Source organism: Psammomys obesus, unplaced genomic scaffold (genome assembly GCF_907164565.1).
Source record: "Psammomys obesus unplaced genomic scaffold, mPsaObe1.curated_primary_1811, whole genome shotgun sequence".
Lineage (NCBI taxonomy): Eukaryota > Metazoa > Chordata > Mammalia > Rodentia > Muridae > Psammomys > Psammomys obesus.
In genome coordinates, this window is record NW_026596134.1 from 28033383 (window position 1) to 28105471 (window position 72089).

At 38.5% G+C, this 72089-nt stretch overlaps 2 protein-coding genes across 3 annotated transcripts; both read left to right on the top strand.

The window, feature by feature from the left end:
- The first annotated feature begins 585 nt into the window (after nucleotides 1-585).
- Nucleotides 586-30692, top strand: Synj2bp (synaptojanin 2 binding protein). Its single transcript, XM_055593286.1, has 4 exons — nucleotides 586-765; nucleotides 18585-18721; nucleotides 25889-25984; nucleotides 27909-30692. The coding sequence occupies exons 1-4, from the start codon at nucleotides 702-704 to the stop codon at nucleotides 28047-28049; spliced, it is 438 nt and encodes a 145-aa protein (XP_055449261.1). The 5' UTR covers nucleotides 586-701; the 3' UTR covers nucleotides 28050-30692.
- A 9977-nt stretch (nucleotides 30693-40669) lies between these two features.
- On the top strand, nucleotides 40670-63579 carry LOC129666216 (cytochrome c oxidase assembly protein COX16 homolog, mitochondrial). 2 transcript variants are annotated; one of them, XM_055593287.1, is made up of 4 exons: nucleotides 40670-40909; nucleotides 45148-45219; nucleotides 49479-49541; nucleotides 60778-63579. In XM_055593287.1, the coding sequence occupies exons 1-4, from the start codon at nucleotides 40841-40843 to the stop codon at nucleotides 60955-60957; spliced, it is 384 nt and encodes a 127-aa protein (XP_055449262.1). In that variant the 5' UTR covers nucleotides 40670-40840; the 3' UTR covers nucleotides 60958-63579. The 2 variants fall into 2 exon arrangements, with proteins under 2 accessions (XP_055449262.1, XP_055449263.1); XM_055593288.1 differs by lacking the exon at nucleotides 60778-63579 and adding an exon at nucleotides 52290-52539.
- The last annotated feature ends 8510 nt before the right edge of the window (nucleotides 63580-72089 follow it).

Genomic DNA, 72089 nt, shown 5'->3' on the forward strand with positions numbered 1-72089 from the left:
CTGGGAACCAAAGCGTAAATATTCATACCCACTTGCTGTCATGTAAGTCAGCCTAGGTGCCTTGCTTTAAGCAGTGAGTACTTGCTTGACACAGAGAGAAGTCCCCCCCACCTTTGGATAAATTCTATTAACTAACACAAAGTTCACTGCCAACAAAGGAACATGACACAGTGTTATTAAGTTTGCCTACATGGGCATGAATGGGCTGTGCCTGTATTATATAAAAGGTACAGTTTCCAGCCCAATATGCCACCAGTAGTTTGTCTGTGATGCCTTTCCCAGTGTGGTTTGAGGCTTGTAAGTCCTCTCCCCCTCCACCTCCTCTTTACATTTGTGGATATTTTAAGATTTTATTTAAAATATCAACAATATCAAACTACTTATATCCCATATAATTATTGACCTTTCTCTGTGACCTCCTTTCTACATGTTTTCCCACCGCAACCAGTCATTGTAGCTTTATTCATGGCACCTCAGGATCTGCTAAGAATGGGGCGAGATAACAGGAAAACGCTTGGCGGGCACAGAGAACCACCACTCCCAGCATCCTCGGCGCTCCAGTGCCCGCGGTTTCCTCTTCCGGTCCGGCGGCTGAGAAAACTGTATAAGCTATGCTTGGGGACGCGGCGCGGAGCTTGATTCACCTTCACCTACGCTGAGCGCCAGCTGACCCCGGGCTTCCGCCCGGAGAGCAGTCTGACATGAACGGACGGGTGGATTACTTAATCACGGAGGAAGAGATCAACCTGACGAGAGGACCCTCGGGTAGGCGCGGGACTTAGAGGGAGTAATTACCGAGCTCGTTGGTTTTGCGGAGCCGGGTTTACCTGGCTGGAGAGCAGGCAGGCCCCGACCGAGCCGCCTCCAAGAACGCTAAGAGCCCATTGGCATCCTTTGTTAGCTAGTTAATGGACCCTAGGGCTGCTTCTCAGTCTAGGCGGATTACCACAGGCATTTATGGCCAGGAAGGCTTGCTTTCTGCTGGTTGTAATAGAAAAGACTAGAAAAACGCCCGCTGTTTAGCCAGCGCTGTAGTAGACTCCGCATCCGTTATTCAGTTGCCTGCTCCATCCCTGTTTCCATGAGGGCACATTCAGGTAAAAGTGAGAGCAGTAAACGGCATAGCAGTTTTCCTGGTGCTAAGGTCCTTGTCTGCATTTCTGGGAAATGAATTTACAATGTCAACTGGAATGCTAAAACAGGAGTAGACCTTTTACAGAAGTTTCCAGACTTGGCTCCATCCCAGAACGACTTGGCCTTTTCGTTTTTACCCTTTTTTTTTTTTTTTAAATAAACAAAGTATTTAAATGAAAATGCTATTTTCTATTTCCATGTTTAGGGACTTGGATAACAAATACTTCTTGTGATTCTGACAGGAAAATTCCGAGTCAGCCCTGCTGTATGGTCGTCCTCATTGATGCTGGTGGCTGGACTAGCCTCTTGACAATATTACTACATAGTGCTACTGCCTTCCTTGGACTTTGTTGTTTTCTTTACAGCTGTAACATGGTTTAGGGTTCACCATTTGTGGCCGAGTTTTTTTTTTTTTTTTTAATTTTTGTATTTTTGTTTAGTTTGTTTAATTTATTGGCAGAGGAACTTAACTGATATATGCTTGTAGTTTCTTCTCTGTCAAATGGAGATGGTTATGAAAGGCACAGTGTTTCACATATAGTACAAGGATGAAGGCAGTTAGCCTCCGGAAAATATTTAGAACATTGTCTTGACATGGTAAGCATTGTCTATTTGTTACTGTTGTTGAATTTGTGAATGAATAGCCGGACTGACTCCTGCAAGTTCTGTATTTCAAGGGTTTAATAAATCATTGGTTATTGTGAATTTCTATTCTGATTGCTACTATTTAGAATAGTCTGTCAACTTTTCTCATCTAGAGGCTTGTAATAGCTTAATCACTACTGATAGATTATTCTCTATAAAGCACAGCAGTTAGAATTAGTCATACTTTTTGTTTTCCTGGTAGGAGAAAATTGGAAGTTGATTGTATTTATGGCAATAACTCAACTGATAATCTTTATGGTTTAATACAGAAGCTGTGTTCTGGTTGATTTTTTATTTTATTTTTTCAACTTGACAGAAGCTAGAGTTATCTGGGGAGAGGAACCTCAGTTGAGAAAATGCCTCCATCAGTTTGCTTGCCTGTGGGGCATTTTTTTTTTTTTTTTTTAATTCATGATTGATAATGGGAGGGTCCAGCTCTCTGTGGGTCGTGCTACCCTGGGGCAGATGTGGTCACGGATTGTAAGAAAGCAGGCTGAACAAGTCATGAGGAGCAAGCCAGTAAGCAACACCACTTCAGTCTTTATGCTTCTGCCTTGAGTTCATGTCCTGACTTTTCTTCATGATGGACTGTTACCTGAAAGTATAAGATTAAATACCCCCTTTCCTCTCTTACTTGATTGTGTCATGGTGTTTTTTTCACAGCAATAGACATGCAGGCCTGGGGGCAGGCAATCCTATTTCTGCTGATCTCAGGGTGAGATTTTTGGGATTTGGACACACTTAGACCCCACTCTTTCTCCTGGCCAGGCTCTCCCCAGTCCTATTGTTCCTTAGCCCCACAAATTTTCTCCTTCTGTCATGTGGGTCTCAGGGGGATTGAACTCAGATTGTCAGACTTGGTGGCAAGCACCCACTGAGCTATCTCACCTAGTAGTCTCAGATCTTTCAATAAAAGTCTCTCTCAATCTCTCTCTATATAATCTTTTGGTATTTTTTTTCTTTCCTTTTTTGGATCAGTTGCTATGGACCTATCTTATTTCTTTGCAAAGACATAAAGGCATCTAGTTCTTTAAACTAGGTACCCTACCATGATACTATTTTTTATGAGGTTTGAGGTTTTCTACTTGCCTCATGGCAAGAACCTAATATACTTTGATATAGTCTCTTTGCTGTGGAATCACAGTATTTCCAAGTTTTATGATATTATTATTCTTGCTATCAGCACTAAATTTAACATATCATTGTTTGAGCTTTTTGCATTTGAATAGGCATTGTCTAATTTCCAAGCATTAATCTTACAGATCTAAAGTTTCTAGTGTTAGCGTTCTTCAAACATTAGAGGGAAAGCTTCAAGAGACTAAATAAGAGGGTAATTATATATAGTTAACAAAGTTTTACACAAAAGCAGTTTATTTTCTGTATTGTCTAATTATTTGTTTAAAAATAAAGAATGAGTTTATCCCTTGAGTGCCTTCTGGGATTTTCTTAAGTATTTCCAAGTATTAGTCATTGTTATTAGTCAGGGTTCTCTAGAGGAATAGAGTCAGTAGAATGAATATGTGTATTAAAAGGAGATTTATTATATTGGCTTACATGATAAGGTCTGAGTAGTCCAGCAGTGGCTGTTGGCATAGTGAAGAGGCTGAGAACCTGGTAGCTACTCAGGCTATAAAGCTAGATGCCTCAGCAGACCCAACCTGGTACTGAAGATCTGGAGGCTACCTGAAGAGCCACTGGCCTATAGAAAATATTGGAAGCCTGAAGATGCTGGGTTCTGATAGCAGTGAAGAAATGTAGCAGCAGGAGAAATTCCAACAATAAGTAAATGGATTACCCAGCGGGATAATTAAACTTTTATGAAGGAAATGTGAAGAAAATAAGGCTTTAAAAAGCTTGGGCTTCCTATCTGGTTGATACTGGAAGGTACTGCCTACAATTTAGGGTGAGTGTTTCCACTTCAAATAACCTGATCAAGAAAATCCCTTATGTGTTTGTTCATGGCTAATGCTTAGTTGATTCTAGATTCAATCAAATTGAAAGCCAGCATCACAGTAATGTAAGTCATTGAACTTCCCAGGAAAAAGTAATTACAAATTTAGTTTGGTAAAAACAATCATTGGATGTTTGTTGATTCAGTAAACAAAGTTCCTGCTTATCACTTTCCAGAGCTGGTTCATGCATGGCCTGTGGCATTGTTGGTCTCAGAGTCTTCATGGTGACATCATAAAGATAAACAGTCACTAAAAACTTCTGAGTAATTTTGGTAGTGCCAGAGGAATCTTTATTTCTATCTGAGAAATATGAGAAGACCCTGGTTCTGAGAGTTCAGTTCCGTTTGCAGGCAGCATTGTCTGGTTTAACTGGATGAATGTGTGTATGATTACTTTTTTTGTGCTGCTATAGCATCAGAAAGGAATCTCAGATATTTGTAGTTTTGTAAAGCAAATGAATCTACTGAAAACAAACAATCATAATGATTGTCTAAGGAGTGAAAAGGAAATGGCATGTAGCTTGGCCTTTGTCCTGTGTTTGCTTCCCTGTCATTGTAAGGAAAGTCTCAGCAGTCTTTGATTTCAGAAGGCTGTTCTGCTTTTGATCTTAGGCTCATTCCTCATTATTTTTTCTGTCATTTGAAAAAAAGATTAAAAAATGTGTATCTGTATGAGTGTTTTGCCTGCATTAGCATGTACACTGTGTGTTTGCCTGGTACTCACAGAATCTAGAAGAAGGTGCTAAAAAAAAAAACAAAAACAAAAAAACAAAAAACAAAACAAAAAAAAAAACAAAACAAAGCCTAGAACTGGAATTATAGGTGATTGTGAGCCATCTAGGTGGGTACTGGGAAATGAACTCTCTGTCCTCTGTAAGGGCAGCAGATGCTCTTAACTGCTGAGCTATCTCTCCAATTCCCAGGTTTCTGCCAGTTTTTGTTTAGCTGGTGATCTAAGAAATCTCAAAGGCAGAAGTCATAATCTCAAATGCTTTCAAAGGTTGAACAGCTCATCTTTTATCCTTTATGAACAATTTCAGCTTGATTGTATTTGAAGGCTTTCACTTTTAAGTATCAAACTTAAGAGATCTTAAAATTGTAATGACTCATTACTGTAAGCAATATGACAAGACTAATCTAACTCTTATTTTCTGTAGCAGAGATTGAATATAAAGGCAGTTCTACTGCAAGTAAGTGGTTTTAAGGGCTCAGTGGCTTTCAGCAAGTTACACCCAATCTGCCATCTTCAGAGAGGGAAGAAGACATACCCCATATTGTTATTGTCTTTAGAGGCCTTTCAAAGGAAGGGATAGTTAGCACAATGCTTTCATTAAGAATAATTAAGGAAGTGCCTTTCTGGAAGTGTGCTAATTACTATATGTTTTATACTTGTATTTTATATTTTGTCCAGGCTAAGGAGTCTCTGTTTATATCCACATAGGCTTAATTAGTTCTTCTAGAACCCCTAAATTGTAGATATTTAATCTATACTATTAGCTTGAGAGGTTGTCTGAGGGAGGCTAAATATTTGGCGAAGATCTAAGGCCAGTGAGATCCAGAAGATTCTACTCTAGGTCTTTTGATTCTACTGTACTGGACTAGATAGTTCTTTCTACTACAGTACAGTAAGAAGTTGACTACTAACCTTTTCCCTGGCTTTTTATTTTGTTATGGCATGCCTTATTCCCTACAGGGATTTGATGCATGCGAAAAGACTTAAAAATCCATTGTGGAAAGTTTTTAGATTTTGTTGGTAAATCTGTGGGCATATCAAGGTGAGAACCTGAAAACAGCACATTACATCTGAGTATTTATGATTTTCAGTCATGTGCTACCCATTTAACCACTGACTGCAGTTGTTGCTAACAATTTTCTGGTTTGCTCCTTCCTGCATTTGATAAGTAGACTGGAGACCGTAGTGCTATTTTTTATGGCTACAGAAAATTTAGTCCTTTACGGGATTTATAGAACAATAGAGACCTGGTATTCACATGCAAAGGGTTAAATACCATTTCATAGGTTCATGTGGTTTTGGACTGTGAGGGTATGTATGTAGCAGGAAGGCAAAGGAAGAGGGAATGTATGGAAGAGTGTGCTAGTCTGATCCTGTATTAATTGTTTTCTCATTACTGTGGCAAGATATCGACAAAAACAAGGTAAAGGAAGGGTTTATTTTGGTTTATAGTTTGAAGGTCACCTCCATCATTGCAGAAAAGGCCTAACAATAAGAACTTGAGGTGGCTGGTCACATTGCTTCCACAGTTAGGAGGCAGAGAGAGATGAATGCTGGTTGTTCTTTTTTTTTTTTTCTTCTTTGTCTTCAGTTGAGGTCCCAGGCCATAGAATGGTTCTGCTGCTATTCAGGATAAGTCTTCCTTTTTGTTAAGGTTTCCAGGAACATCTTCATAAATATTACCAGAATTTTGCTTCCCAGGTGATTGTAAATACAGTTGACAATAAAGATAAACTCTTACAGACTACATACAGGGAAGGGTCAAAGGATGGAGCTAAAGGTCATTCTGATAAGCTTACAGATGGTTGAACTTGTGGTTTTATAGAAAGGACAGATTTTAGTGCTAGGAACAGGGGTGAAGATAGCCTTAGTTGTAACAATCAGGAGAAAATGAGAAAAATGTATTTTTATATCAGTGAGTAAACCATTCTGGATATAGGAGAAATTTTATGTAGGAGATTCAAGAGAGAAATTGCTAAGGTAAGCAGAGGTAGAATTTTGGAGAATATTCAGTATAAGTAGAGAATCAAGCTTTCCCTAAGATTCCATCTTAATACCTCCTCTTCCTATTCATTGGTTAAGACTCAGCCTAATAACCAGACCATCTGGAAGTCTTTACCTGGGCTAGAAACTGACTTATTATCAGTGTCATATATGAGTTGTAAATTGTCTTTCATTTATTGCCAAAGCTCTCTGTCCAATAAGAAACAGATAGAATGGCTATCTCCGTTTTACAGTGAGGAAACTTTGAATTCTGTTGTCACACAGCTCTCTGGCAGATTTGGACACTGTGTGACATGAAAATCCAGATTACTGTAGGTTTTGTCATTATTATGTGCTGTTTTGCTTGTGTCTTGTTTCTATACCTCACTCTAAAACATTCTTTAAAAAAACATATATTTTACTGGGTATGGTGCACATCTTTAATCTAGCATTTGGGAGGAGAGGCTGGCAGATCTCTTTGAGTACAAATCCAGATTGGTCTGGTTAGGGCAGTGTAGTAAGATCTTGTCTAAACAATACAATGGTTAGAAGAAGAACATATATTTCATTTCTTATTTTCATAGTGCTTTATTTACTTCATGACACAAGTGGTCAGTAAATGAAATTATGAAGCTGTCAGATGTAGAATACTGTAATGGGGTATTTTTAGAAGAACTAGTAATATGTGCTGTTTTACCTTTCAAAGTCATCAACAACAGTCTTCAAAGACTAGATACAACCTAAGAGAAGCTGAAGGATTGGACAGAAGCTGTTATTGTGATGGGTAGGCGAGAGCTAAGGTTATAAACAAGAGGAAGAAATGGAGAGCCCGCAAAAGAGAACAAAATGTGGTTATGTCTTTTGAGATTGTATTAAGGATCAGTTTAAGAAATAATTCTTAAGAAAAAGGTCCGGAAAAAGGTTTTTCAAGCAAACAGACCCAGAAAACAAGCTGGAGTAGCTATCCTAATATCTAATAAAATAGACTTTCAACCAAAATTATTCAAAAAAGATGAGGATGGACACTTCATTCTTATCAAAGGAAAAATTCACCAGGAGGATGTCACAATCCTGAACATCTATGCCCCAAATACGAGAGCACCTGCATTCGTAAATGAAACATTATGGCTCATATCACACATCAATCCCAATACCTTAATAGTGGGAGACTTCAAGACTCAACTCTTAACAAGGGACATATCATCCAGACAGAAGCTAAATAGGGAAATAATTACACTTAGAGAGGTCTTAAATGAAATGGACCTAACAGACATATATAGAACTTTTCACCCAAACTCAAAAGAGTATACCTTCTTCTTAGCACCCCATGGAACCTTCTCCAAAACTGACCATAGTCAGACACAAAGCAAGCCTCAACAGATACAAGAAAATTGAAATAATCCCTTGTGTTTTATCAGACCACCATGGCCAAAAACTAGACCTCAACAACAACAAAAATAACAAAAAAGCCTACACATGCATGGAAACTAAACAACTCTCTACTTAACCACAGCTGGATCACAGAAGAAATAAAACAAGAAATTAGAGACTTCCTAAAATTCAATGAAAGTGAAGGCACAACTTACGGAAATTTATGGGACACAATGAAAGCAGTGGTAAGAGGAAAGTTCATAGCACTAAATGCTTTAGAAAGAAGTTTGAGACATCTCATACAAGCCACTTAATGGCACACCTGAAAGCCCTAGAAAAATAAGAAACAGACACACCCAAGAAGAGCAGACAATTGGAAATAATCAAACTCAGGGCTGAAATCAATAAATTAGAAACAAAGAAAACCATTGAAAGAATCAATGTAACTGAGAGCTGGTTCTTTGAGAAAATCAACAAGATAGACAAACCCTTAGCCAAACTAACTAAGAGGTAGAGAGAAACTGTCTAGATCAGCAAAATCAGAAATGAAAAGGGGGACATAACGACAAACACTGAGAAAGGAATCATTAGGTCTTACTTCAAAAGCCTATACACCATAAAATATGAAAATTCAAATGAAATGGATAATTTTCTTGATAGATTCCATTTACCAAAGCTAAACCAAGATCAGATAAATAGAATAAACAGTCCTATATCCCCCAAGGAAATAGAAGCTATCATCAAAAGTCTTCCTGTCAAAAAAAGCTCAGAGTCTGATGGTTTCAGTGCAGAATTGTACCAGATCTTCAAAGAAGAGCAGATGCCAGTACTCTTCAAATTGTTCCACAAAATACAGACAGAAGGAACATTGCCAAACTCATTCTATGAGGCCACAGTAACCTTGATACCTAAACCACACAAAGACCCACTAAAAAAGACTTTCAGACCTATCTCTCTTATGAACATTGGCACAAAAGTACTCAATAATTGCAAACCGAATCTAAGCACACATAAAAGGTATCATCCATCATTACCTAGTAGGTTTTATCCCAGGCATGCAGGGATAGTTCGATATACAGAAATCATTCAATGTAATGCACCACATGAACAAACAGAGGGAAAAAACCCACATGGCCATCTCCTTAGATGCTGAAAAAGCATTTGACAAAATCCAAGACCCATTTATATTTAAAGTTTTGGAGATACCAGGGTTAAAAGGCACATACCTAAACATAGTAAAGGCAATATACAGCAAGTCTATAGCCAACATCAAACTAAACGGAAAGAAACTTAAATCAATTCGACTGAAATCAGGGACAAGGCAAGGCCACTCTCTCCATATCTCTTCAACATAGTGCTTGAAGTTCTAGCTAGAATAAGACAACTAAAGGAGATCAAGGGGATACAAATCAGAAAGGAAGAAGTCAAAGTATCACTATTTGCAGATGATATGTTAATATACATGAATCACCCCAAAAATGCTGCTAGAGAACTCCTTCTGCTGATAAAAAACCTTCAGCAAAGTGGCTGGATACAAAATTAACTCCAAAAAAATTAGTAGCTCTCATGTATATGAAAGGCAAAAGGGCTGAGAAAGAATTTAGGGCAACAACACTTTTTACAATAGCCACAAATAACAAAGTACCTTGGTGTGACTTGAACCAAGTAAATGAAAGACCTGTATGGAAAAAACAAAAACAAACAAACAAAAAACAAAAAAACCTTCAAATCTCTGAAGAAAGAAATTGAAGAAGATATCAGAAGATGGAAAGATCTCCCATGCTCATGGATTGGTAGAATTAACATAGTGAAAATGGCCATCCTACCAAAAGCAATCTACAGATTCAATGCAGTTCCCATCAAAATACCAACATAATTCTTTACAGAACCTGAAAGAACAATTCTCAATTTTATATGGAAACACAAAAAACACAGACTTGCTAAAACAACCCTGTACAATAACATGTTTTGGAGGTATCTCCATCCCTGATCTCAAGCTCTACTATAGAGCAACAGTAATAAAAACTGCACGGTACTGACATAGAAACAGGATGGTGGATCATTGGAATCGAAGACCCAGACATAAACCCACACACCTACAGATACTTGATTTTTGACAAAGAAGCCAAAACCATCTAGTGGAAAAAAGATAGCACCTTCAACAAATGGTGCTGGTCTAACTGGATGTCTACATGTAGAATAATGCAGATAGATCCATATTTATCACCTTTCACAAAACTAAAGTCTAAGTGGATCAGATACCTTAACATAAAACCAGATACACTACACCTGTTAGAAGAAAAAGTGGGGAAGATTCTTGACCTCATTTGAACAGGAGACAACTTCCTAAATGGAACAAAGGCTCTAAAGAGAGCCCAGGCTCTAAGATAAATAATCAATAAATGGGACCTCATGAAACAGAAAAGTTTCAGTAAAGCAAAGGACACTGTTGTCAGAACAAAACAACAGCCTACAGACTGGGAAATAATCTTCACCAACCCTATATCTGACAGAGGGCTAATATCCAGAATATATAAAGAACTCAAGAAGTTAAAAAGCAACACATCAAGTAATCCAATTAAAAAATGGGGTACAGAGCTGAGCAGAGAATTCTCAATAATATTGAATGGCAGAGAAACACTTAAATGTTCAACGTCCTTAGTCATCAGGGAGATGCAAATCAAAACAACCCTGAGATTTCACCTTACACCCATCAGACTGGCTAAGATAAAAACTCAAGTGATAACACATGCTGGAGAGGATGTGGAGAAAGGGGAAGCCTACTCCATTGATGGTGGGAATGTAAACTTGTACAACCACTCAGGTGCTTTCTCAGACAAATATGAATGGTGCTACCTCATGACCCATCTGTACCACTCCAAGGCATATATCCAAAATATGCTCAACTATACAAGGACATTTGCTTAACCATGTTTGTGGCAGCTCTGTTTGTAATAGCCAGAAGCTGGAAACAACCTAGATGTTCCTCAACGGAGGAATGGATACAATATTGTGGCACATTTACACAATGGAATACTACTCAGCAATTAAAAACAAGGAAATCATGAAGAAAAGATCATCCTGAGTGAGATAACCCAGAAGCAGAAAGACACACATGGTATATACTCAACTCAAAAATGGATATTAGCCACATAATATAGGATAAACATACTGAAATCTGTACTCATAATGAAGCTAAACAACAGGGAAGACCCTAGGGAAGATGCTCATTCATCATTCAAAAGCATAAACGCGACAGACATCAGAAGCAGGAGAAGACAGCGAATAGGACAGGAGCCAGGAGCCTACCATAGATGGCTTCTTAAAGACTCTACTGATTAAGGTATCGGAACAAGTTGAGACTCATAGCCAAACTTTGCACAGAGTGCAGGGAATCTTATGAAAGAAGGGGGAGATAGAAAGACCTGGACGGGACAGGAGCTCCAAAAGGAGACCAACAGTGCCATAAAAACTGAGCCCTGAGGGCCCTGAAGAGAATGATACCCCAACCAAGGACAATGCATGGAGAGGACCTAAAACCCAAGCCCAGATGTAGCCTATAGACTCAGTCTCCAAGTGGTGTCCTTAGTAAGGGGAGCAAGGACTTTCTCTGGCATGAAGTCAGTGGCAGTCTCTCTGATTACCTCCTCCTGGTACGTGCAGCCTTGCCATATCCACAGAGGAAGACAATTTTGGTCTATTGGTTCTGTTGCTTTCGGTCTTATGATATATAAGTATATGAGAAAGTTGTTCATTTCATGGAAGCTAATAGGCAAAGAAAAGAGTCCAAATATCTAGGAAGTGTATTCCCCCTCAGTGACATAACTTTATCACTAGGTCATACGTCTCTACCAATTCCCACTAATGGCACAGTCTCATAATGAAGCAAACAGTACCTGAGTCCTGGGGGAAAACATACCTAGACCATGACAGAGAGTAATGAGGGGCAGGCGCTAAAATGTACCCTTAATAATGAAAGCAACCCAAGAGCTATTAACCTTCATAAGATATGTTCTGTTTCTTTTAGATTCAGATTCAGTGGTATAGTCCAGTGGGGAAAACTATAAACTAGAAATGCCTTTAGTAGTTTTTTTTTTTTAAATAAATTAAATAATGGTACTCTGCCCTTGTATCAAAATTATGGTTCCATGCCATAAAGTTTACTATATATTGAGTAAGAAACAGTAGAAAGAATTGGGAACAGAGTGTTTCTAAAGAATTTTTTGGATTTAAAATGCCTTAATTATTTAACCTCCTGAGTTGGTTATTTGAATCATCAATTTTTCCTGTTCACTTCATATATATTTATGTATTCAGAGACTACTGTATGCACAGGTTTCTGTACTAGTCACAGAAAACTGAGTTTCAATATAAATTCACTGAATAGAAGAATGGGGTGTTTAAAACTCAGAATGGGTTCTTGAGTACTCTGATTTATGTGGCTACTGTCAGTCTTGACAGTGTTGTCTCTTTATTAATTTGTACTGCCATTTTTTGCCTTAGATAAAGTTATCTTGCTCCTGTGGAGGGGGAAAAAAAAGACAGAATCACTGAATGCAGATCCTAACTTCACCATGTAACAATATGACTTGTGTAAGTCATTTCCCTTTATAAGTTTCTTTAGTTATAAAATCAAAGTATTATTAGAACTTACTTGTACACTTGTGAAGATTATATACTTTTATTTTGTTTTTTACCTGTGTAATATTAAATCTGCACCAGGTACTTCTAAGTACTTTATCAAAGGTGGGGCTGGGATGGAAGATTATTTAATTCATTTAAAGTGCTTAAATGCTGCCTGCCCTTACAACTCTTTTGTCTGTAATAGACTTTAGTGGAGCAAGAACTGCTGGAATGCACCCTGAAAAATGAGGCCCGAACACTGGAAACAGAAGAGGGTAGAGTGTTATTCAGGGGATCCTGGGAGGTTCCATGAGTGTGGCTACCCTGTCTAATTAGAAGATGCAACCTCACAGCAGACTTACTGGTTCTCTGCTCTTAGAGTTTTTATACCCTTTCTTTTGAGATGTTCCCTGAGCCTTAGTTGGAGGGGTTAAGTTGTAGATGTATCAATAGGGGCTACACACTTCATAGTCAATTCTATTAATTTTAACAAATGACAACACAGTTGACATGCCAGTGTGGATTGGGGAAATCTCATGGAGCTGCACCCCTACCTGAAGAGCTACAGGCCATTTGACAACTGCTGAGAGAGGGAGAATTATTCTTTCTCAGGGATGAGCCTCTTGATCCAATACCAAGTGGTCAGCCCTAGAAACATTATACGAGCAAACAACCCTGAATGCACTCAGCAAGGTATATATGTTAGTTTATATGTATATGTAATAGCAGTGTTTAAAGAAGAGGAGGCCACTTGAATTTTGGAAGGGGACACATTTAAGGAGTGGGAGGGAGGAGAAAATTATGTAATTATAGATTAATAAAATGAAAGTATTTATATGTAAAATACTGAATCATACTTTATGTGTTTGTTAGGAAGATTAAATGAGACACTATGCATGTAAAAATGTATACCATATTATTAAGTAATATTATGTAGTCCATAAATATAAACTGTTGCTGTTGACCTTAATGGTAAACTGGGTCCAGAATTAGAGTCAGGAGGCATTCAGAAGAAGGCACATCTTGTTTAGCTTTACAGGAGTCTTCAGTTGGGTACACTTTATTTCCTTTCCACCCCCGTACCAGTATCATTCTTTTTTTTGGGGGGGGGGTGTTAAAATTTGGTTTTATTTTTTTATTAAATTTTTATTTTTTATATTAATTACAGTTTATTACTTTGTATTCCAGCTGTAGCTTCCTCCCTCATTCCCTCCCAATTCCACTCTCCCTCCCTCATCTCCTCCCTGCCCCTCTCTAAGTCCACTGATAGGGGATGTCCTCCTTCCCTTCCATCTGACCCTAGCTTATCAGATCTCACCAGGACTGGCTGCAATGTCCTCTTATGTTGCTAGCTAGGCTGCTCCTCCCTCGGGGGAGGGGGTGGTCAAAGAGCCAGCCACTGAGTTCATGTCAGAAATAGTCCCTGTTCCCCTTAGTAGGGAAGCCACTTGGATACTGAGCTGCCATGGGCTACATCCAAGCAGTGGTTCTAGGTTATATCCATGCATGGTCACTGGTTGGAAAAATCAATCTCCGACAAGCCCCTGTGTCCAGATATATTTGGTCCTTGTAGAGCTCCTGTTCTCTCCAGGTCTTACTAACTCTCTCTTCTTTTATATGATTCCCTGAACTCTGCCCAAAGTTTTTCCATGAGTCTCAGCATCTGCTTTGATACACTGCTAGATAGAGTCTTTCAGAGGCCCTCTATGCTAGGCTCCTATCCTGTTTCTTGCTCTTTTTTGTTTTGTTTTGTTTTGCTTTGAGACAGGGTTTCTCTGAGCAGCCTTGTCTGTCCTGGAACTTACTTTGTAGACCAGGCTGGCCTTGAACTTAGAGAGCTGTGTGCCTCTGTCTCCTAAGTGCTGGGATTAAAGGTGTGCACTAACACTGTCTGGTTTCTTCTTTCTTAAGAGTCTTATTTATGTTTATTTTATGTGTATGAGTGTTTGCCTGCATATTTGTATGTGTACCACATGGATACCTGATGGCCCTGGAGGGAGTCAGATCCTCTGAAACTAAGTTATGGATGGTTGTGAGCTCTCATATGCTGCTGGGAACTGAACCCAGTTCCTCTGCAAGAACAGCAAATGATCTTAACCAGTGAGCCATCTCTCCAGCCCCTTTTGTTGTCATATTATATAATTTAAATGACACATATCTTGTCATACTTTCTGTTTTTTTAATAATTATTTTACGTGTGTTCATGTAAGAAAAAGACTAAGTAACTCATTTTAATTTTGCCATGTCTTAAAGTTTATTAGCACTTTAAAACTAGAATTTATAATGTAATGTTTCTTCCTCTTTTTGGTTGAGTCTCACTTTTAGTTTTCTCTTTACCTCTAACACATTTGGGACCTTTGGTGCTGAGACTGAATTAATTACACTCTTCAGCTTCAGAGAATACTGGCTGTTAGAGTGGCCCTTTCTTATTTTATTCTTACTCTCTGTGTATGTGACCCAATGTACCCTCTTATTGGTACTCACTGCAATATATCTTTACATGTCCTTTTTGTAAATAGATAATACAATGCATGCCTTTTTCTAAATAAGTAATACAGTTTTGCATGTGTTCTTATTCATCAGAAGGGTGTTGTACTATAAATAACATTTCAGAATTCTGTTTATGTTACTTTGTATATTCTTATTAAATTATTCTAATTTTAACTTTTAATCTATTCTCTAACACAGATAACTGCTACTTCCACACCAGTACACTGTATGTTGCAATGAGTATATTCATGTATTACTTTTTTTATAGCTAGGATGATCACATTTGCCCTAGTTTGGGGTGTTTTGAAATTGAAAGGTGAATCTTTATAATCATACTTGATAATTATGCTACATATAATACTTTTTAATAATGTTGGGGCAGTAGTTGTATACCAAGATTCCCAGTAAACCAGCATATGTGCCCAATTCTGCTTATAAAAGATTTTCTGGGATGCAATTGATAGCTGATGTATAAGAAAACTATTACTCTATCCCCTCTATTTGTTTTCAGCTGATACCTGTTCTAGTTGGTTGGTACATGTGCCATGCAATTACTGCAGATTTTAAATATTACTCTTGTTAAAAGCTTATCTTTTAATTTTATCTTTTTGTTGTGTGTTCTTTATATGAGTGTTTTGTCTGGATGGATGGATGGATGTACACCACATGAAAGTCTGGTGCCCTCAGAGGTCAGAAGACAGCTTCAGGAACTGGAGTTACAAATCAAACTCAGGTCCACTGGAAAAGCAGACAGGGTCTTAACCACTGAGACATTCCTCCAGCCCCTAAAAACTAGTTTTAAAGGGGATTTCTAGGAAATAAATTACACACGTACTTAATTTTAGTGAATTTGAGTTATAATCAAGTCTTTTATATTCCTAGATGGGTAGATTTTTAAATCTCTGTTTTTTCATTCTTAATAGAATTTTTATGTCTACATCATCTATTCCTCCTTGCCCCATCAGACTCTTAATTGGAAACTTAACAGTCATTAGTGTTGACAGAAACTCCCAGTCCCTTATCCCAATGTAACAATCCTGTTTTACAAAGAAAAAAAAATTCAGATTTTGTTATGGGAGTCCAACAATTACCTTTGAGGGAGAGAGGGTAGAATTTGTAATCCTTATTTTCCAGAAAAGAAAGCTGATCATCAGACTTAAACTGCTTCAGTCCACATCTGGTAAGTTATGGAGTTGAACTTGAAACTAATTCTTCTGCCATGTAATATCCAAAAGGGACAGGGAAAAGGATACATTTGTGGTTAAAGTCAGAACTGAACAGTTTAACACAGGTTAGCTTTCCACCTCCATCAGGACCTAACAGTGCATAACTACTAGTAAATGATCAGTGATTTTTATTAAACAAATGGACTAGGAATTATGTGAATAGATATAGGGCTAAGCTTTTTATCTGTTTGTTTATTGATTGTGCTGGTTATTGCCCAGCATGCTAGTCAACTGCTGCATCACTGAGCTGTATCTTCAGCCCCAAGATACACTACTCACTGCTGTGGTAACTGTCATTCATTCCAGTTTTGAGACATAGATATGTTCATTTTCCTAAATAAGGTTGAAGAAAGGGTTCTCAGTGTAAGTGGTTTAGTTCACTTACAACAGAAATAACAATGTGTTAAATAAATGTACCATTATGATGTGGTATTAGAGGTGTATAATAGACTGTACTTTCAAATAATAGATCTCAGGTATCTTTTTTTTTAAACCACTTTTTAGATGCTGTTCTATAGCTTTTAATAACCTGTAACAAAGTCCCTCTGGCTAATCGCTGTGTTTCATTTGGCCACTTGACACTTGTTTTGATTTCCAACATCTTCAAAGACAGTAGCTGTTTTGGGAGAGACTCAAGCCATAGTGAAGATGTTAAAGACTTTTCTCTGATTTGTTTCAGCATTGAGAGAAGCTGATTGGCCTCGGCCTCCTTGCTCAAACCTGCCACTATTTTAAAGTGTAAATTTACAAGGCCTCCCATGATATGGCTTCTGCTGCCTTACTAGCCCCTCCTCATTTAACCTATAATTGTAATTTAAATAAGGGAGTTATAAAAAATGAATAAGTAATTTAGAATTCATGTTTTCCTACGTTATCCCTCAAGGTTATGAAAATAATCTTCTAGAAGTAGTTCTTTCCATTGTATATCATAAATTCCCAAACAAATAACTACAAACCTCTCTTGATGGCAAAGACTGAAGTACAAGATATGCTAGTTAAATCCTAACCATCATGATGTTTCCTTCCTGTCAGTTATAGTTCTCATTAAATTGTGGATTATTTGGTAGTGTTGTGTTAGCACTTTGAGTCTCAGCCTCATTCTAACCCTGGAAAGAATTTTAGAAAAAAGCCCACATATTATTAAATTTTTTTCTTCTGAGATCATGAGTATGACTCCTATTCCACCAACACACTGTTTTTTAAAATTGTTTCTAGTTGTCTTCCTTCTCTTTGTATTGTGTCCCTAAATTATGACTATAGTTACATAAAGAAGAGCGTTTTTTCCTCTTTTCTCTCTTCCTCTTTCTTTCTCCCTTTTTTCTTTTTTACATATGTTAAAGAATTCTTCAAGGAAATTAAATGATTTTCATAAAGTATAATCCTTGCCACAACACAACTTAGTGATTGCTTCATGAAAAAAAATGTTAGTTAGCCAGCTAACTTGTTTGCTTGCTATAGTTAGTATAATAATGATGCTTAAATCTACCATATTAACATATTTGAAAGCATACTATCCACTGTTATTTTGGGTAGACAGTCTTATACAGTAGTTCTCTAGAACTTTCCTTCTGTAACTGAAACTTGTTACTCATGTCAACTGATTAAACTCACAGAAACAAAGAATAGAATGGTGGTTACCAGGGACTAGGAGGAAGGAAGTGCCCAGTCGCTAATCAGTAAGAAATTGTTTTTTTCTACAGTGAGTGAACTTGGCCATCACTGTGTGCAGGTATGTAGTCAGTTGTAATTGTTGTAGAAAGAGAAGAATGAATTTGGTGACTTGGTTGTCCTGTAAAGCAGCAGTTGCTTTTCTAGTTCTGACTTCCTGCTAACAACCATATCACTACTTTCCTATCCCAGCGCAAAATAGAAAAAGATAAACTACCAGGACTGCTTCTTCCAAAACACTGCCATATACAAACATTCCTGAATCTTGATGGAAGGAATACCTGGAGAGGCTTCAGTTAGGAATTATGCTCCCACTCAATTGGTAACATCTTATTTGCTAATTCGTTAAAAACAAAGCTTCCTTTCATGAGCACAGCTAACCCTACTACATTACTACAGGAATACCAGCATTTGGGTCATCTGAATGTCACCAATAGGATCAAAATCAAGTGCCAGCAGAAGCGCTTCTATCAAGACTCACCTTTGCTATTTTCCACGTTATGTTCAGCTCAATATACTCAACCAGTCATTTTGATCATGGTGTATGTACTTTCAGTACTGCCTGGTTCAAATCAGCAATCTAGGTACTTTGGCCTTTGTTGATAATGCCTTACTGGCTTTGCTTATGACTGTGTGTTGGCTACCTCACAGTCTGAATTGATAGTCTCTCCTCTCCACTAGACCATTTTTCTCTCCTTTCTTCTCTAACTTTCTTTTTTTCTTCATCCCCCTCTCCTTCACTCCTCCTTGATTTTCTCAGGGCTGGGCTTCAATATCGTCGGTGGGACAGATCAACAGTATGTCTCCAACGACAGTGGCATCTACGTCAGCCGCATCAAAGAGGATGGGGCTGCGGCCCGGGATGGGCGGCTCCAGGAGGGTGATAAGATCCTCTCGGTGAGAAATGGCTTTGGCTCCCTTTACTGTACTTTGCTCCCTAGATCTCCTCTCACCCCTTCCTTGGGAAAATTCCTGCCTGCCTGTTTGGAAATGAAAATAGCTAGATTGTATCATTGAACGGGAAGACTATTGTTCAGTCTTCAACTTTATCACTGCGCTTGGAGGGTAGTATTATTCTTGATTGACAGACAAGGCAAATTTAACATAGAATGTGAAGTTACTTGCCCTAGTTAAAAAAGCAAAACAAAACATGAAGCAGGTAGAGATAAAAGACTGGTTTGAAGGAAAAGACATTTAAAGCCTACAGTTTTCAACTTGTTAATGTTACCACTTTTCTTTTATTGACTGAACACTGATTTGTGCCTTTTCTTGGAAGACTGTCAGCCCTTACTAATGGTCTTCAAAAAGGAAGGTAAGGATTAAGTTTCTGCTTTAAATTCAGGGCCCTTCCTTACCCATTATTAAGATGAAAAATTGAAGTATAGTTTGGATATCTATCAGTTGTACTCCAATTTCATCCTGCTAAATGTCTCTTAATATATAGTAGTTAGGATTCTTACTATCTTTTTTATATATACAAAGACAGGAATTAGATTCTTTTTAGATTTCCATATCTTAGTACAGTGCTCAGTACAGGCTTAACAAGTAAGCAAATCAGAAAATTCATGCAAATTTAGAAAGGTTGACTAACAAATACAGTCATATGGATTCATAGACCCTTAGTCTTTAAAAATTTTATTATTTTTATGAACTGAATGGGGCAAAAGGGCCAAACTGGTAAATGGCTGAAGTAAATGAAGTATAGACCAAGACAAGATTTGATTAAGAGTTAAGTATTATGTCAGAGGCTTGATTTGGAAGTTCCATAAAACAGGAATATCTTTAAAAGATTTTACTATAGTTTTGTTTTGAATTTTTGCCTTTGAATTGAGTTTAGTTGATTAGTGATAAAAGTCATGTGAGTGAAGTCTCCTGGTCCTCTTAGATATCCTGTTATTGACTACTTCTCTGTCATCCAACCCATTTGGTAGCAGTATGTGAAGGCAGAGATACAAAGGAAAGATAAGAATGCTTCTCTTCTTTTCATTTGACATCTGAGTATTTGAGAGATCCTTAGGAAGACACATAATCAGGCATGCTGGCACATACCTATGGTCCTCTAGTACTCAGGAGGTAGAAGCAGGAACATTTGAGTTCAATTGTGAATCACTGAGTAAGAGCCTATCTCAAAAAAGAGATACACGTAAATGAGGGCAAATAGCTATGGAACTATACAAATTAATTCGAGAATCTTAAGAATGTGTCCAATATATAAGTATAGTACCATGGATGGCATTAGTTTAGTCCATCTCATGACTCTTCGCCATGTTTAAACCCACTAAGCTTTTTCTAGTCTCTATATTAGTCCACAAGATAGGGGTAAATGATAGTGCGTTTGCTATGAAAACAATAACAAATTTAGGAGCAGGTATTTTCTACCACTCTCAAAAGAAAAAACATTGTAAAAACATAAACCAACTTTGCAGTAGGACAAAAGAAAGAAAGAAAGGAAGAAAGAAAGAGAGAAAAAAGAAAGAAAGAAGGAAAAAAAGCAAGCTTGTGAGTGGTTTGTTAAAGGTATAATGTGTAGTTAGTATTTAGACACAGATATCACAATCTCTTCAAACACTAGCACCTATACTCTTGTGTGAAAAAAGACTTGAAAAGTATAGGGTTCAGTGTAGGGCTTAAGGGAGAGCCATATTGTTTGAAAAGTTTTGATTAAAGGTTGATTATCTAACCTGGGCGCAGAGGTGTACACCTGTAATCCCAGCGCTCAGGGAAGCAGAGGCAGGCAGATTTTTGTGAGTTCGAGGCCAGCCTGCTCTATAAAGTGAGTCTAGAACAGCCAAGGGTACACAGAGAAACCTTGTCTCAAACAAACAAACAAACAAACAAACAAACAAACAAACCCCCAAAACAAAAAAACCCAAGTATGAACAGTATTTAAGCACAAAATGATAATCTTCAATGTAAGCTTGTTTAATAGTAGGGTAACCCTGTGAAGTGGGTATAATCATTGTGCCCATTTTCCACCTATGGAAAACTGAGACTTGATGAAGTCAGGTGGTTTACAATTCACATAATTAGTGTTGGGGAACTAAAAACTTTCATTTATTTGAATTTAGATCCTTTGCTAAAACTAATACTAATGCTAAAATTAACACTATGTTGTCTTCCTAAAAGGTAAATGAATAAGTAAAATTAATTACTCTAAAAAGGAAGTTACATTTTGAATAACTAGTAGATGATATGGATGGCTTTATTAAAAAGAAACTGATATGAACCTTTCTATCAAGGATAAAATTAATTAGTATAAGGATTAATTAGTTAGTATAAGCCAGAATTTTAAAACATTGTTAGGTATAAACTGATGTGAGTAACCTTACGTGGTCCATTTTCTCATAGAGAATCAAACTGGGAGGTCGCAAGAGTTCAGAAAGAACCAAGACTAGTGCAGTGGGTGGCAAGAGAAATGGTAATGAAGAGAAAAGTAGATGCCTGAAACCCATAAGTCATCTAGCTTTAAAACTTATAGCACAGGGGGTTTTACTTCAAGATATAAAAATATTACAAAGACATAGATATTAAATGTTACACACATATAAGACATACTACAGAGAATGGCAAATTTCTGTTATAGCCACTTAAGAAAAAGATATGTGAATAAAAAGGGGCAAATGCCAAGGTTTGGAAAGGCAGAAATAGAAGGCTGCTATGGGAGAATAAAGAATACAGATCGGAAAGTATGCTGCAGAGGAAGAAATCTAATATATCTTTCTCATATCTAAATCAGCTTTCTGTTGACTTTCTCCGTGTGTGTGTGTGTGTGTGTGTGTGAGTGAAATGGAATAAGAGTTTACTCAAGGGGTTGGGAGATGGTTCAGTGGTTAAGGGTTCTCAGCTCCCAAGTTGAGTGCCACATGCATGCGTGTACACGCATACACCAAACAAAAAACAAACAACAAAGAAAGACTGAGTGAAAGAAAAAAAAAATCATGCAGATAGTCTCTGTTGCCTCACCAGCCCGTGACAGTGTCTTTCTTCTCTAAAGTGAACTTTGTAGGCTATTAATTTTAAATGGCTCCATCTATTTAACTTGCTAGTTTCTTAAGTTTTCACTTATTCTTGGCTATGCTGTATCTATAAAATTAGTTTACTTATTAACTAGTTTTGTTTAGTTAGTTGTTCTGTAGTTCTAGGGATTGCATACAGGGCCTTGTACAGCTAGGTTAAGTGGTCTGCCATATCTACTGGCAGACCAGTAGATTAAATTAAATTAATTTAAATTAAATAATTATATTATTTATATTATATGTATATTATATTTTTATAAATTATTTATATTATATTTATATAAATAATTAAATTAAAATTATTTTTAATGGGTTTTCCTGTTTCTGTATAGAATGCTTTCTAGGTTGTAAAATATGCCCCATGTTATTGTAACATTTTATGAGTTATCAGAATAAAAAATGTGTTTCTTTTCAAGCACAATCCATTTGAGATGATCAATAGAGTTAAGTATAAATTTCTTCTGAATTATTACAATTTGCTCTTGATTTACTCTTCTCATTCTCCCTAAATATTGTCCATATATTGTCTTGATTTCCAGTTCTGGAATGTTCTACATGATTTATTGTGCAGTGTTTTTCTTTTCTCATAAGAAGTGGAGTTTAATTTTCTATGGCCACTGAATAATGATTTATACCAAAAGATAATAAAGGAAAAATTTAAGCAATGTAAACAGTTTTTTTAAGCAGTCATTTACACTGTGATTGAAATGTTCACGATAAAGGAGTAGATCCGAAGTTGAATGAGAACTAGCTATTCCTCACTCACTGTTTATTTTGTGTGTGTTGGTTAGATGGCTTGATACTAGAAGCTAGGAGAATATTCTTTATGGTAAAGAAAAGGTAAAAGCGAGTTTCTCATTTCTCCTGTGTGTGTGAGTGAAGGAGGGTAGCTAGTCAAGAATAGTCATTCCTCAGTGAACTTAATATTCTTTTGAATTTCATGGGGGTGTAGCTGGTTCTTACATACTACATACAGGAATGCTCTGTTTCGACCAACCCCCTAAAAAAGTCATAGGGGTGACAGAGATTGGGCCATTAGCCAGCTACATTTCATAGTGCAAACATGTTTTTTAATTGGATGAAGGAAAGAGTTTGTTAATCACACATGAAAGGAAGGTAGTGAGAGATTAAACAAAAGATGTGCTGGAGAACTTTTCACACTACCAAAGTAAGTGAAGAGTGCATGCTTCCCTTGCTTAACCAGTTCCATTTTTGTGTCTTAAACAGTAAAATGGTTATTAACAGAATTAGTTGAACTATAGGAAAATGGATTGTGAGATAGCACTTAAGATGGGAATGAGAAACTGTGTAAAGTAAATCAGAAAAGGCAGCCACCATAATTTAGCTAAGTATCCACAACCTAAAATGGCAACCATAGGGAAAAAAAATAGCATATAATCATGGCGTTAGACCGCAGAACAGAAATTACATGTGCGGATTAACTGATTACAGTGTTTAAATGTTATACATCTGAATGAAGGGATCGGAGTGTCATTAAAAAGGAAGTTAGGATATTCTGCTATGTGGGAAGTTGTAAAGAAACATCTGACATACTGAATTGGATTTTGCCAGACTAAGTATAAGCATCCAGCAGGACATTGGCAGACCCCAAAGCATAAGTAGAGTTATTTTGGAGAACGTGGTAGAAATGGTGAAAGAAGCTCATGTGAGATAACTGGAAAGGAAAAATACTTAACAGTCAAGAATATATAACTACCATTAAAAAGAGAGAGAATGACACAGGAATCAAGAAAAAATAATTAAGAGAGTTAAGTGTTCATCTAACATAGTAGCTGAATACAAGGTGGTTTACTAGAAAGTGGCAAAATCTGTGCATTTGAAGTTCCATCTGACCTTCAGGAGAACATGTTGTTTCACATTACATATGAAGGGCATAATTATTGAATGGATGCTGAGGTAGTACACGCAGTACAAGCAAATTGTTTTGTTTTTAATGTGCATGGTGTCTTGCCTGTGTGTATGGACATATGTATATCATGTGTTGGCCTGGTGTCTGCAGAGGTTCATTGAGGCATCATGTTACTTGGAACTGGGGTTATGGATAGTTGTAAGCTGCCATGGTGCTGGGAACTGAACCCAAGTCCCCTGGAAGATTAGCTAAAGAGCCATCTCAGCAGCCTTGCAAACAGTTCTTTTAGTGAAAGAAAGAGAACAGTCATGTATGTGCATTGTTTGTCCAGAATGTGACCATGGTTTCCTCCAGGAATATTCAAGTCAGCAATGGCAAAGAAAGTAAATGCAGTGTATTGCCAGGACTAGAAAGATGCCAGGTAACCGGGACAAAAGATTTTCAGTAATTTACAAAGTGCTTTGTTGACTTTACAGCCAAGTTCCTAAATGGGTAAAATACAAGTAAGATATGAAGAGGTTAAAAGCCCTGGTGATAATAAAGAGGGTTAATCTAATGGAGGAATAGAAGTATGAAGGGTAGAAATTGTGGTTAGGTTTTTTTTTTAGAGTTGGCTATGTGTATAGTATGTCTTGTGTTAATGTCTGAGTTTAATCTCAGTTGGTAACCAAAAAATATATAATTACTGAAAATATACAGTCTGTAAAATAAAAGTATTGGTAGTTCTACTTATCAAAGATACTAGCAGGACTCAAGAGTAGAAGGAGCAATATAAATCTATCTGTAAGAGAAGGAAGACATTAGGTTTTGGATGGGGACACTGAGATAGATTTCTATAGGGTCTTTAGACTCTTCTTTGTCTATTCTCACTCTTGCTATCAAGCCTGCCTCACTGCTCTTTCTGCTGGTGACTACTTGGTGTCATCTACTGTGAACAGGGAATTTCTACACCTGCTGTGTTTCTTATTGTCCATATCTACTTTTGTACTCAATAATGTAGATGTGACCAGGAGAATGTATGTAAGCTCCCCTACTGGACTTTTCCTGGGCTCCCCCCAAAATGAGAACTCTACACAAACTTGCTCTGTCTCCATATCCTCTTGAGCCACCACTCTTGTCTAAAACCTAACTTAAGACTGTTAGGTGAGAAGAGTAAAAATGTAAATAGCTTAAGCTTCAGCTGAGCAAAGGGGCAGTTGACAAGTCAGGGTGGGAAAATAGAAACATTAAAAGAACAGTAAAATGCAAGAGTACTTTGAACTTCATTTCATTATTTAAAATCTCTAGCCCTTGCTTCTACACTCATGAGCCTCTCTTTGTGTCAGTTACTTCATCAACAAAATCAATAGGATAATTATTACAGGAATTAAATTTGATAGTATATATAAAACACAGAACCTATTAAATATAGTAAATATTCTTGCTGCTAATGCTGTTAATAGTGACAGTGACATGTATTAAATATATATATATATATATATCTTGCGCAAATTGAGATGTGTTGCAGTATATATAAAACACTTGTGACTCCTAACACTGAAAAGCATGCTAGTGCTTCACATTTGTCACCTGTATATAGTAGGAATGACCTACATTCAAGTGATTTGTTAAGGTTGCTATCTTCAGTAAAATAGATTTTTAGTAAATTTGAGGAAGACAGAAATATACATGGAACCAATATAAATTGGTTCAATTTCCACAATAAAATAAGCCTACTAGAATTAGCTAGAGAATTATGTTTCCAGGGTTGAAGCTAGAAATGCTGAGGATTAGGAATATAAAGGATAAGGGGATAACCTAGAAGATTATATTATAGAGGGTCACCTGTTGTTACTTATATAGAGATAGACAGATACCCACAGATGATGTGCAGATACAGCATCAGGAGTCGATACAACCAAATAAGATGAGCACAGAAAGAGGAGAGACAAATTATTACACCTGGCTTCACTCAGATGGTTCATGGATCCGTAGTTGTGGGAAAACATAACTTTGAAAATGGAGAAATTGCCTCTTGAGTGCTTATGAGCTTAGCCCATATGCCTAGCCTTTGGAATTTTCCCTGAAAGAGTTTGGTTTTGTTTTTAAGGGATTGCCTGGCTGCATGAAAGTAAATCGTTCACGTATAAGACTTAGTTTCTTGCCTTTCTCACTTTTCTTTTTTGGTATTTTTGACAGGTAAATGGCCAAGACCTAAAGAACCTGCTGCACCAGGATGCTGTAGACCTCTTTCGTAATGCGGGATATGCTGTGTCCCTGAGAGTACAGCACAGGGTAGGTGTCACTTGCTCCTGGATATAGGACAGTAGGCTTTTGCACTGCACTTGCGAATAAAATTTTAATCTTCAAAGTCTGTTTTCCTTTGTCTTTTGTTATGACTGCCTTGTAAAGTTTGTTTAGCAGAGGCAGGAGTCCTTCAACATTTCTGCTTATCAGTAAAAGAAGTGCATAACCTAGGTCTTACTTCAGTGAATTAAAATTTCATCAAGTGAAAATGGAAAGAAAGTAGAATCATTTTTAGTTTTTGTTAGGAAAAGTACCATTTGTGTACCTTTGCAAACTCTTATTTATGAAAGTCTGACTACAAAGATGGTATGCTTTCTGTCTCCCACTATAAGGCTTCTCTTCCCATGACCACATTAGCTAAGACCTGAGTGCTTTGAAAGGCAACTATGAAGAAAAAGGAAGTGGTGTTTTATAATTTGGATGAGAGAAAGGAGGTCCAAGTTCCTTCCACAGCACCAAGGATTTCTGAGATCATTTATAGCCCAAGTTCAGTGTGTCTGTGATTCTTTCTTAAGTTGGTATACTCTCTGCTAGGAAGCCAAGTGAGGATTCAGAGGCTGAAGAAGATTAAAGGAGCTAGTAAATACTGGAGAAAGCAGAAGCCATCTTGAACTATATGATGAGACTCTTGTCTTAAAGAAAACAAAAACTAAAAACAAAACAACAACAAAAAAAAAAAAAGAAAAGAAAAAAGGCAAAACATAAAAGATATCCAAGAAAAAAAAAACCAGAGTTGCAAACAGAATGTGGGTGTGTCCATCTCAAAAGCAGGTTTATAAGAGATAGTATTGGTCAGCATCTGCTTTTGCCGTGGTTCTTTTCTGTTTCTAAAGCATGGAAGAATTTTTGGAGGCATATAAATGATAGGAATATATTTCAGATATGATAAGAGTTCTTTTTGAAGGTATGAGGAAAATTATTTTCAGTGTTCACTTTAGGAAAAATCCACAAAAAACTTAGAATGCAACAAGCAGTATTGATCAAAAAAATTCATCTAAACCCCCAAAACCATGTCTTCCTACTGAGCATATCTTTTCAGGACTTTTCATCAAGTAAAAAGTGGTAGGACTACCACTTATTATAGAAGGTAGTTTGTGTAGTCTTGTTTTTCAGTTGAAGGGGGTGGGGTTTCATGGCCTATATGTAATGGGGTTAAACCTAACTTAAATAAGATGGCATTATAGTTATTGCAACTTAACCAACAAAAAAATTGAGGAGGGGCCACCCTGTAAAACAGGACAGGAATGAAGAGTGACAGTCTAGGTATAAAAGGAAATTGGTAATAACTAGGATGTAGTAGTTTATTTATCTCTTGAGTCTCTAAGTCTCCTCCACATAGATTCCACCTTTATCTGTGCCTGGCATTGCAAACTTAGGCATGAAGGACAAGACCCCATCTTAGAAGCAAGATAGTGACTTGAAAGCTGTAAAGCATATCCAAGTAATGTCATTGCAACTGTGTTGACACAATTTGGATCTGGTATTCTTACATTCTAATGACTGATATTCTTTGTAAGTAAATGTTTCCAGAAAGAAGTCTTCCTTCTCCCTTTTCCTGCTCAGCAATATCCAGAATTCCTAAAGGATCATAGGTTTCATTTCGTCCCTTCATTTTCCTGATAGAAAGCATATATTGCAAGATACATTATGGACACAGAAATTATCTACTTTATCCTGTGAGGTTCCATAAAGTCAGTACCAAACAAGGTTAAATGCTTTTCTATCAGACTATTTTCTTCCCAGAATATCTGTGGAAGTGATGCATCAGCTAGGACAGGAGCTCCTTCTGGTGGAAGGTTTGTGGGTTTTATAGCTTTGGGTGGTATAGACTACACCTCCAAGTAATTGTCAACTTGGATCTTTTAGTTGTGGCACACAGTAGTGAGAGTTAATATTTCTCCTTCCCTTTCAGTTACCAGTGCAGAACGGACCTATAGTACATCGAGGTGAAGGAGAACCAAGTGGAATTCCTGTAGCCATGGTGCTGTTACCAGTGTTTGCCCTCACCCTGGTAGCAGTTTGGGCCTTCGTGAGATACCGAAAACAGCTTTGAGTGCCTGCTGTCTTCCAGTGTGTCCCATGAACTATTTTTCTCATTCACCTTCTCTGACATTCTCTCGTATCCTTTCTTCTCTAAATAGCCAACACGTGATTTCAGGTGACTGATTAACACCCAAAATCTTGCTGTTCAAAATCTCCAAGACTTCAAATTCTAATGGAACAGTAAAGGTATTATTTGAAAAAAAAAAAAAAAATCTGGGGGGGAAAAAAAGCCTTGCTTAGAACAAATGAGAAGTTACATACTTACTAGAACTGCCAATACAAATTCAGCTATCACCCAAAGAGGAAAAGCTCAGTCTTCCTGTCACCATGTATGACACCTTTTTCTTAGCTGACGTGCTTTGAAGGCTATCTGTGCTACGTGAAAGGAGGAGCTGATTCTTTTTTTTTTCTTTTAATGCCTTTTCTTGGGAAGTATTTGTGGCCTTTAATTTGTAATTATATACCTAGATGCCTATATTGAACATAGGTAAATGAAGTTTTTATTTTTTTTCAAAAAGAAAATACATATGTACAGTAATACACATATGCATATATTGTAGCATAACATTGATGCCTTATGGAGAATTAAAGAGGTGAGAAAACTATACAGGTTCCTGGGTTTGTAATGGACGGTTTTTTGGGACTAGGGGATCATATTTCTTCATATATAATCAAGATTCATATTGAACAATGAGTTCTTGATTGTTAAGAGAGCTTACTTGTACATATGTTTGTAAGTCTTCATCCACAAGTTAAAAACATACACAGTGCTAAGGAATGATATTAACTGAAAAACTTCAAGAGCTATTGGCAGAGCGTAAGTCTTACCAGTCTCTGAACTACCCTAGTTGGGATTTTACAGTGCTGTTAATAAGATCCACTGGGATGGGTATGGGCAGCAGAAGCCAAATAAATCATCAACACAACTGAAAAAAAGAAGATCATGCTTCACGGGGGCACTTGAACCCTCTAAGCTACTTAACAGTTTTCAGTTTCTAGTATCAGGCAAAACCTGAGGGAAGAAACTGCCTTCCTAGTAAGGTGAACCTAAATCAGCCTGCTTCTGATTGAATTCAGATGAGAAGGCCTGAACTGCTGTGGTTTTTCTTTCTGTTTATTCCCCCACCCCCAAAAGCTCTAAAGATTAGTTTTGGTTTTAACAAGTTAATGGACCATTTTTCAGAGAAGGGGAAGGAATGCGTTTTGTTTGTTTGGTAGAGGGGGCAATGAAATTTGGTGAGCATTTCTGAGGAAAGCTTGAAAATACAATGTGGATGAATAGATGTCAGAGAATAGCAGGGATATTGGTGAGGTGGGAGCCAAGCTGTTGATATAGTATTTAAGTTGGTTTTAGAGTGCTGAGGATAGTTGACCCACACCTAGTTTTTTTTTTTTTTCACTTTACTAAAATAATTTCCATCTTTTAAATACATTGGCTAGACTATTATTTTGACATAAGATTATGAGTATTCCTGACAATCTAGCAGTTACTTAACAAATTTTGATTGCACAATAGTTTCGTCAAGACAACTTTACAAAGAAGAAAAATGCACGGACTTCTTCCAAAAGGACATCGTGGTTACAGTTAGGAACAGAACACTTAAAATGGAATTAGTTAAGTGTACATTATTTATATTGCAGACAGCAAAAGAAAATGGCTGCTGAGAACTGGCGTACTTAAGGTTTCATAGAGGAAGGGACAGGGTGAGGCTTTTCAGGCGCTAACCATTTACTAAGAGCATGCCTAAACAGTTAAGAGTCTATCAGGCTGAACAATAGACAAGACCATTAAGAAAAGAAATGTTGTCGTGTAAAACAGCGCAATGAACCAACAAAGAAGATATGCAGATGACCAGCAGTTGTAAAGAATTCAGAAAAGGAAAGCTGTTGTGTTATGGCATCATGGTAGAATGGAAAATCTTACACAGTCCAAACAATTTGCCTTTGGGTAAACTATTGATACAGGGAGACATTTGCTTTAACAAATCTTCACCTAACTAAGTCATTCAGTACTTTTTGAAACTGATTTAGTAACAGGAGTCATTAAGTCTCACAGAAAACAAAGTATATTCCAGTTCTTGTTCCAACCAGTACCACTCTGGAGGCCCAGTACCCTCCTTGTATCTGATAGCATGTATATCAGCCCTGCCCATGGTTTGCTTACCTCTGGTATTCACCTCAGGGCTTGAAAATTTATTTTGAAAAACCTTCACACATACAAAGTGAAACAAATGGCAAGGTGGATAGATTACTTGTGTGTTGATACATGTAAATAAAAAAATACCACTGATAGAAGTTTTACTTTGGTTGCTAGGGATTCTGATACACTTGGGTCTCCTTGGGAAAGAAACAGCACTTACACAAAACATTTAAGTTTTAGGCAAATACTTTAGTATGCCACTCTTGGTTGTATGAGAACTAAAATTATCATAGATGAGGTGTTAAGACTCCATTGTAGATTATTAAAAATTTATGTTCCTTATAGACCGACTCTAATATTCCTTATAGACTATATATGATGCTACTACCACATAAATTATGCTTAAAGTTTTGAAAATTGATTGTAGGTATTTTTAAGTCCCTGTACTTAAAAGTATTTCTTGTATTTATCATTGTATATTATATGTAATTCTAATAGATATTGCTTGCTTCAGTCGTTTCTGTTTGCTTTTCCTGCAGTTTTCTGTGTGGGTGATTTCATATAATTAATTGGACCATCGACAGATAAAAATAGTGTTTTTAATTACAGTTTATGCCAGGGACTTTACTAAACTGATTGGTAACACTCTGTATTACCCCATGATCTAAAAATTGCTATAAAGAGACTGAAGATGAGGGAAAAAAATCATTTTCCTAAGATTATATAGGTTATAATAATAGAATCCCAATTTAAACTCAGAACTTTGGATGATTGTATTGGTAATATTCCTTATTCCTTGCGGTTCTCGTGCAAGGTCTCTGGACAAGAGCATCAGTATTACCAATTTTGTGTCTCATCCCATACTTACAGAGTGAGATGAGTGTGGCAACCAGCAACTCTATCTTGTAGGTAACTAATGCTGAACCTTGAGATTCACCACTGTCAGGTGCTGTCTCTCTGCTTAGAATCACTTGGAAAGCTAGCTGGTCAACTTGCATTAAATAAGAACCTCTGGCACTTTAAATAAGTCTATAAAAAAAAACAAACCTCTGGCACTATAAAAAAGTCAACCATAAAATGCGTTTCATCAGGTGGCCAAAATGTGTAGCCTCTGTTGGAAATGTTCCATGGCATTTAAAATTTCAAATCACCTGCAGATACAGCTCTAGCCAGAAGCAAGAACCTAAGCCCAGAGCCCAGCTCTCTGGCGCTTCTGCCCCAGATACAGAGGCAGAGTAAGAAGTGGAGGATTGTTTTTGCCTGCATACTAAGGACAGACTGCTCAACCTCCAGGAACACATATGGTTTGGAAGTGCTTCAGCTTTTGCAGGCAATAAGAACAAAATCATAGGATAGAATCTAAAATTCTCTTAGATACAATTTGTATTAGAATGGAGAAAAATAATGTTCAGAAAGGTGAGCTAACTTCAAGTTAGACCCAGTCTGTCTTGGAGATAGCCTCCTACCCCTTTTGGTCTAAGATTTGAGTGTGTCCACAACATGATACATAGAAAAACTACATATTAAAACATCTCAGTTTACTTTTTTCTTTTCTCTTTGGGCTTTCAACAAAGACCAGAAGGACTGAGAGACAGCTATAGACGATTGTAGGCATCAAGATTGGAATGGGAGAGTACATTGAACTGAGAAACCCAGTTGTTTTAATTCCAGTAATCTTAGATATAAACTGCTTGTGCTGTTTTGGGGTTTATTGTGCAAATAAGCAATTAAAATATATTTAGAGGCCAAGCATGGTGGTACATGTCTTTAATCTCAGCATTTAGGAGGCAGAGGCAGAAACAGGCAGATCTCTATGAGTTGGAAGCCAGATCACTCACCAGCCCCCACCCCATGTGTATATGTGTGTCAATAGATTTTATTCTACTCACTTTTAGTTGAAAATATCTTTGTACAGATAAAGATTTCCCCCCCTTCATTTAGCAGATAACTATCACCACCAGTACAAACATAAAATTTGGTCATAAACTGAAATAGCCTAGTATCTGAGAACAGGTAGTTTTGATGTTAATATATCTCTTTAACATCATTGTAAGTACATATTATGAGTTCTTAAGGTCTCTACCTCTTAGAATAGTTTTAGGGTTGGCTGCTATCCCAGGCTAAGCCTTCTGTGCTGTTCCTTTTAACTGCAGAACCTTTTTGAGACCAGCCTTCAGCTCCTACAGTGCAGTTCTGATAAAAGAAAAGAAAAAGACAGCATTTTAAAGAATTCTGCCAGATTCTGGGGAACCAGATTCTGAGCTACCATTGACTCTTGTGTTGATACTTATATATAGAATACAAAGCATGTGATTGTTGACCTGATGCACTTAATAATATAAAAATTGACAGAAGAAAGCACTGTTGCTATAAGAAGACTAGATCCATTAAACACTAATGCCTGTAAGAGTTAGCTTCATTCTATATTTACAGGGAAGGAAGGGAAGAGGACTGACGTAGGTTTCCAAATGCAATTTTGTTATTTATCAGCAGGGTATAAAAGAACTGTAATATATTGACTAGTCACAGGAAAATGGGATGATTCTTTTCTTAGTTGGCAGATTTGCAAATGAAGACACAGAATTAAATCCTGTTTCAGTTTTAATGCTGTGTCTCCAATGCTAATTGGAACATAAATATCTTATAATTAGATACTTGTACACCTTCCAAGCCATTCAGTTCTTGGAAAATTATTTTCCTTAAACACCTTATGTTGTTTCCTTTCTTTTTAAGTCCTTGTATCCCTGAATGTAAATAGCAGCTGTTTCACACGTTAGATGCCTGCAGGCTACTTGGAAAGCAAGTAGACGTAAGGCACATTAACTAGGAACCACACATCCAGTGTTGATGCCGATTTCAAGTTCACAGATACCAGTGTGTCCAGATTTGCCTATGAACTATGACATTCAGTAAAGTCCTGTTGAACTTGTTGAATGTTTACAGTGCTGGATTCTTTTTGAGACTATTAAATTAGTATTTTCTTATTTTTCAGTCACTTTCTTAAGCCAGCACCTCTAATGGGACAAAGGAAAGAAAAAGAAACTAAATTTGAGGCTTACTTTTGACAGAATAGGTAAACAGTAGCACTGCTGACAGAGTTGCCTAACAATTACAGAGTGCTCACCAATGTTCTACTATTATCTGAAGCCCTTAACATTTCACTTTAGGCTTACAACACTCACTAGAGTAACTGTTATGTCCATTTTATGATGAGATGCACAAGGCACAGAGAGGTTAAGAAACTTGCCCAGGTCACACAGTTCTAGGCTTTAAAGCCAAGCAGCCTGGCTTCAGAACCTTCCTAACCAGAACCATCTACTGCCTCTACTTTTCAGGTGCTAAACACTGTATTTTGTGGCTCTTTCCCAATATTAGATTCTCAAAACTACAAGGCAGTTTGAATAGTCCCATTTTTATAGGCAAAGATAATTCAATGTTTAAAGAAGATAACTTGCTCCAGAGCCATAGCTGTTGTGTTACCAGACCTGTCAGTTTACTTCAAACTCAAGAGATCAAGTCAGCAAGCCTTTCCTCAGAAAGCCTAGTAAGTGACTAGGGTTGGGGAGATGGCTCAGCATGTACAGGTACCTGCCAAGCCTGAGGACTACAGTGATTCCTGGAACCTACATGTGGAAAACATCTGGCTCCCTCAAGTTGTCCCCTGACCGCCACTCCAGCGCGCGCGCGCGCGCGCACACACACACACACACACACACACACACACTTTTAAAATGTTTTATGTTTGAAGTTCCTATATTTGTATTTATAGTGTGAATGCAACCATGAATATTAAAAAGGCATGGGCTATATTCCAATAAAGTTTTACAGTCATGCATTATTTAATATTGATACAGTCAGTGTACTGCCAATCTTACTACTCTCAAGTATCATAAACTATACTTAGGCAAATGCAGAAAGTTGAGCCTGTTCTCAGATTTCAAATTCATATAGCATGTTATTAAGCTTTTGTATATCTAAACAGAAAAGATACAGTAAAAATACTAGTCTATAGGAATTTTCAGCTGTTAAATTTTCCAAGAATCCCTGTTTTACATGCAGTTCATAGATGGCTAAAATACACTATGTTCCGTTACTAGTTATGAAAACAAACAACCTAAACTTGTCCTTAATAGGCACTGGGTAACATTACTAAAAATTGTAGATTTATCTGAAGTAATAAAAATGGAAGAATTATCTCAAATGTTGATTTCTTTGAGTTCTAAGTGGAAAACCATCACACATTTAAAGAATAGCTCCAGTGTGTATGGGGGCGGGGAGCAGGCAGGGTGAAGGCTTAGTAGGTAATGGCTTGCTTTGCAAGCATGAGGACTTAAGTTTGGCTACCCATTAACCACATAAAAGTTGACAGTACTCATCTGTAATTCCCACAGTTGGATGAGAAGACAGGATCCTTCTGATTATTGGTTGGCTTCCTGGTCAGCCAGTCTAGCCAAAATGGAAAGCTGCAGATTCAAAGCGAGAATGCCACAAGAAATATGGTAGAGAGAGAGGAAGACAGCCAGTACTGACTTTGACCCCTACATGAGCACATAACATTGAGAGGGGACACATACAAACAACAACCTCCAGAAAGAATCCTATAAAATTTCCCCTTGTTTTGTTTTTGAAAGTGAATTGAACAGTGACTACTGCCAGAACTGAATGTGAACATATGTTATGGCCAGAACCCCATCCATAAGTTTCAGGCATTTACATGAAAATACTGAATTATATTGGATATTTACTTTACAGTAGTATTCTCACTGTTTAAAATAAGGGTATCAGGGCTGGAGAGATGGCTCAGCAGTTGAGAGCATGTACCGCTCTTTCAGAGGAATCACCACACCCAGTCTGCATATCTCACAACCATCTGTCACTCCAGCTTCAGGGAATCTGACACCTTTGGCCTTTGAGGGCATCTGCATTCACATGCACATACACACAGAGCAGTACAAACAAATACACAGGGTTATAAATAAAAATCCCTTAAGATAAGCCTATCATTTTCCCTATTTTAAAGATAGAAAAGTAGGGTTTATGAGCTTTGAAGTTATATCTCCAGTTATATGGAATTTGAAAGGAGTCAAAGTATGAAGCTTGGATTGCAACTTTTTGAGCAAATGTCCTATAAAGAGCCATGAAATTCAGCATGTATAGACAGACCACTGATTACTTCACTTAAGCCCAACATTTCATTATGCTTTAGGCCACCCCACTTTACCTCTCATTTACTTCTAAATCCTGTCCCTGAGGAGAATCTGAGACCTAATGTCTCTATGTAAAACTGCACTGCATAAACTTTACTCAATGCTTTGGTGATTGATCTGATGAGGTAACACTTGATTTTGAAGTGGTTACTTTGAAAAAGTAATTACCCTTTTGAGTTCAGTAGGATTGTTTTTATATGATCAATATTTTAATTCTTCTAAGAAATGTGTACAGTGATATCTGACCAATCTTTTAAAAACCAATTTGTACACAAGTCACTCAAATACTTAACAGAAAATAAGCATATAAACTGGCCAATTTTGTAGTGCTTTTATTTGCAAAAAGTTAATTATGAGATAACAGCAGCCTAACGCAAGAATTAAACATTTGTCTTTAGATTTCTACTATGTTTCTCTACAGTTGTGTGTGTGTGTGTGTGTGTGTGTGTGTGTGTGTGTGTGTGTTTGTTTAAGATAGGTCTACCTGGAAGTGCCTATGTAGCCCAAACTGGCCTGTAACTCACAATCCTCTTGCCTTAGCCTCCTAGATGCTGAAATTAGAGCTATGCACTTCCACACCTGACTTGAAAATGTTCAAGCCTGGTCTGATTGTTTAGTGAGTAAAGGTGCCTGCTACCAAGCTTAACAATCTGAGTTTGATCCCTAGACTCCATACCATGAGGTAGCGTGTTGTTATAAAGAAAGAAAATCCCAACCATTTTATTTTACTGATAAAGACTCGAGTCAGATGCTGGGGTGAAAACCCACTAGCTCAGAGAGACAGAGAAAACACCCAGCTGATCTTCCTATTCAGCCAAAGTCCCAGAAAGAAAATGACAAAATCCAAAAGCTCAAGGTCAAAAGCTTGGTAGCTCAGCTGACAGCTCAGTAGGAAAAGGCCTGCTAGCTCACCCAATAGCCCAGGAAGAAAAAGCCAATAAGCTAAAAAACAAAAAACCCAAAGAGCTGAAAAGCTCAAGAGCTAAAAAGATTTCTCCATGCTGTCTTAAGTATCCTTCAACTCAATGCCCTTCCCTACTACTTAATCCCTGTCAACTGGTTTCTTGCTCCTCCTCTTGACCTAGGCTTATATTTATTAACTCCTATGTACAGACAGTTGTAGGATTAAAGGTGTGTGTTAGGTCAGGGACACACCATCATCTCCTGTTTACAATAAACACAAAGTTCTTGCATAAAGGTGTGTGTTGGGGGCTGAACCATACTATACAAGATACAGATTTTTACAGTTCACAACCTTGGGGTTCACAATGAGATAAAATATCCTCCAACAGGAGATAAGTTACTTTCCTACATTGTCTCCTGACTTCCACATGCCCACAGCACCATGGGACACAGCACCCCCACATATATACACAAATACATGTAAAAACTAGTATCGTTTTGCCATTGGCATACAACAAATCTCATATTCATCTACCTGAGAAGGAAGCCCCAGGTAATTGTCAATAATTTGATAGCTTTTAAATGAGATCTTGGCTCTTGGCAATTGAAAGGTTGGATGGATCTGTGCTCTACGTGGTAAATCTTGTGGTAGAGGTAATTGTATCAGCTACTTTTCTTGTTGGTATGAAAAAATTAAAAACAAGGGATGGATTTTTGTCTCGGTTTGATGGACAGTCCTACCATGGCAGGCAAAGCATGCAGCAGGAATGTGAGGCAGCTGCTTCATGTCTGCCATCTGGAAGCAGAGTGATGAATGCTGGTACTCTCCTTTTATTCACTCATACTGTGGTGCCGCCCACATTTAAGATGGATCTTTCCACCTCATTTAACCTAATTTAGAAACTCCCTTACAGAGATGCCCAAAGACTTTTCTCCCAGCGACATGACCAGATTAGCCATCACAATAATACTGTCGTTATGGCAATACACTTTGAATTGTTTTTAGATTTATCAGTCTGTAATGGAAGGGCTGTCTGTACTCTTGCACAAATAGATAACTTTGCTTCTCAAAAGGTTATAGAGTAGGGCTTGGTTTTGTTTGGGAACAATTAATGGGGACTGTTCCCTGTAGAGCATGTTATGGGAAGCTCTGGTTATTTTCCAAAAATTTGCAAGTCCTCAGGTCCTAGAAGAGAAATGTTGTAGACCTGACCCTATGGCTCACATCTCACAGAAACTAATAAGGTGATAGTGGAATGATCCAAGTGAGTACTTGTGATCAGCTTTATAAGAGAATATGCAAAAAGGAGGAAGAGTTTTCTAGCTTCATGCCAAGGACCTAATTTTAAACTGTTTTTAGCTAAATGGCACTGAACTGAAACAAACCTACCTCAACCACTCCAGTTCTACTTAGAAGTTACATCGAATGATGAGAAGGACAAAAATAAGATTTTTTTTTTGGCATATTGAATTAGGGATTTCAGAATGAGGCTATGGTATCTAGTTTTTACCAATGTACCAGAAACCCCTGCCCTGATGGTATTTGAAGGAACATGTTTTTAGGGAAAGAAGATAAATCAGAGGTCCTCAGTGTTATCCTTAGACAAGCAGTTTCAGTATGACCTGGAAGCTTGTTAAGGAACATAACATAGGTCCCACCCTTCACCTACTTAATCAGAAACTGGTGATGGGGCCTAGAGCAGATTTTAGTTGTCTCGAGATGATTCTCAGACACACAGAAGTCTGACAGTCACTGGGACAGAACAGCGAGATGGTTTGGGTTAATGGTTCTTGTCAGTTAACTTGAATGGTGGAGAGAGCTAACTCCCCAAATCTCCTTATGTCAGCATTCATGTTCACCCCCCCCCCACACACACACACTGAGTCACTGGGACAGGGACTGTCTTGCTTTTCTCTTGCCATGACAAAACACCATGACCCAGACAAAATATTTTAAAAAGTTTACTTTTGGGCTCATGGTTCCAGAGAATTAAAGTCCATAACCACCATGGCAGGAAGCATGACAGCAGACCAGAATGCATGACACTGGAGCAGTAGCTGGGAGCTTACATTTCATCCACAAGCATAAGGTACAGAGAGAGGGGGAGGTGGAGGGGGGGAAGAGGGAGAGAGGGATGGAGGACAGAGAGATTGAGAACAGCATGGGATTTTGAAACTTCAAAGCCCAAATCTAGTGACATGCCCTCTCTGACAAGGCCTCACTTTTTAATCCTCTCCAAACAGTTCCACCAACTGGGAACCAAGTTATTCAAACATTTGATCCTATGGGGTTGTTTCTCATTCGAGGATTTAAGGCTCTAACTTAAGATTTATTACAAGGACTAAAGATTCTAACTTAGGGTTTACAAGACTGAAACAAAAAGGAAGGTTTGGGAGTTGGAGAGGATCATAAAATATCAATAGAAAAGAAAAAGAAAAAAAATCCATAGAAGCCACTATAAATGAGGTAATCAATAGTCGACTCTACAGAAAGTTGTATTTGGATATCTGTACTATCTGACAGAGTGTAACCTGGACAAACCTGTTAACCTGTATGAATCTGTATATATGCCTTATATGAAAAGGATAACAGACTACTGGTTTTATATATATACTGACTAATCCTGTTATTAACTACTAGTTGGGTGCAGGGCTTTGCTGGAGTATGACTCAGAAAGAGGATCTTTTATGCAGTGAGGAGGTCAGAAAATGCCCAGAGTTTTGGAACCAGGCCCCTTGATTTCTAATGTCTGATGAAATGAGAAAACAATACACTTAAGCATTGCATGAGTTTTGAAATGTCATAAGGAAATGAATAAGATGAAGCCAATGCAGCATGGAAGTGCACATGTCACACTATTAATAAATCTTGCAGCCCCTTATGGTTTCATCTTTGCACAGAGATGATTAATCCAGGGCATAATGGCATATACCTGTTACCCTAGTGCTCCAGAGGCAGGGGCATCAACACAGCCCAAAAGGAAAATGTTAGCTTTGCAGGAGACTCCATTCATAAGTTATTGCACCCTTGCCATTACAAACCTCCTCCTTCAGTCCAAAATTCTGCTCCAGACTCTTTGCAGTAAATCACACAAATTTCTTCTAGTATTCTCAACTGTGTTGTTTAACCTCTCAGTTTAAGACAGCCCAGCCAGCTACTCCTTCACTCCCTCAATTGCAGCTCACTCTTCCACAGCCAAGTGAAGAAACAGTCAGGGAGGGAAGGGATTAGCAAAAAGCCTTACTTTAATAAAGATTGTCCTGGACACATCAAAGCTTCCTTTGGATCAATGCAAGTGATTTCTTTCCTCCTATATTAAAATTCACACTCTGAAATAGTGTTGCTATCCTGTTTTCTTGATTGTATGCTAGTAACACTGGTAATGCTTTTATACTAATGCAATACAGTGTTGCAAGTTGTATGTCAAAGACTACTGGAGTGTTGAGGACGGAAAAATTTATGTTCGCCATAGAGTACGGTGCACTTCAAGTACTGTGTCCCAAGAGGTGCACATTGAAGGTGTGTAAATTCATGGCTTATTCAGTAAGAAATGTCTTCCAGGATGGAAAATGCAATGAAGAGTGGCAAAACCAAATAAAACCCAACCAACCACCACCACCACCAAAAACAAAAACTTGAAAACACCAACAGACTTAAGTCTTTTAACAAAGGGTTTTAAAGCTTGCTAAGAAAATTGTAGTGAATGGTGGAGGCAAAGACAAGAGAATCTTACTATGTATTAACCTGTCTTCCAGTGCAGTGAAAGATCACTTTCCCCCTCCCCTTTATGACCTCTTTTCCTCTGGCATGGATGTTAGCCTAAGCATAAAAAGACAGAGCTTCTCCTGTGGCCACTGTTTGTGAGGCTACACCAGAAGCATTTCAGTGGCATCGGAGTAGAGGCACGTGCAAAGGTTTTCTCTGGCTCTTCCTGGAAAATGACAGTGGGTGTTTTGTTCATCCAAGCTATTGTACTTTCAGCCTTAGCTGGTGTCCCCATAAAATGTCCTGTTTCTAATTTTTGGCCTCTTGTGTTCCTTGAGTCATCCAGAGGCTCACAAACAGGTTGTAAAGTTGCTTAAATAATGGAAAACAGGCATTCATTAACTATAGGCTATCGCACAGTAAAATAATTTAAAGGTTCAGTTATAACTGATGAGCCAGGACTTAAAAAGTCCTCATTAACCTAGTGAAGAATTCACGCTACTTGTGCATAGGCTTCGGAATTTACCCTGCCCGTTAGCTGAGTTTATTGAGCTGGAAGACGCTAGTTATGATCCAGAACATGCGAACTACAGGTTTTTTCCAAATCGAAAACGCAACTGCACCGGGAGTAGCCGGAACTAACGCCCAGCGGCTTCTACTTCCGGGTGCAGGGACGTAGGCGGCGAGAGTGTTCCGACGGAGCGATTACTTTTGACTTGCGGAGGCCTATCAGTCGAGGGCCGGGCCCGCAGAGCCGGTGCTGAGTCTACAGCGTCACCTGAGAAGGCTCCGGGGGCCGCGCTGGGGCCGCTGCGGAAACGGCTAAGCCGGCCGCAGCTTCAGCCATGGTTGCCCCCGCGGTGTTGCGTGCCCTCCGGAAGAACAAGACCCTTCGCTACGGAGTCCCCATGTTGGTGAGTGGACTGTCGCACTAGTGGGGCGGGGCCTCCGGGAGGGGCGGGGCCTCCTGGCGTGACTGACGTCTGAGTGCTGCCTTTAGGGGTCCAGTGGCAGGGGCTTGTGCTTGGAGGCGGCTGCGAGAGATGAGAGCTTTTAGGTTCTTTCCTAGTATACACTCAAAAGTGTTTCTCGGGTTCCCGTCTCTCCTTTCCCTTCACGAACGTGTGTGTTGTTACTATCCCCGTTTTACAGTGAGCTTTCCTGGGGCTAAAGTTAGAGATTGGCAGAAGACCAGTCAGCCCGAGCCCCAATAATTATGATCATTTGTTGTTTGATCATTGACAAGTTGATTTGCTTCAGCACACGCCGATATCTTAAGAACAGCTTTTAAAAACACACATTTATGTTTTGGTGTGGCTATTAGCACACGTGAAGTCCCTGGCATTTGTAGTACTAAAATAAAGAGGTTGACTTTAGAAATGTAATTGGGTTTTTAGTTTTTGATGTGTCCTGATTTTGTTTTCATCTTTAGGAAACTCTGCAGTCTGCTTTAAGAGTTTTAGGATAAGCATTCGTTTCTATAAAATGACAGCAATTTCTGTGGAGGAGGAATGTGTGAAATTTGTTTTCTCCAATTTCCTCTGCCATTCAGAAACACTCATTTTAGCCACTGACTTGCACCCGTCTGTCACTATGGGAGCCAATTTGATTTTCTTCCCTTTCAGAATCGTAAAAGTCATGATGTTTATTGAAAGAAAAAAAAAAATCTAACGGTGAGGAGAGTTACTTTCCTGCTCTATTTTCAGAGCTAATCAGCAAGAAGGAGACTCCTTCACAGATATTTCTTTCGCAGTTTTTAAATGGTCAGATTGTGCTATGAAGGGAGGCTCTGGAGTCCTGTCTAGGCAAAACTCTTACGCCTAATTTGTTTCCCCATGCCGTTTCCTGAGGAAAGAGCGTGTCCTATGGTGATCTGAGGGAACCTCTTTTTGAGTTCTGAAGCTTTCCCGTTCTGTTTTTATCACACTGTAGTCAGCTGTGCTCTGGAACAACACTGAGGAAGCCTCCAGTCACATGAGAACTTCTTTAGATGAAATTATTCATTATGACCTTTTACCTCATGGTGTTTAGTTAACCATTCATTTCTGTTTGGTACACACACACACACACCCCTCGTGTTTACATAAAATAGCATTCTTTTTATATAAAAATTATATATATTAAGAATTTCATAGATAAGTACTGTATTTACATCATTCCCATCCCTCCTTTTCTCCCTTCGACTTCTCCTGTGATTCCCTTTTCTCTCTCAGATTCTTTTGTTGTTGTTGTTTTGTTTTGGTTTTTCAAGACACAGTTTCTCTATGTAGCCCTGCCTGTCCTGGATTCACTTTATAGTTCAGACTGGCCTTGAACTCACAGAGATCCACCTGCGTCTGCCTCCCAAGTGCTGGGATTAAAGATGTGTGCTGTCACACCACTTCTTTAATTATTATTTTACATATTAAATGTATACATAACATAATTACATATTATATGTATATATGAAGGTGGCCTGATGCATCCATTTTCTATCAGTCTTATGTAATCACAAATAAAAAAAAAGGTAGCCAGGAATAGTTCATAAGTATAATTGTTAAATATAAACTTTTCATTGTGACAGCTTTTTATCTACAAGTCAAAGGGGCATAATGAAGGGCCCTAAAACTTGAGAAGAGGATCAGTCTCTAGATTGCAAGAGAGGAAGCAGCAGAAGAGAAATTCTTAGAGAGAAGAAAAGCATCGAGGTGAAGACGGAGCAGGTTTTCTAGTTGAGCTACTGATCAAGTAACACAGGACTGTAAATCTAGTGCTGTTTTTTTTTTTTTATGATTTTTTGTTTTGCTTTTTACCCCCTACCAGTGTGTATCTGTGTGTGTATGTGTGTGTATGTGTGTGAGTGTGTATATGTGAGTGTGTGTATGTGAGTGAATGTGTATGTGTGTGTGTCTGCATGTGTGTGTGTGTAGGTGTATGTGTACATGTGCATAGGTGTGTAGGTTTGTGGGTTTCGTTGTTTTTTGAGTTCATTTAGTTTTGTTTTTCATTTTTCAGAAGTTTCAAAGTTACAACAGTGAAGTTGGTTGCTTTTATGAACTTCAGATTTTAAAATTTATGCTTCATGTTTTTATACTTCTATACTTAATTATTTAATCAGTGATATAGAGATCAAGCTTCCCCCCCCCCCCCCCAATGGCTAAGCTTTTGCATCTCTGATGTGGGAATTATAGCCGTGTGGGACTCAGGCAAAGTAGCAGTGGCAGTTTGGAAGCTCTTTTTAAGGGTTTCTGCATACTGAGAAATGTGGCATGAGCTGCAAGACTCCTTTATCACTTGATAAGAAAATAAAAGAGAATGTTTTCCAATGTCCAATTTTGTAAAATTATGAAACTGAAAGAAATTCTGCACAGACAAGACCAGAGTTTTATTTTCACATTTATCCTATGTAGTTTTAGTATTAAAAGGAAATCTTGAAGGGTGAGAAAAGTAGTTCCCTGAGTAAGACTATTGGCTGCTCTTTCAGAGGACAAGAGTTTTTCCAAGACCCATATTGGGCTGCTTGTAACTCTAGCTCTAGGGTATCAGATGCACTCTTATGACATCCCATGTACCCGCACGTACATAGACATACACACACACGTGCACACACACACACACATGCATGTATACACAAATGCTAAAATAAATATTAAAAAAGGAAAAACTTTAAGCAAAACAAATTTTACCAATTCTGTGTGAGCAAAGAAGGCTCATGAAGTCAGGCAGTGGTGGCACATGCCTTTAATCCCAGCATTCAGGGAGGCAGAGGCAGGCGGATCACTGTGAGTTTGAGGCCAGCCTGGTCTACAAATAGAATACAGGACAGCCAAGGCTATACAGAGAAACCCTGTCTTGAAAAACCAAAACCAAAACAAAAAAAAAAAAACAAGGCTCCTGAATTGAGCAGCACTCAGAACCAAAGAGATTCGGAGAGTTCTGTCCTGCTACATTGGCAGTGAGATTTTATAGACAAAAAAACTACAAAAGTAACTTAATTGGCTAGAGTTAGACATTTGCATTTTTTGACTTGGTCTAATCAGTTAGTTGACCAATGGCATTCCTGTTTGTTTACCTTCTAAGGTTACAAAATCTCTAAAGGAACTTAAGTACTGAGACCGCTTCACTCCAAACTCTACTTAACATTAGTCTATCATTTAGTTGGGTGTGCTTTTATTTCCTCTTGAGTTTGGAAGCAGGAGACTCAGAAGTTTAAGGTGATCCTCAGGCACAGAGCAAGTTTAAGGCCATCTTGGCTAAGGAGACACTGTGCCTTAGTTGCTGTTCTGTGGCTGTGAAGAGACACCGTGACCATGACAACTCTTATAAAGCAAAACATTTAATTGGGGCTGGCTTACAGTTTCTGGGGTTTAATCCATTGTCTTCACGGTGGGAAGCATGGCAGCAAGCAGGCAGACATGCTGCTGGAAAAAGAACCAAGAGTTCTACATCTGGATCTGCAGGCAGCAGGAAGAGAGAGCCACCTGGCTTGGGCTTCTGACACCCCAAAGACCGCCCCCAGTGACATACTTCCTCCAGCAAGTCCACACCTACCCCAACAAGACCATACCTCCAAATCCTTTTAAGTGTGCTACTTCCTGATGACTAAGCATTCAAATATATGAGCCTTTGGGGGCCATTCTTATTCAAATCACCATGCCCTGTCTCAAAAAACAGCAAACAAGGAAAGTCAAATACATCTCTGGTATTGATTTAGAACATTCAGTAATGATCTGTATAATTTATCCAGGATAATATAGTGTCCTCACTGAGGTTTCACTTGCTTGTCAGTTGTCCAAAAACAAATAAACAAACAAACAAACAAACCCATAAGCTTTAAATGACATGTAATACAATATATTATCATTGTAGTTTATTATTAGTTATTGTTGATAATCTTTTTATGCCTGTTTTGAAAATTAAACTTTGTTATATGTATAGGAAAAACCATAATGAATTCAATATGTGCCCATAGGGTTCAATATATGTCCAGGTTTCAGGTGTCACTGGAATGCCTTTGAAAGTAACTCCCAACACATCTACTTTTAAAAGATAAGTAATAATTTTCTAGGAAAAATATTCTGTAGGTTGTTTATAGTCTTCATTGTTTAACTGAATGTAGCCAAGTGGAGTCTGCCCTTCTATTTTGTATAGCTATTCCCTTCCTTTGTTTCAGTTGCTGGTTGTTGGAGGTTCTTTTGGTCTTCGTGAATTTTCACAAATCCGATATGATGCTGTGAAGATTAAGGTAAGAGCTGTAATTGGTGTTTGACTTGTGTCTGAATGTATGTGTTTCAGTTTAGGAGAAGTACATGCTCGGTTCACTTAGATTTATTAATCTGACTTGTCTTGCAAACCCAATAGGTAGTCTTTGCACCCCCTCTTGTTTAAAATATCACTAATGAGTCCAGGAAAGTGAATTTAAAGCATTTGGTAACAGTTTTCTGCATTCACTAGGGAATTTGTAATATTGTTGTAATAGTTCCCCCAAATATTCTCAGATGTATTTGTTTCTTATATTTTTAAGAAACTAAAGAACATGGATCAATAATTTTACTTCATTTTATTTTTCTAATTATAAAATGTAATGCCGGTGATTTTGTAAATACACTGCCATTTCTCTTTAGTAACTGATACTAAAGTAAAGTATTTTTATTATAAATAAAGATACCTATCTTTCTATAGTATCTGCATTGTTGTATGAGTATACTAGGTCTTCTGTTTTACAGGTGTGGAAACAAAGGCCCAGAAAACTGTACTGTCTATAGCTATATAGTTATGTGGCTATTCCTGGGCAGAGCTAGTATTCTCACCCTCTGTAATTACACTTTCACTGTGAAATTTATGCAATGTGTTACACAAGAACTCTGGTTCATTAATTGAGAAGGGTGTTGTAATTTGGGGAGAGGGAGCACATACCTGATATTTGGAGGCTTTTCTAAATAATAATACGCAATGTACCATCATATATAGATACAAATGTCATTCACTGTGATAATGGACCCTCTGTTGCTACATTAAACCAAGTAATATGAGCAAGCATGCAGTTTAAATGCATGCATTTGTGACTAGGACAGTCTCTGACTTGCCTGTTTATTGTGCTTCCTAACAAGATAGTAGTAGCTTAATATTTAATGTAAATATTGGGATTCTATTTTCAAGATCAGATAATAAAAGTAATAATCATAATAGCAGTGCTTATATGATCCACACATCACTGGAAAAGAAAGCCAAATAATCCTGTTACTTGACAGATGATGAAGGGCACACACAGCTAGATTAGGGAGTTAAATAACCAAAACAGCATACTGCACAGTATTCAAAAAGAAATTGCAGTTGGGTGTAGTGTATTAGACACAGGGATGAGAACACATATGAAGATTGACTCCCACATATACAGGATGAGATAGGCAAGTACTTACAAATCAGTCCTAAATTGGTTCATTTTAAGACGCCAGTACTTAACCTCAAATAGTAAATCTTAAGCTAGCTTGTGCATACCACACTAACTTATTATACTATTTTTTTTTGCCTGATCTACAAAACTTATTAAAATTCTATTTTTCTAATTCATGAGGTAGAACCAAAATATAATCTAGTGGTGAGCAAAAGGGGAAGTTCTAACACTAGATATATTGTTGCCCTCAAGAACACAGTTGGTCTTGCACAGTCTTATCAAGGGTCATCCTTTCTGTTATACACAGGGATAGCTTGACCTGGGGGTGGAGTTCAGTGGTAGAGCACTTTCCTAACACAGAGAAAGCACTGGGTTTGACTTCTAGCAGAATGAAAGAAAGATTAATGTTAAATCATGGAAGCAAGAAGTGTTTTTCTTAACTCTTAGGTACGCTAATGTGGAGAAAAAAAATGGAGTTTTAAATTGTCATTTGAATTCTTTGAGGACTTTAAGCAAAACCATGGAACACATAAAACAAAAGGTTGATGTTTTGTAAAATGCTTTCTTCCTCAGTTTTCTTTCTGCTCCCTCCGTGGCACTTTAAGATCCATAGAGTGTATTATTGATCTATGTCTAAGCTCAGGGGCTGCAAGAGTTTTAGTGTGTACTGTGAAACTGTGCTTAACTGCATGCAGCAGTTAAGAGTGATGGCGTGCGCTATGCATAAGCTCATGGGCTGTAAGAACTACAGAGTGGACTTTAACCTGTGTAAGTTTGTGGCCCGAATGAGCTGCAGACTACCCTGCTAATGTATCCCTAACGCTTTTTGTCTATATATCCATCCCTAGAGTCTCTCTGCTCTTTTCTCTTTTAATCACTAAATCTGTTTTTTGTTATGTAGGATTTCTCACTAAACCTGTCCATTAACTTTGTGATTTGATACACATTTTTCACTTCTAAACTGTTCACTTAATTCTCATATTATGTTTTTCAATAATCTAGAGAAATTTTTCCATAATGTCATATTTTATCCATTTTTCTTTCAGTGACTTAAACACTTTGTGAATTATAATTACTTAAAATTTCCATCTCCTATAAGGATATAATTATTAATTTTTTCTTCATTTTGACTATACCATTTTATCTTTGAATGCCTTATAATTATTTTCAGTTAAATATTATTGTTTATAGGTAACTGTAAAGGTTCTAGGTAATATTGTTTTTCCTTCAAAAACAGTTTATCATTTTTTTTCTAGGCAAGTAGAGTGGGGTCTAGTCCCTTTAATACTTGAGTGTGATCTGGGTCCTGGTTTGGTTGAAGTTCAAGTTGGCATTAGCACATCCCTGGTTCTTCCTTATTCTTCAGATCTGACCCTGTATGACTTTCAGTTAGTACACTAGGAAACTCATTTCTACTTTTTAGAGATTTCCAGCTTAGCTAGATACTCTTGTCTTATGGAGTTTAGAATTTAGGAATTTAGTAATTACTAATTTAGTAATTGTTTTGAGAGATAAATTTCTGTCATGTATCATTTGCTTTCTGCTTTTGTCTTTATAGCTCTGTGTGATAATTTCTCTAACCTCCAGGAGTGGCATCTACCTTGTTTCCAGCCTTGGTTCCTCTTCTTTTAAAATTACCATATAAATTGTACAAAGTAATAGGCTTCATTATGACATTTTCATACATGTATGTAATGTGCTTTGATAATATTCACTCCCATATTACCTTTTCTTATGCCCCCTTTCCCCTTCCCCTTTTCCAATGTACATTTCCAATAATCCTTTTCCTTTCTCTCTTTATTTTTTTCCATAAGTTTCCTAGAAGAGAGGAAGCATGTGCTAGCCGGCTGTAACATTAATCCTTGGTGATGAGGCCATACTCTTTTTCAGGTTTGGCAAGTGGAGCAAAGGGGGAAAATTGGTTTCAACTCCAATTCTCAGCTCTTGGAAACCTTCTTTCTATAGTGAGATTTTTTTTTTTCCTGTTGATCCCTAAACTGAAGACTTAATTGAGTTTTTTGTTAATTTTGTTTATTTATTTGTTTGTTTTATAAATTATTTTGACTTCTTTGAACATTTTAATCTGACTTGCTCAATAGCACTGATACCATTCTGGAACCCCAGGCACACAAATGTTGGGATTTTTGGATCTATTTGTCACAAAATACCCCTTTTTGATTTGTCTCATTTGTCTCTATCCATACATCATTGTAATGGAATTCTGGGATTATATCCCTGCCTTACTACTTTTTCATAGACTCTGTTAAGTCACTCATACTCAGGTATTTCATTTACTTTGTCTTGTTTGTTTCACCAGTTACATTCTTCTTTGTCACTTACAGGTAATAAGCACAAGTTTCAAAGTGTCCCTGTGGAACCCCAAATTTTCCATAGCTAATTCTTTATTTGGTCTGTTGAGGGGATTCTTTTGTTTTTCAAGTGCATTATATAGTAGCATTTTAAATATATCTGTGCAACAAAATTTACATTGGTGGTGAATAAGGTTGCCTCTGGAGGCAGAGGGCCAATGCTTAACACTAACATGTGTATCTTTCACAAGTTATTCAAGCTCCTGTGCCTTGCTTCCCTTACATGTAATAATGAAGATGAAATTCATGTTCATCATACAGGTTTTGTGAGCATTAAACAATATATGCATATACAAATGCCTGGCACACAACAGATGCTCAGGGTATAAAGTATACTGCATGCTTTATATACTGAGTATACTTTCTCAGTGTATACACTATATACACTGTATCAGTGGCTGGAATTGTGTATTAATTATCACTATGCATTAATTACCACAGTGGATAGTAGAGATTTTGGCGTATGCTTAAATTGGCTGAATTATCTTAGCCATCTTTCCCATGACTTTGTTTGTTTGTTTGCTTGAGACAGAGTGTCACTGTGTCCCTGGCTGGCCTGGGATTCACTATGTAGAACAGGCTGATCCTCCTGTTTCTGCCTCCTCAGTGCTGAGACTAAAGGCATTCACCATCAGACTCAGCTCTCCTATGACTTTTAAATGTAGAAAGTGGACAAATATTCAAGTGAAAATGGAAAAGAATTAATTAATATATGCTTTTTTCCCCCCTTCCTTTCTACAGATTGATCCTGAATTGGAGAAAAAGTTGAAAGTGAACAAAATAACTTTAGAGTCAGAGTATGAGGTATAGTATGTTGATATTCTATGTTTTGTAAGAGTCTTACTAGTCATGATTGGTTCTGTTTCTCAAGATAAATTAGTGAAGAAAAAATTAATTTGAATGTGTGGTATTTTGGTAAATTATCTGAAATCTGGAACCAGAAGTGATCGAGATTAAAGAGTTTTTCATTTAGACTTCAGCAGTGGAGCACTCCATATCTGAGCTGTTACAAAATATGTGAGCTTTTTGTTGTTTCATTTGTTTGTTTCGTTTTATAAAGGGGAATCTGGGGACAAGCTCTATCGTTTCCTGTGTCCGGTAGCTTGATAGGCCTCGTAATTTAATTACACTCCTCCAGACTACACACATATACACCAGAAGGTGTTGCCAGAGGTTTGGCTTTAAATTTGGTGCTGTGAATCAAAAGTAAGTTTTATTCTTGAGCAACAGTAGCCTTTCAATGTCTTATCTGGATGTCAGGGTAGCAAGAGAATACTGAGGAGAGGTCTATGCTTGACTGGGTCAGTGTCCAGTTTCTGATGAATTTCTCTACTATGTCCTATGCTCCTCATTCAGTCCTACGGCATTGGGGGTTAGATTGTGAGACTTGGGTCTTGCCTAGCATATGTGCACAGTCTGGCATTCAGCCAGCTGCATGTTTTGCATATTTTCTACAAGGAGTTCTTCCTGTAAATGGCTCCCAAAGACACACATTTATATGACTTTGTCTTGTCAACCTCACATCTTAAGAATTATTGTAAATATTTATCAGCATATATACTTTAATATATCTGAATAACAGTCATTACTCAATTAATACCTTTTGCCAGGAATGTTATCACATGTTTGTTATCCTAGAACCTGGGGAGTCCAAGGCACTAGGATTGCTGCTTAGGCTACTGTGAATTTAGTGCTAGCCCGGGTTATGTAGACTGTGTTTAAAAAACAAACAAACAAAACAAACAAACAGGCCCTTTAAGTCCTTTAGATAAGTGGTTCTCAACCCTTGGGTTGTGACCCCTTTAAGAACATGAGAAATGTCGGATATTTACATTACAATTCATAACAGTAGCAAAGTTACAGTTATGAAGTATCAACAAAAATAATTTTATGGTAGAGGGTCACCACAACATGAACTGTATTAAAGGATTGCAGTGTTAGGAAGGTTGAGAAACATTGCTTTTCATCATTTCGTAACTATTGTATTCATTTTTAAACTCTGTTTATTTGGAGTTCCTAGGTAGAAGAGAGAAAGTTAGTGGGGAGAGGGAGCGAAGAGCCCTTTACCTCTCTCGGCTTGTTTAGGGTCAGAGGGTTCTTTTGGGGCTATACCAATTCTCTGTCAACAGTGAATGCAGCAAGCAGTCTCCTCCAAGCTGCCACGTTGAAATGTTTTTCTGTATTTATCTCCAAGCCGCTTGTCCTCTGGACTCTCTAAAAAGCCACACTTTCTCTTTCTGGGCCCTCCTATTTATATCCACAGAGCCCTAGACCACACTCCTCTCCCTGCCACACAAAACAGGTTGTTACCAGCTGTCAAAGACCGCGACTATGCCTGACACAAGACAGTTATCAACCGTGGACAAACTGAAGCCCAAACTAAACTCCCACACTTGTAATTAAAACAAAAACATATTTCTATAACATAACTGAGTTTTAAAAGACAGCAAAACTTTCATTACACATAACCATACTTGAAAATACTTATGCTAAATTAATAACATTTTGCATACTCGTATATATTTACTACTTGCTCCTGACTTCAAGAAAACCACTTTTACTTAGTGCTTTCTTGCCATTTGGTTGAAACCATGGGGTGTGTGCTTGAGGAAGTAAGCACTGTGTGTGCAGCGGTGCTGTGGAGGTTTATCTGGAGTACATTTTCTGTGTAGTTCTTTTAGGAATCATAAAAGTTAAGAGCAGAATATACAGCATTTTGTCTCACCTTCTAGTGATCACTTGTAAGAGAGATGATGCCAAGGTGGCCTGTGCTACATGGTAAAGACTGCATAGCTAGTCAGTAAAAGAGTGAGTACCTCGTATCTAAGTGTCAAAGGAAACATACACCACTTTCTCCATGTCTGGATATAACCTATTGATCTCATAGCCTTTTTTCTCCCCTCCTTAGTTATTTCAGAACAGAGGCAAGTATATAAAAGTGACCATTGGAGAGAATAAAGGACCTTTTCTGTCCATCCATTTTCTCCTGTCTCCTTCCTGTGCTTGTGACGGCTGAGACTAAGTGAGGCTAGGATGCTTTATAGTGTAGTTGAATAGTTCTGCTTACAGACGAATACTTTCCTAAGGTTCACTGTGGAGAATGACTTCATTCTGAAGCCCAGTGTCGCTCACTTCTCAGGTGCAGGACAAGTCAGTTTGGTTGCCATCTTCTTTGTGAAGACACCAGGGTCTGCACCTTAGTTCTTTTTTCCACTGGGACCCACACCAGCCTTTCAGCTATCGCTAGGCTAGAGCAGCTTCACATGGACCCTGGTTTTCCAGGCTCTTCCTTTTTTAGTGCTCTCAGAAAGAGTGTAGATTCCCCCTTTCACTAAGAGCTTATTATTATGGGCAAAGATAGATGTGATGTCTCTAAAGCAAACAAGTATCGTTCTAACCCCAAGAAGTCCTTGAGCTTGGCTTGGAGGTGGTCTGTTTGCTGAACTGTCCTGGAGCCTTTTGGGTTTTCCTTTACTTGCTCAGTACTTAGTGATGCCTCAGGCAAAGCCACTGGGCTTTTGAACTAATGTGTTGGACTTTGTGGTTTTATAGAAAATAAAGGACTCTACTTTTGAAGACTGGAAGAATATTCGAGGTCCGAGGCCTTGGGAAGATCCCGAACTCCTCCAAGGACGAAACCCAGAAACTCTTAAGTCTAAGGCAACTTGACTGTGCTTACTTCTTTCCAATAAAATGTTTTCAACTGGACCTGTAGGAAGAAGCAGAAAGAAGATTCCAGACCTGTGCAAACCTGGTTGTGATGGCAGAATTTTTTTTTATTAAAAAGTCAAATATGCCTGTATGTTTTTCTGTCTACTTGCAAGTGAAAGTAGCAGTGTTGAAAACACACACACAGACCCCTACCTATCTGTAAAAATGTGACTACTGCTACCATAATGTGCCATACATTCTTCTTTCCTATAACTCACTCATACTGATTTTTCTACCAGCAGCTGAAACATTCTGCTACTTCATTATAGTTTCTGATGAAAATCATAGGCTTGGATCCAAATTTTCACAATAAAATAGTGACTATGTTAAGCCTATAAATAAGAGTACCCGTCTCAGAGTCCCAGATCCACGTGGCGGCTGCACCATTCTCCCAGGGCCCAAGTCTGCTAGACGCCATACTAGCTCCGCAGGATCGCGATCACTGATGCTGCAGCAAGACCTCATAACCTGGCAGTGACAGCAGCACGGAGCTGGTGGAGCACATCAAAGAAGCAGGGCCAAACCAGAGAGCAGAGAGCCTGGATACCCTGATCTCTGCCAAGTGACCTGCCTGTAAATGAGTGCACCCTTGAGAATCTGCAGATCCCCAGATCCTGGGTCCTTCTAAAACAGAAGCCAGGCATCGAACCCCCTCCCACCCATATACCCACTTTGGGAAACAGAGGGGCACTTGGGACATTGAAGTTCCTGCTGTGTGGGTCTAATTGAGGAGTTAAGGCAGTTAATGCCAGAAATTGCGCTGCAATCATCACTAGCGCCTGGACATATACAGTGCAGAGCCTCTCCCACACACTGAAGGGTTCAACATTAGCCATCACTCTTTCCCTTGAGATACACGTCCACGCACACCTCCACACACACACACACACTTGCATTTGCCCCGTCTGCGCCTGCATACTTTTCTCCCACAGGGACAGCTAGTCCTCAGCACACGCTAAGGACACAGGACCTCTCTCAGCTTGCTGAAGAACTCTCCAGATGCCAGAGAGAGACAGTACCAGTCTGATCTGCAGAATCCAAAAACAAACAGGGAAGGTTTCAGATAAGCCAATGGACAGGGGTAGGCGAAAGAACACTTCCAACATAAATCAGGACATCATGACTTCACCAGGAAACCTCAAAATTGATGGATACTCCAATTCATCAGAAGCACAGGAAAATGACCTTAAAGCCATGCTTACCCAATTATTTGAGGCTTATAATGAGGAAATGAACAAATCTTTCAACGAGTTGGCCAGTCAATTGGAGGTAAAGAAAGGAGAAATAGACAAAAGCCTTAAAGAAACACAGGCAAACATAGCCAAACAAATAGAGGCACAAGTAGAGATAAAATTAGTGGCATATAAAAAGGAAATGAACAAGGAAATAGAGACCATCGTAGAGAGGCAGGAATCCAAATTCAAACAGATGAAAGAAATGGTGCAAGGCATGAAAACAGAATTAGAATCAATAAAGAAAACACAAAATGAGAAAACCCTTGAGCTGGAGAACTTGGAGAAAAGATCAGGAACCACAAAAGTAAGCATCACCAACAGAATACAAGAGATGGAAGAGAGAATCTCTGGAGCTGAAGACACACTTGCAGAAATTGATACTTCTCTCAAAGAAAAAGTAAAATCAGAAAAGTTCCAATCACAAAATATCTAAGAAATCAAGGACGCTATCAAAAGACAAAATCTAAGAATAATAGGAATTGATGAAAAAGAAGACTCCAGGCTCCAAGGTCCAGAAAATATTTTCAAGAAAATCATAGAAGAAAATTTTCCCAACTAAAGAAAGAGATGTCCATAAATATACAAGAGGCCTACAGAACTCCAAATAGACTAGACCAGAAAAGAAACACATCACGTCACATCATAATCAAAACACTAAATCTACAGAACAAAGAAAAGATATTAAAAGCAGCCAGGGAAAAAGGCCAAATAACATATGAAGGTAGACCTATCAGAATCACACCGGACTTCTCATCAGAAACTATGAAAGCCAGAAGGGCCTGGACAAGTATCATGGAGACTCTAAGAGATCACAAATGTCAACCCAGACTACTATACCCTGCAAAGCTTTCAATCAACATAGATAGAGAAAACAAAATAGTCCATGACAAAACTAAATTTATGCAATATCTACACAGCAAACCAACCCTACAGAAGATACTAGAAGGAAAACTCCAATCCAACGAAAACAACTTCACCCAAGAAAACAGGGCATACAGATAAAATCCCAACAAAAATGAAAAGAAAACAAGCAATGAAACAGGGTAAGATCACCGACACCATTACAAAAGGAACTAACATGCATTGGTCACTACTATCTATCAATATCAATGGATTCAACTCACCAATAAAAAGACACAGGCTAACAGAATGGTTGCAGAAACAGGATCCAACATTCTGTTGCATCTGAGAAACACACCTATGCAACAAAGATAAACACCACCTCAGAGTAAAGGGCTGGAAAAATGTTTTTCAAATAAATGGTTCCAGAAAACAAGCTGGAGTAGCCATCCTAATATCTAATAAAATAGACTTTCATCCAAAGTTAATCAAAAAAGATAAGGAGGGCCACTATATTCTTATCAAAAGAAAAATCCCACCAAGAGGACATCACAATCTTGAATATCTATGCCCCAAATACAAGAGCACCTACATTTGTAAATGAAACATTATTAAAGCTTAAGTCATACATTGATCCTAATACCTTAATAGTGGGAGACTTCAACACCCCACTCTCATCAAGGGACAGATCAACTAGACAGACACCAAATAGGGAAATAAAAGAACTCACAGAATCTCTAAATCAAATGAACCTAATAGACGTCTACAGATCTTTTCATCCAAACTCAAAAGAGTACACCTTCTTTTCAGCACCTCATGGAACCTTCTCCAAAATAGACCATATAGTGGGTCACAAAGCAAGCCTCAACAGATACAAAAGGATTGAAATAATCCCTTGTATACTATCTGACCACCATGGACTAAAGCTGGACATCAACAACAGCAGAAACAACAAAAAGCCGACACGCACATGGAAACTGAACAACTTACTACTCAATGACAGCTGGGTCAAGGAAGAAATAAAGAAAGAAATTAAAGACTTCCTAGAATTCAATGAAAATGAAGGCACAACACGCCCAAATTTATGGGACACATTGAAAGCAGTGCTCAGAGGAAAATTTATAGCACTAAGTGCCTGCAAGAAGAAATTCGTAACATCACATACAAACAACTTAATGGCCCAACTGAAAACCCTAGGAAAAAAAAAGAAGCAGATACACCCAAGAGGAGCAGACGGCTGGAAATAATCAAACTCAGGGCTGAAATCAATCAATTAGAAACAAATAAAACTATCCAAAGAATCAATGAAACAAAAAGCTGGTTCTTTGAGAAAATCAACAAGATAGACAAACCCTTAGCCAAACTAACTAAAAAGCAGAGAGAAACTATCCAAATCAGCAAAATCAGAAATGAAAATGGGGACATAACTACAGACACTGTGGAAATCCAAACAATTATTAGGTCATACTACAAAAACCTATATGGCACAAAATTTGAAAATCTAAATGAAATGGATAATTTTCTTGAAAGATTCCATCTACCAAAATTGAGCCAATATCAGGTAGAAAGACTGAATAGCCCTATATCTCCCAAGGAAATTGAAGCAGTCATTAACAGTCTCCCCTCCAAAAAAGCCCTGGACCAGATGGCTTCAGCGCAGAATTCTACAAGACCTTCAAAGAAGTGCTAACACCAATTCTCCTCAAACTATTCCACAAAATAGAAACAGAAGGAACACTACCAAACTCATTCTATGAAGCCACAGTCACCTTGATACCTAAACCACACAAAGATCCAACAAAAAAAGAGAACTTCAGACCTATCTCTCTTATGAACATTGATGCAAAAATACTCAATAAAATACTTGCAAACCGAATCCAAGAACACATCAAAGATATCACCCACTATGACCAAGTAGGCTTCATCCCAGGCATGCAAGGGTGGTTCAACATACAGAAATCCATCAATGTAATCAACCACATAAACAAAATGAAGGAGAAAAAGCACATGATTATCTCCTTAGATGCCGAAAAAGCATTTGACAAAGTCCAACACCTATTCATGTTTAAAGTCTTGGACAGATCAGGGATACAATGCACATACCTAAAGATAGTAAAGGCAATATACAGCAAGCCTATAGCCAACATCAAACTCAATGGAGAGAAACTTGAATCAATCCCACTGAAATCAGGGACAAGACAAGGCTGCCCACTGTCTCCATATCTCTTCAACATAGTACTTGAAGTCCTAGCCAGAGCAATAAGACAACTAAAGGAGATCAAGGGGATACATATTGGAAAGGAAGAGGTCAAAGTGTCACTATTTGCAGATGATATGATAGTATACATGGGCCACCCCAAAAATTCAACCAGAGAACTCCTTCAGCTGATAAACACCTTCAGCAAAGTGGCAGGATACAAAATCAACTCAAAAAAATCAGAAGCCCTCCTGTACACCAAAGACAAAAAGGTTGAGAAAGAAATTAGGGAAACAACACCCTTAACAATAGCCACTAATAACATAAAGTACCTTGGTGTGACTCTAACCAAGCAAGTGAAAGACCTGTTTGATAAAAACTTCAAATCTCTGAAGAAATCAAAGAAGATCTCAGAAGATGGAAAGATCTCCCGTGCTCACGGATTGGTAGGATTAACATAGTGAAATGGCCATCCTGCCAAAAGCAATCTACAGATTCAATGCAATTCCCATCAAAATACCAACTCAATTCTTTACAGATCTTGAAGAAAAGATTCTCAGCTTCATATGGAGAAACAAAAAACCCAGAATCTCCAAAACGATCCTGTACAACAACAGATCATCTGGAGGTATCTCCATCCCCGATATCAAGCTGTACTACAGGGCAACAGTAATAAAAACTGCATGATATTGGCATAGAAACAGAAAGGAGGATCAATGGAACCACATAGAAGACCCAGAAATAAACCCACACACCTATGAATTCTCGGTATTTGACAAAGAAGCCAAATCCATTCAATGGATAAAAGACAGTATATTCAACAAATGGTGCTGGTCCAACTGGATGTCTACATGCAGAAAAATGAAAATAGATCCATATTTATCACCCTGCACAAAACTAAAGTCAAAATGGATCAAGGACCTCAACATAAAACCAGATACTCTAAATCAGTTGGAAAAAAAGTGGAGAACAGCCTAGAACTCATTGGCACAGGAGACAACTTCCTGAACAGAACACCAACAGCACAGGCTCTAAGACCAACAATCAATAAATGGGACCTCATGAAACTGAAAAGCTTCTGTAAAGCAAAAGACACAGTCATCAAAACAAAACGACTGCCTACAGATTGGGAAAGAATCTTCACTAACCCTTTATCTGACAGAGGGCTAATATCCAGTATATATAAAGAACTAAAGAAGCAGAAAAGCAACAAACCAAGTAATCCCATTAAAAAATGGGGAACGGAGCTAAACAGAGAATTCTCGAAAGAGGAACATCAAATGGCAGAGAAACACTTAAAGAAATTCTCAACCTCATTAGCCATTAGGGAAATGCAAATCAAAACGACCCTGAGATTTCACCTTACACCCATCAGAATGGCCAAGATGAAAAACTCAAGTGACAACACATGCTGGAGAGGTTGTGGTGAAAGGGGAACCCTCCTCCATTGCTGGTGGGAATGTAAACTAGTACAACCACTTTGGAAGTCAATCTGGTGCTTTCTCAGACAATTAGGAGTAGTGCTACCTCAAGACCCAGCTATACCACTCCTAGGTATATACCCAAAATTTGCTCAAGTACGCAACAAGGACATTTGTTCAACCATGTTTGTAGCAGCTTTATTTGTAATAGCTAGAACTTGGAAACAACCCAGATGTCCATCAACAGAGGAATGGATACAGAAATTGTGGTATTTTTACACAATGGAATACTACTCAGCAATCAAAAAGGAGGAAATCATAAAATTTACAGGCAAATGGTGGGATCTAGAAAAGATCATTCTGAGTGAAGTATCCCAGAAGGAGAAAGACAAACTTATATAGACCTACAAGATATGATAAACATAATGAAATCTACACACCTAAAGAAGATAATCAAGAAAGTGGACATGGGTGAAGATGATCAATCCTCATTTAGAAAGACAAATGGGATGTGCATTGAATGTATGACAGGAGTCTACCGCAAAAGGCATCTGAAAGACTCTACCTAGCAGTGTTTCAAAGCAGACACTAAGACTCAAAACCAAACCTTGGCAGAGTGCAGAGAATCATATGAAAGAAGGGGAGTTAATATGATATGGAAAGGATAGAAGCTCTACAAGTACCAAATATATCCGGGCACAGGGTCTTTTCTGAGACTGACACTCAACCAAGGACCATCTATGGATATAACATAGAACTTCTGCTCAGATGTGGCTCATGGTAGCTCAGTAACCAAGTAGTTTTCCAAAGTAAGGTGAACAAGGACTATTTCTAACAGGATCTCAAGGGCAGGCTCTTTGACCCCCCCCCCCCCCAGGGGAGGAACAGTCCTGTTAGGCCACAGAGGAGGACTTTGCAGCCAGCCTTGAAGATACCTGATAAAACAGGGTCAAATGAAGGAAGTCCTCCCCTATCATTGGACTTGGAAAGGGGCAGGGAGGAGACCAGGGAGGGAGTTGGGGAGGGAGAGGGAATGAGGGAGTGGGATACAGCTGGGACACAGAGTTAACAAATTGTAACTAAAAAGAAAAATAAAAATTAAAAAAGCCTATAAATAAGCAATCATAATCTAGTAACAGTCTTTTCTTTTGTTCCTAATACTTCATAAATCAGCCTCTGAAGCTATTGAACCTATTAAGGAAATGATATAATTTACATGGTTCATATGTCGTGCATGATGGTAAGATGTGACATGTCTATTAGGATTATCAGATGCCTGTGCTATGCATAGTCTGGGAGTTGGTTCTGGTTTGTTTGTTAGATTTGCTGTAGTCTCATCCCTAAGCAAAATGATGTGAAGGTAGAGTTGTGTTTTTAAAACAAACAGCTCCTTTTCTCTGTTTACTCCTGCTTGGGCAGGCTCAGTCCTCTACCCTGTGTAATATTAATGCTGAATTCTTAACTACATGAATCTTTAGCTGAACTATTCCTGCTATAACTATTACAAAGGATTAAAAAATTAAAAAAAAAAACCCACACACTTTTCCCTCAATCAAAATTTCTGTTCATTTCAACAGGTTAATTTTAGTAATCTTAGAATGTTACTTAATGGAAAATGGCAAACTAATTTCAGTTACCTTTCTCTGGCTGTGATAAAACAGTGTGACCAAAAGCAACTTGAAAAAGAAAGGGTTTATTTTCCTTACACGTCCAGGCAATGGTCCATCACTGAGGGAAGTCAGGGCAGGAACTGATTCAGAGGCCACGGAGGAACATGCATTTCTCGTTTGCTCCCCATTGCTTACTCGGCTTCCTTTCTTATCCACCTCAGGACTGCTCAGGGGTAGCACCATCCACAATGGGCTAGGTTCTCCCATGTCAGTCATCATTCAGGAAAAATTAACTTCAGACTTGCCTACAGGTCAATCATATAGAGACATTTTCTTGATTATGATTCTTTCCATATGATCCTCGTTTGTGCGTAGTTGACATGAAAGCCAACCATAATAATCTGCCTCTTGTCAACTTGACACACTAATATGGCATGTATTAAGCCATAACATTTCTTGTTCCCATGATGTCATGCTTCTATTTATTTGACAGTGCAAACCATCCCAACCTTTGAAAGTCCCACCGTCAGTAAAAGTCTCAACACTTTAAATGTTCAGTATCTTTAAAACATCTAGTCTCTTTCAAATTTCAAAGGCTATTTAAAATTCCAAAGTTTCTCTAAAATAACAAAACTCTTTCTAACTACGGGCTCCGGTAAGATGAAACAAGGACAAAACTAAAGACAAAAAGTTAAATACTTTTTTAACCTAAGAGGGAAGAACACAGTCACACATGCACAATTACAAATAAAATCAAAACCCAGATTCAACAGTGTAGAAAGTTTGATGCTTGACATCTGAGGCCCGTTCATGATCCTTCGGGCTCTAGAGGGTTTGGATAGCTCGCTTTACTTCTTGGGAACTGGCAGCTGCAAGCACATGCAGTTTGGCTCATAGTCTGAACCCTGCTCTGCAGTTGCTGTGCTTGGCAGCTGTCTTTTGGTAACACTATCTCTAAAATGCTGGTGTCTGCTGTTATAGCTGTGCTGTGCTTTCATCGGTAGTTTCTCCTGGTATCTCTTTAAGGACTCTGACCCTGATACCTGGTACAAAGCCTCAACTTCTCTCCCTGACCTCTTCAGACCTGGGCCTTCTACTGCAGCTGAAGCTCTACCTTCACCAATGGCCTCTCCATGCATCCCTTCAGGGACTCCTGCCCTGCCAAAAAATGCCAAGCCTCAGCTATACTCCATGACCCCTTCATGACTTCAAAACCAGTATTACCTGAGTGACTGTTACACTACCAAGTTCGGTTGCCAGCATGAGATGAAACCTCCACTCCTGGGCTTCTGTGTCCTGATTGAAAGGAAACACTTTCCAGAAGAGTCTGCCTTGGGTGAGGTCCCCCCAATCTCTCTCTTTTTTGTCTCTCTCTCTCCATGTTTGTACTGATTATTTGGGAATTTCACCTAATGCACCCCAATCACACACTTCCCATTCCTCCCAGGTATGCCACCCACCACTTTTTTTTAAGCCTATGCCCCCCCCCAACAAAAATAAAAGAAGAAAGAAGAGGAAAAAAACCCCTACAAGTCCAGTTTGTGTTGCCCATATACTCACTGGAGGATGGTCAAACTCCCAGTGGACAGATCCTTAAAGAAAATGGAGTCCTTCCTTATCCTATCCCCTGCCAGAAGCCATCTGTTTTAGAGAGCGACACTTCATCATCCATATCAAAATGTTAAAGAGTTCTCTTTGACTGCTTCCTGCCTAATCTGTTACTTTTGGGAGGTGGTGGTGGGATGAGGATTGATGGAGGAGGAGGTTGTCACAGGATCCTTCTATGACTCTCAACTGTGAGTCTGCAGTCATTCATACCACTTAAAAAGTAACTTCCTTGCCCTTTACAGTCAGCTGGAGCATGGATCACGGACTTCATATAGCTTCTGGTGACATGAAGGGCCATGGATATCTACATGGTTCCCACTGGCAGTACAGACCAGACATTGACAGAGCCCTCTGCTGCAGCATAGGCCATAGACACCATTGTGGTCCTTGGTGGCAGCACAGGCCACAGACAGCAACATGGACTCTTGTGGCTACATGACCCTCGGACATCAACATGGCTTCAGGTGGCATCATAGACCGTGGACATTGGTCTAGCCCTTGGTGGTAACAGAGGCCATGGAGATCAACACAGGCCCTGGCTGTAAAATGACCCATAGGCATTAACATAGCAGGATAGGCCACTCACATCAACATGGTCCCTGGCGGCTGCACAGTCTATGGGTGTCAACATCAACATGGATTTAGGCAGCAGCACAGACCAGGCGATGTTGGTCTCCTAACTGCAGTTCATTATTCATCAGCTGTTCCTTCAAAGCAAAGGTTTCTGGTCTCTGTTTAATTAGAATTGATTCTTTAGCCCCAGCTGACCAGATCCAGAATCTTAATTCAAAATATCAAATGACCCTAATAGTCTTTGAGTAACTCTCAAACTTCCTTGTGAAACTTCACAAGCCAAGCCTCTACTATCTGAGTTTCTCTCAACACTCTTACTCTCCAGGCTCCCATTGAACATCCCACTGAGCTTTTAACACTCAAAATATTTTTGAGCCCAAAGTCTCAAAGTCTTTCCACAGTCCTCCCAAATATTGTCAGATTTGTTACAAAAATACCCCGCTACTGCTACTAATGTCTGTCTTTTTTATTGCTGTGATAAAACACCACAACCCAAAACAACTAGACGAGGAAAGGGTTTATTTAAGTTACCCTTCCAGGCAACAGCCATCACTGAGGGAAGTCAAGGCAGGAACTGATATGGAGGCCACATATCAGGGAAGTTCTGCTTACTAGCTTGCTGACTCAGTAAGAAACTATCAAGAGAGAGAACATAGACAAAGGCTTTCAACATTTTTGTATGAGTTCACACAGGTGTTAGTGGTAGTTTGAAAATTGTGTTGCAGTTTGCAGTTTCTGTCTTAACTAAGCACTCAAATAATTGAGACTACTGTATTTATTTGATAAGCTTTATGGCACATGAACTGAGCAGTATTAATCTTTTGTTTTGTTTTGTTTTCAAGACAGGGTTTCTCTGTGTAGTCCTTGGATGTCCTGGACTCACTTTGTAGACCAGGCTGGCCTCAAGCTTACAGAAATCCACCTGCATCTGCCTCCCTGAGTGCTGGGATTACAGGTGTGTGCCACTGGCCTGGCTAGTATTAATCTATCTTAACTCTCTGAGCTGATCTGCCCCCTCTCCCCACCCAGGGTAAATCTCTGAGATATTTGCTTTTATGGCTTTCTCTGCTACAGCTGCTCCTCCTGATGGCTCCTGGACTTCTCCTCAGGGATCAATTCCCACTTCTCTTTCTCTCCATCTCCCCTGGCTGACAGGAAGTCCAGCCCTATTCTCTCCCTTGCTCAGTCATTGGCAAGTTTCTTCACTGACATATCAGGGAACAATTGGGGAGCAAGGTTTAGACAGGAGATTCTCAGAACAAGGATATGGGGCCCGCAGAAATCAACATTTGAATCTTTACACACTACACAATAACATTATGCCTATCCAGAGGTATATGGACACACACAAATATGCACACACACAGACACACACAGACACACACAGACACACACAGACACACACACAGTAAAAAAGGAAGCTATAGAAGTTTTTGAAATAGAAAATATTTGTTAAAACAACTTATGAAAACAGAAAGAAATTATGGATCTAAAAAGCATGAGGACCACAATGAATTTTTTTCTAGAGACAACACTTGCCAGTATTGCTCTACCTACTCTTTACTGCAACATTGATTTCTAAGGTGTATATGTATGGAAAATCTTTTCATTGTATTTTTTTCAAGATGCTGGCATGGAATACATCAATTAAAGACATTGATACATTTTTCCTTTGAGAGCACATGGGACTATTTCTATTTATGATGCAGTCATTGGTTGTGTTCTATATTGTCTTTGGAGCTCTGTGTCCTAAAAATAGTCTCAACACAAAACACCAATATAAAACTTAGCAGGATTTCATAGGGAAGAGACTAGGACAATTTACACAGCAGTACAATATCTACTCAAGAAATGCTCTTACCAAATTTCCCCATAACATCATTCTGCTCTGGACCACTTGTGACATCCTGTTCTCATCTCCATTGAGACTTAGTAGGATTCTTGATGGGTCTTATCTTTTCTGCTTCTGGATCTTTATTTGCTCATAACCAGCACTCTCTCAGATCTCCCCTTTGATAATGAATATCAAAGTTCATTAGTACATAGACTCACTCAGCTTTTTCTTTGGCTCCTACATACTAGCATAACCGTAGCACAGATCTTCTGAAAACAAGCTTGTTTCTACTTTATACCACACTGAGGAAAATGCTATTCTACATACTGAATTCAAATGGGAATAACTATCTTTGGGAAACTGAACTACTTACTTTCTAAGCCTTCTCATGTGGAAGCAGGATATAATGACAGTACCAAGATCATGAAATGAGTTTAATTATGAAAACCTCTTAGAACAATGACCAACACAAAGAAAACAGCTGATAGCCACCAACTGTTATTAATACAAAACAGAGAAGGGATATTAGTAGCAACAGTTCTTATCTAACTACATGGTCAGGTCGCATTTAATAACAGTGTTCAGCAGACAAGAAACAAATATATGTGGAAAATTTATCTAGATGATCTTCAATGTCATTTCCCCCCCTGAAAAGAGCAAACTTCAGTGGGTGTCGACCAAACGAGTGGACTTCAATTGGACTCTCAGATTTGTCATTTATAAACCTTGCACAAATTACCTTACATAGCTTGAATCTTGGGTACTTCATTTGCAGGTTGGAAATTTGTGATGGAGTGTGTTAGTTAATCAAAGCAGGAGGTGGGAAGAATCCAGAGATAAAGAACGAGTAACAAAGAAGTGTTTGCTATTATTGATTAGTATAAGAAACATGGTCTGCTCTCAGATGCTTGATGGCTTCAGGTAATGCAGTATTTTTCTTCTTTTTGAGTTTGTTTTCTTCCTTTTGAACCTTAAATAATGTTTACACTGTTAGAAGTCCAATTAGAATGCAGAAAGTGAGTGGACAGAGTGTTTCAGAAACCAGCTGGATGATGCTTATGTGCTGCCCATTAGATTGTGAGCAAGGACCAGGTTTTGAGATGGCCACTTGTAGGCTGTGGCCACTTCCAATTGAAAGCATGATCTGGCAAGCGTTGGTGAGTCATCACTTTTACCACCAGAGGGCATGCCAAAACCATGCAACACTACTGACCTCTCTCCCTTTTTTTTAAATTCTTTATTAATTACACTTTATTCACTTTGTTTCCCCCCCCTGTGGTTCCCTCCCTCCTCCCATCCCAATCCCTCCCTTCCTCCACCTTCTGCATGCATGCCCTTCCCCAAGTCCACTGATAGGAGAGGTCTTCTTTTCCTTCCTTCTGATCCTAGTCAATGAGGAGTGGCTGCATTGTCTTCTTCTGTGGCCCGGTAATGCTGCTTCCCCCTAATTAAAGAGCAGGACAATCATTTCATGTCAGAGACAGTCACTGTTCCTATTGCAATGAAACCCACTTGGATACTGAGCTGCTATCCCAGAAGCAGAAAGATGCACACTGTATATACTCACTCATATAGACATATAATATAGGATAAACCTACTAAAATCTGTACACCTAAAGAAACTAATCAAGAGGGAGGACTCTTGCTAAAATGCTCAATTCCTATACAGAAAGGCAAAGAGGATGGACATCAGAAGAAGAAAAAAAGAGGGAACAAGTCAAGAACCTGACATAGAGGACCTCTGAAAGGCTCTGCCCTGCAGACTATCAATGCAGATGCTGAGACTTATGGGCAACCTTTGGGCAGAGTGCAGGGAATCTTATGAAAGAAGTGGGAAACAGTAAGATCTGGAGAGGACAGGAACTCCACAAGGAGAGCAACAGAACCAAAAAATCTGAGCACAGGGGTCTTTTCTGAGACTGATACTCCAACCAAGGACTATGCATGGAGATAACCTAAGACCCCTGCATAGATGTAGCCCATGGCAGCTCAGTATCCAAGAGGGTTTCACTACTGACCTCTTAAGGTGAAACCAGTAAAGTCCAGATTTTAGCACTTTACAGGGCCCCAGAAAGGGTTTCTTTTTTCCTTCTTTAATTTATTTATTGTTTTATTAATTACAGTTTATTCACTTTGTATCCCAGCTGTAGCCCCCTCCCTCCGCCCCTCTCAATCTTATCCCTCCCATTTCTCCTCCCATGCCCCTCCCCCATTCCACTGCTGGGGAGGTCCTCTCCCCTTCCATCTGATCTTAGTCTATCAGGTCTCATCAGGACTTGCTGCATTGTCTTCCTCTGTGGACTGGTAAGGCTGCACCCCACTCAGGGGGAGGTGATCAAAGAGCCAGCCATGGAGTTCATGTCAGAGACAGTCCCCATTCCCATAACTAGGGAACCCGCTTGGACACTGAGCTGGCACAGGTTACATCTGTGCAGGAGTTCTAGGTTATCTGCATGAATGTTCCTTGGTTGGGGGATCAGTCTCAGAAAGGACCCCTGGGCCCAATTTTTTTCTCTCCTTGTGGAGCCCCTGTTCCCTCCAGATCATTTTATCTCTCCCTTCTTTCATAAGATTCCCTGCACTCTGCCCAACGTTTGTCTATGAGTCTCAGCCTCTGATTTGATACCCTGTTGGGTAGAGTCTTTCAGAGGCCCTCTATGGTAGGCTCCTGTCCTGTTCCCTGTTTTCTCCCTCTTCCAGTGTCCATCCCATTTGGCTTTCTGAATGAGGATTGAGCATCTTACCCAGATCCTCCTTCTTGCTTAGCTTCTTTAGATGTACAGATTTTAGTATGTTTATCCTATATGATATGTCTAATATCCACCTTTAAGTGAGTATATACAGGGTGTGCCTCTCTGCTTCTGGGATACCTCACTCAGGATGATCTTTTCTAGTTTCCACCATTTGCCTGCAAATTTCATGATTTCCTTGTTCTTAATTGCTGAGTAGTATTCCATTGTGTAAAAATGTACCATAATTTTTGTATCCATTCCTCAACTGAGGGACATCTGGGTTGTTTCCAGCTTCTGGTTATTACGAATAAAGCTGCTACAAACATGGTTGAGCAAATATCCATGTTGTATACTTGAGCATCTTTTGGATATATGCCTAGGAATGGTATAGCTTCCTGAAGAGAACACCAACAGCACAGGCTCTAAGATCAAACAACAATCAATAAATGGGACCTCATGAAACTGAAAAACTTCTGTAAAGCAAAGGACACTGTACAAAATGATAGCCTACAGACTGGGAAAGGATCTTCACTAACCTTGTATCTGACAGGGCTAATATCCATAATATATAAAGAACTCAAGTTAAACAGCAACAAATCAAGTAATCCAATTAAAAATTAGGGTACAGAGATAAACAGAGAATTCTCAATAGAGGAATATTGAATGGCAGAGAAACACTTAAAGAAATGCTCACTATCCTTAGCTACCAGGGAAATGGAAATAAAAATGACCCTGAGATTTCACCTTTCACCCATCAGAATGACTAAGATAAACAACTGAAGATAACACATGCTGGAGAGGATGTGGAGAAAGAAGAATCCTCCTCCATTGTTGGTGGAAATGTAAACTTGTACAACCACTTTGGAAATTAATCTGGTGCTTTCTCAGACAATTAGGAATAGTGCTACCTTAAGATCCAGAAGGGGTTTTAAATCAGGAATCTTCACTTTGTTTCTCTGTACTGTCTCTTTAGACACTGATTGCAGAAGCTTATGACTGTGTGTTAATTGCTTTGGCTCCTTCAGCCATCATATCCTGTTTCGGTAGAGCTGCCTTATTAGAGTATGCTTTATGCCTTCATCCCAGCAGAGCCACATAATACCTGAATAGCAAAAAAGAGACTAAGAGTTCCCAGAAGGCCTTTCCAATTTGCTGTGTGCAGATACTATAAACTGTTTATGTCTGATCGAGACATTATTCTTCCTTGAGCTATTTCTTTTTTCATGCTTGCCCAACTTTTTCCTGTTCCATAACAGACAGAAGAAAAGGATGAGAAGACATCATCACAGGGTGGATTTCCCCCTTGAAATATTAAGTTTTTGGCAACTAAAAACATCTCAAAGCCCACTTATCTTATAATCTCAAAGCCCACTTCCAGTGACATAATTTTTCATCTCATACTTTCAGCAAGGCTGAACTTCCCAAACTTCCCTAAACAGTGTCACCAACTGGGAACCACCTGTTCATGTGCCCAAAACTATAGAAGACATTTTTCATCAAAACCATAGACGGAAAGGTTAAATTAATGAAATAACTAATTACCAAGTGATTACTATGAACCAAACACCTTCACATTTGAAATAACCAATGTTAGAAACAGGTCCCTGTCCATGCAAGTATTATAATCTCATATTACATGCCAATAAGTTATTACTTATGTTAGAGAAATGATGAGTGCCGAAAGTGAGAAAAATGATGGAATTTGAGAGTATAAAGGGGCAGCAGGTTACACTTTTTAAAGGGGAGCTGAAGGCTGGCCTCATTGAAATGGTATTTGAACAAACATGTAAAAGTAAGGCAGTTAAGAAATTAAGGTCTGGTATCTGGGGAAAACTGGTTCTAAGCAGGGAGAACAATTGGCATAAAGATCCCCAAGGTAGTGATATTGTTGTTGTTGTTTTTTTTTAATCTGAATTGTTTGATTTTACCAATAAAGACTCAGGAGCCAGTTGCTGGGGTGAAAGACTGCTCTCTCAGAGAGGCAGAAAAAGCACCCAGCTGACCTTTCTTCTCAGCTGATGTTCCCAAAGAAGGAAGAGCTCCTTCCTCACAATGTCTTAAAAAGTAAACCCCTCAAAAGAAATGTCCCTCCCTTCTACTTCCTGTGTGTCTCTCTATTTGTCCTCTTCTCCTTCTTCACTATGTTTTTTTTTTCCTATGTTCACTTCTTGTCAACTGGTTGCTTGCTTTGCCTCTTGACTTATGGTTGACTTTCTTTAATTCTGTTTATAATATTCAAGCAGGAAGCTCTTAGATTAAAAGTGTGTGCTAGCGCTAAGACACACCACAGCTAGAAACAGGTTTTTCCAGTAGAACAGCACAATCTCCAAGTTCACAGTGTGGTCAAATATTCTGCAACACAGGGATGCAACAGGAATAATGGCGGCAAATAAGGCTGGATACAAAAATTCTGGAAGAAAGGAGAGATGAAGTCAGAGGGAAAGCAAGGCAAGAAGAAACAAAGGTCTCACTGGGCACTTAAAAGTGTAAGTGCTATTTTTTTTACACTCTTTTTTAAATTTTGGTTTCTTAATGCTTCTACCTTCCCTCTCTATCCCTTATCTTACATAATACCTCCCAACACCTCAACACTAAGTAGGAGAGAAAGAAGTTTAGTGGAGAGAGTGGTCAGAGTTCTCTTTGGCTACTTCTTGCTTGTTTAGGGTCTTCAGGTTCTTTGGGGGGGGGGAAATACTAATCTCAGTGTTCAGGATATCTAGCAGTCCAGCAAAACAGCAAACAGCAGCAGCAGGCTTCCTCCTTCTCAGAGCATTCCTTGAAGTGTTTTCTCTCTCTCTCTCTGATCATACTCTCTGAAGCCTTTTGTGGCTCTCATATTTATACCCTCTCAGAGTCCTCAGAGTTAAACTATTTCCAGCTGTTGAAGGCCATGCACCTCTCTGAGTCATGGAGGCAATTATCAGCTGTGGTTAAAGTAAGGCAGTCCCATATCTCACACTTGGAATTAAAACAAAAACATGTTTATATAATATAACTGAATTTTTAAAGAAACCAAAACTTCTACTACATAAAGGCCTCAAACTTGTTTCTGAAAGGAACAATGAAATACTGGGGATTTTGGAAAAAAGCATGACATGAACTATCATACATTATATATGCCTCTCTGGCAGCTGGAATGAGGCATGCACTTGACTTGGCCAAGGCCTCATTCAGATTATCTTGCAAATCACATCTACAGTAGATGAAATAAGGTGATGTGGCTAGGGCTATTAAAGAATAAGGTACCAGGCCAACTATGGGCTCAGCTAGAGAGACATGTTTTTAACAATCTTATGATGGAATCCCACTATATGGCTAAAATGTTCTTATAAGTGAGTACATACCATGTGTGTCTTTCTGTGTCTGGGTTACTTCACTCAGGATAATCTTTTGTAGTTCCACCCATTTGTCTGCAAATTTCATTGTTTTTTATTTATTTTTGTTTTTTATTTTTAATATTTCTTTGTTTTTTTATAGTTGAGTAGTATTCCATTGTGTAAATGTGCCACAGTTTCTTTATCCATTCTTTGCTTGAGGGACATCTACGTTGTTTCCAGAGTCTGGCTATTACAAGTAAAGCTGCTATGAACATAGTTGAGCAAGTGTCCTTGTTGTATGGTCAAGGATATTTTGGCTATATACCCAGGAGTGGTATAGCTGGGTATACCAATTTTCTGAGATAGCACCAGATGGATTTCCAAAGTGGTTGTACGAATTTTGAATTCCACCATCAGTGGAGGCAGGCTCCCCCTTCTCTACATCCTCACTAGCATGTGCTGTTATTTGAGATTTTGATTTTAGCCATTCTGACAGGTATAAAGGTGGAATCACAGAGTCATTTTGATTTGCATTTCCAGGATGACTAAGGACATTTGTTGTAGCAAATTAAAAAATGGCTATATGTTGGGCTATAAAATGTTTATTGTTTGCCCTAATATTACTATGGTGGTATTATTTAACCTGATATCACAAATAATAAGATACAAACGCCTTTTAGATTTATAATTGCCTTATATAATTGCCAGGCAGATATTCCACTTACACTGTCTCAATATCCTCACTATCCTTCTCCATCTTCCAGCCCCCATCCAATGCCATCTGCCTTAATCCTCCTCATCTGGTCGACCTTTCATCCATAATCTCATGTACTTGCTTATATTCTTCATCTGAGCCTTTTCACGCCATTTTTGGAGTCCTCTTTCCCATCCCAAGTAGTTTTTTTTTTTCTCCACACTAACTCCTCCCGGCATCCTCCTTCCTCCTCTCTTTCTGTAGATCTCTGCCATGATTCTTGTGATTCTTCTGTCTTCAAAAGCCTGGGAATCTTAGCATGCCTACCCGACTCTGCCCTGCACAGGTATAGGCTGTTTAATCAACCAATCAGATATGTCTTAGGCAGATTTACAAAACAAAGGAAGGTGTAACCAGATATTAAGGGCCAATAACACACATCAGACCAACCTGCAACAGACACTGAACATTTCTTTTAGGAGCTTTTCAGGCATTAGATATTCTTCTATTGGGAATTCTCTGTTTAGCTCTGTTCCCCATTATTAAATTGGGTTATTTGGTTTGTTGGTGCTTAATTTCTTGTGTTCTTTCTATATTTTGTATATCAACCCCTGTCGGACGTAGAGTTGTTGAAGACCTTTTCCCATTTTGTAGCCTGCAATTTTGTCCTATTGATGGTGCCCTTTGCCTTACAGAAGCTTTTCAGTTTCATGAGATCCTGTTTATTAATTGCTGATCTTACTGCCTGAGCTATTGGTGTTCTGTTCAGGCAGTTGTCTCCTGTGCCAATGAATTCAAAGCTATCCTCTACTGTCTTTTCTATTAGATTTAGTGTATCCGGTTTTATGTTGAGGTCTTTGATCCATTTTGGACTTGAGTTTTGTTCAGGGAGATAAATAAGGATCTACTTGCATTCTTCTCCATGTAGATATCCAGTTAGACCAACGCCATTTGTTGAATATGCTTTTTCCCTTCGTTGTAACATTTTGGCTTCTTTCTCAAAAATCAAGTGTCCATAGGTGTGTGGTTTTATTTCTGGATCTTTAATTCAATTTCGTTGATCAACCAGTCTGTTTTTATGTCAACACCATGTGGGTTTTATTACTATTGCTTTGTAGTACAGCTTGAAATCAGGGATAGTGATACTTGCTGAAGTTCTTTTATTGTATAGGATTGTTTCAGCTATTCAGGTTTTCTTTTTTTCCCCATATGAAGCTGAGACCTCTTTCAAGTTATAGACCTCTTTGAAAGTCTGTAAAGGATTGTATTGAAATTTTTATAGGAATTGCATTGAGTCTATAGATTGCTTTTGGTAAGATGGCCATTTTTACTATGTTAATTCAACCAATCCATAAGCATTGGATATCTTTCCATCTTCTGATATCTTCTTTAATTTCTTTCTTCAGAGATGTCTTCAAGTTTTTCACTTGCTTGCTTAGAGTTACACAAAGATATTTTATATTTGTGGCTATTGTGAAGGGTGTTGTTCCCTAATTTCTTTATCAACCCATTTATTACTTGTATAAAGTAGAGCTACTGCTTTTTTTGAGTTAATTTTGTATCCAGACAACTTTGCTGAA

Coding starts and splice junctions, on each gene's coding strand:
- Synj2bp (XM_055593286.1), top strand. CDS start 702: ATGAACGGACGGGTGGATTACTTAATCACGGAGGAAGAGATCAACCTG. Junction 18,722..25,888: donor AGGGTGATAAGATCCTCTCG/GTGAGAAATGGC, acceptor TATTTTTGACAG/GTAAATGGCCAAGACCTAAA. Junction 25,985..27,908: donor CCCTGAGAGTACAGCACAGG/GTAGGTGTCACT, acceptor CTTCCCTTTCAG/TTACCAGTGCAGAACGGACC.
- LOC129666216 (XM_055593287.1), top strand. CDS start 40,841: ATGGTTGCCCCCGCGGTGTTGCGTGCCCTCCGGAAGAACAAGACCCTT. Junction 45,220..49,478: donor ATGATGCTGTGAAGATTAAG/GTAAGAGCTGTA, acceptor TCCTTTCTACAG/ATTGATCCTGAATTGGAGAA. Junction 49,542..60,777: donor CTTTAGAGTCAGAGTATGAG/GTATAGTATGTT, acceptor TATCTCTTTAAG/GACTCTGACCCTGATACCTG.